We start from the raw sequence: 66,635 nt of genomic DNA, 5'->3' as shown, positions 1-66,635 counted from the left end.
GAAGAACGTTTTTGTCACTTAAGAACTTTAATTGGCCTGATTGCAAATCTTGTTGTTGCTTAATTGTTTTATTTATTTACCCTTGTTTATTTTGTTAAAAAAAAAAAATTCAAATCTTTTGCGTGATTTTGTGACCTTTGTCAACACCTTGGCTTATTTTCTTCGTCCATATGCGGAGCAGCAGCAGGATATGCAGGATGATTAGCCGTGTTTTGCTTGTTATTTTAAGACAATTTGTGTGTTTTGTTGCTTCTTTCATCAGACAATATGTGTATGAACCGGCCTAGCCTTCCGTTATACGTAGTTTACTTATCTAGGACCATATTTCTGTTTTTGTTTTGTTGCTATGTTTTTTTTGATTGATACCAAAAGGGGAGAACAGTGAAGTCAACTATTCAGGGGGAGTCAACCATTCAGGGGGAGTTCCCCTCCAGTCTGAGGAACCAACCATCTAAAGAACTGCAACAGGGAAGTTGACTACTTTATCTCGAGTATTAATTGTCATCATAAAAAAAATGGGAGATTGTTAGTGCTAAGATTTTAATGATGACAACTTATGTTAGTGTATATTATTGTGTAGGAAAATACTCAAGGCCCAACAGAGGATCAGGGTGTGAGAAAGGCCCAAGCAACTAAATGCACTTCACTAGGCCTAAACCTAGTCGGCCCATGGACATGTCAAGTTAGCTTGGCATCTGTAATAAATAAGGAAGATTTCGTTAAAAGGAAACTACTACTGGCAAATCAAGTACCACGCGAGCTATTGCACAAGGAAAGGAGATCAGTTGAAGACAAATCGTTAAGCGCGTAAGTGAAAGGATATGTCCAGTACCCAGTTCGTTAAAGGACTCAAGGAAAAGATCAATCATCATCAAAGCTCTTGCTTTATTCTTGGAAAATAAGGATCCTCAATATTCCTATTTCCAAGGATCAAATCTCTTGGGTAGCTTTCTCTGCTTAGAAGAGCCACAACGACTTAATACTTACAGTATAAATATTGGCTCACATCAGACGAAGAAATTGTACTTCGTCTCAACCTTCACATAGTCTTTGCTCTACTTTTCATAAGCATTACAATTCAATTAGAGTTGCTGTGTAAACAAAAAAGAGAGGAGAGAGTTTTTTTTTTTTTTTTTTCCGAGCTGCGAGACTTTGTAACGTGAAAATACGAGAGTTTGAGCGTAGGACCTAGGAGCTCTATTCAAACCAATCCTTGTACCAAAGATTCACATTAAAGAGTCACAGAGAGATCACCCTTGCAACCCAAGGGATCGGACTAGGATTCACGGTAGATCTGAACCCGGTATAAATATCGTGTGTCAATTACATACACCAATTTACTTTACAGTTAGCTTTATTATAGTCGACTAGGTATTCTACATAGTCGACTCAATAAAAACAAAAAAATTAAAATTCACCCCCCTCTTGCACTTTCATGTCGTGTTTCGCTCAGGCCATGGTTTGGGGCGTGACATGGGTAACCACCGTCGGCGCAGGTTTACTTACCGTGCGCCGATAGCATAGAGAGAGAAAGTTTTACTTGGAAGCCCTTTGTGTAGAATATAAATTCACTAACGATAATATGTTTTATCCCCTTCTTTTTGGCTTTTTTCTATTTTTCTCCTACATTTATCAATGCGTCATACAGGAAGCGAGTTATTGTTGAGCAATAATAGAATGGAGGTAATGTTTGCTGCCTGAATTTTCTTTGGGTTGGAATCTGAATTATTTGTTATTTAACTAAGCAAAAGAATCACACAACACCCAAATACAATTCGTTTTGAGAGACTAATATAAAGAAGAGTTATCAAAGTGTCAAAATGGTAGGAATCATTATTTGCAGAAAGAAATGTGCTTTTGAATTTCACATCAAATTAGAAGGAAAAACCATAGACCCTTGTGGTTTGATTCTTCCTTGACCCGGCAAATAGCGGGGAGTTTAGTGTTTTTACCGTACAACCTTTTTTTAGAAGGAAAAAAAAAAAAAAAGAGATTTGTTTTTTGATTTGAGACGAAAAGCTTACAGTGTGATGATTTTCAGAGATAGATTTCCCGACGAGAGTAAAAAATTTGGCGCTAACGTTATCTTTTCCTTCTTTTTTTTTTTAAAAAATTATTTCTTCTTCTTTGGGTTTCTTCTTTCTATTATAAAAATAGGAGAAATAAAGGAAAAGAAGATTTTAACTATATTTTTGTCATATTTTTGTTTTTATCTCTCATTTTGTCAAACATCCAACAATTTCAATTGTCTCCTCCTCTTAGCTAAAGCATTTACATAATAATTACCAAATTAAATTAATTTGAAAAAGGTTTACACAGTTTCTGTCATACTACATTAATTAAAAGATGTATACTAATCGTTTTATTTTTAAGTCTCCAACTTGTAATCCCTGAAATGTGAGCTCTGACATTGTTTTAGTGGTTATCACCTTATTTCTTTTCTCACATTCTTAATTAGCTCTTATCTATGTACAATGATATTTATTGTATTTATTCAATGTTTTTGCGAAATTGATAATATGACGAGGTCGAAAGACTAATTAAAAGTTTCACTAAACTTTTTACTTACCGCGGAAGCGCGGTGAATATCACTAGTATACTGTACACAAGCTAGTTTCATAATCATTATTCGTAATGGTGAAGAAGATTCAAAATAGCTATTGCAGTTGTGGGTTCGAGTCACCAAGGAAGCAAAAGGGAGCTCCTGGGGTTAAAAAAAAAAAAAAAAAAAAAAAGTACTATTTGAAGGATAAGGTACAAACTGAAAAAATGAAAACTACATTAGGGGTGGAAATTACGAAGAAGTATTTAAATCACAATGAAGTCAACTGTTGTCTGGTGACAGCGAAATTGTTTAGATTATTTGTATTAGTTAACTCCTTCAATCACAATGAGCTGTTGTCTGGTGACAAATTGATTAGGTTTTTTTTTTTATTAATTCAATCTGTTGAAGACTGAGTAATATTTGGATGAAGACTTTTTCAGCTTCCGTGGAAAATTGCAATAGAAAGAACAATTCAACTGGAAAAACTTGTCAGAAAGTTTTTTCTCTTTCTTTGGCAGGTTAGAGAGGAATTTGGACTTTGTAGCAATAATTCTATTCAACTCAGCATATACTTTTCTTTGTAGCTTCATATATCGGCATGTATTTTGAGCTGTCCATTGCGTACATATTACGGTTGGTTTTTCGGGTAGGGACGGTGGAGGGGGCTGGTCTTTGAAGGAATTTCCTAGTACATTCTATAACATGGAGTTCAAAGTAAACTCAATAACAATAATTCTAATCAACTAGAGTAGGGATCAAGGAGCTTCACAGAAATTTACTATTACTTCTAATAATATTCAATGAAACGTACCAAAATATCAGTTGACTAGATCCAACAATAATAATCTATTCAACTGGAGTAGAGCCCATGTTCATAGAAGCTTTCATATTTCAAGTGGTACTTGTTTATTTCTTCTTTCCTGTATATAACTTTGTTGGAAGTATCACCATTGATCTCTTGCCACAACCATATAGTTTATTTTTCTTTTCAGACAATTAACCGAATCCATGGCATCATCATCTTCTTCTGCGAGTAATTCACAGTACTATCTTCGATGGAAGTATGATGTCTTTCTAAGTTTTAGAGGCGAAGATACTTGGAAAACATTTACAGGTCACTTGTTTGAAGGCTTGAGAAACTGGGGAATTTTCACCTTTCAAGATGATAAAAGGCTAGAGCATCGGGATTCGATCCCAGAAGAGCTCTTGAAAGCTATCAAAGAGTCTCAAGTTGCCCTCATCGTTTTCTCAACGAATTATGCTACATCGAGGTAGTGCTTGGATGAAATAGTGAAGATCATGGAATGCAAGGACGAAAATGGACAGACAGTCATTCCGGTGTTCTATGATGTGGATCCAGCAACAATGCGATACCAAAGAGAGAGCTTTGCAGAAGCATTTGCCAAACACGAATTGAAGTATTAAGGATGATTTTGAAGGAACGAAGAAAGTAAAAAGATGGAGGACTGCCTTACCTGTTGCGTGTAAAATCTTATAGGATATGACATCCACCTAGGTTGAGTACAAAAAAATATATGCAACAAAAATATCAGCACCCTCTCTTTCGTTCGGCATCACTACTTAGGACAAATAGTTCTCCACATTAACTCTACAATTATGTGTTTACAAACAACTTTTATGTCAAGTATTCATTTCCTTTTTATGAATTTAAACTATTTGAAAGTTTGTAGTAACCAGCTCCCTTATGGTGCTAATAGATTTAAGGATTTCAGTCATTTTTAAAGGAAAAGTGTTTATCAACACTTTTTCAATCAAACGCATCAACAAGTTATTTTCAGTTTTAGCATTTCTATTCAAACATGCGATGCTTATTTATAAAACCACCTCCCCCACATAAAAAAGTGTTTTTCATTTTTCAACACTTGGTGCTTAAAGCCACTTACATCCAGTTAAGCCAAACGACCTCTTAGTCTTTTTATCATATTTATGCTCACTAACAATATGAAACACTTGTAAATACTTGACTTTCTTATGTTTATCCTCAATTAATCTTCTTATTTATGCAGGAACGAATCATTGAATATTCAGCTAATTGTTGACCAAATTTCGTCCAAATTAGGCAAGACTTCTTTATCTTATTTTTAAGATGTTTTGGAAATACATACTCATTTAGAGAAAGTCAAATCCCTACTAAGTATTGGAATCAATGATGTTCGGATTATGGGGATCTGGGGCATGGGGGGATTGGTAACACGACAATTGCAAGAGCCATTTATGATACACTCTCGTATCAATTTGAAATTGCTTGTTTCCTTGCGGATGTTAAAGAAAACAAATGCGGAATGCATTCTTTGCAAAATATCATTCTCTCGGAACTCTTAAGGAAAAAAGCTAATTACGTGAATAATAAGGAGGATGGGAAGCACATGATGGCTCTTCGACTTCGTTTTAAGAAGGTTCTAATTGTGCTTGATGACATAGATCACATAGACCATTTGGATTACCTAGCAGGCAAGCTTAATTGGTATGGCGATGGAAGTAGAATTATTGCAACAACTAGAGACAATTATTTGATAAGGAAGAATGATGTAGTATATGAAGTGACTACACTAGATTACCATTAAGCTGTTCAATCAACATGCTTTCAAGGAAGAAGTTCCAGATGAGTGTTTTGAGAAGCTAACTTTGGATGTAGTAAATCATGCTAAAGGCCTCCCCTTAGCCCTGAAATTCTGGGGTTCTTTTGTAACGACCCGTTAGGTCGTTTTGGTTGTTTTCTCATTTTTGCCTATTTTGCCTTTGTGAATCCGCCCCTTTACTTATTTCGGATTGTCATGTAGTGGGTGTGGTTGGGACAACTCCCGAGATAGCCGAAATATCTTAAGTTGGATAGTTGCTAAGTTGAAGAATCTTTAAGTGTTAGGTTGACTTTAGGCATCATTGGGGGTATTTGTGTCATTTTGAGAATTTCGTTGGTTCCATTAGCTTCAGAACGTCGAATATAGGCTGTTTGAGTGTTTGGTTCAGTTCCCGGGGGTCTTGAGAGCATTTTGGTCATTTAGTTGGAAAGTTGGTTTTTGCCCGTTTGGGGTTGACTTGGTCAACGATACCTCTTTTGGGATTTTTGAGTGCACGAGTGAGTTCGTAGCACATTTTTACATGTGTCTGCATATTTGGTTTGTATCGAGGAAGTTCCGGGAGAGTCTCGCGATTTCGGGTTGTGAGAGTCAAAACTAGATTTTTTCTAGTTCTGGTGTGCACGCTGACTCAAGGTTGGTTCCGCCCCTGCAGATGCGCTCCAGCGAGAGGAGTCCTACAGGAGCGAGAATCTGGTGAGCTGCCCTAGTTTCGCTGCTACGAAGATTTTCCCACAGCAGCGAGGTCGCAGCGCGCGGCATCCTCCGCTGCTGCTGACCTGGGATATTTCTGGTGGTTGCGCCTCGGCGAGGAGTTGTCCGCCGGTGCGTTTCCGCTGGTGCGCGAATCGCTGAACAGAATGTGCATTTAGTGTCTTCCATCCTTAGGCAATTCATTCTATACCCTTAAGTCTTGAGAGTGAATTTGGAGAAGATTGAAGAGATTTCAAGGAGAAAACCATTGGGTAAGTCTTCTAATTTGGTATTTTGATTATTTCCATGATTTAGGTTCATAACCCATGCTTAGAATGTTTGGAATTTTGGATTGAAGATGGAATGGAAGGGTTTTGGAACCCAACCTAAGAATTAGCGGTTTTGATAATTGAGCATGAATTATTGATTATTTGTGGTTGATTTTTGGTACATAAGTTATATTAAGTATGAGGATCATGATTTTAGGTCCAATTTACTGTTTTTCCCTTTTGGGTTCGGGATCCTAATTTTAGGGCTTAATTTGGAGATTTGGAATTATGTAGCAATATGGGTATTGATAGACTCATACTCTAACATATAATCCCTATTTGACTAGACTTTGATCGTTCGAAGATTGTTTGGCTTGGCAAGAGAGCGTTGTGATTCGATATTCGCCATTCCAAGCAAGTTGAGACCTTGCACTCTTTCTTGAACTTGTGGTTGGCTAAAATAAATCTAATAAGAGGGTTATGGGGTGATTAAGGGGGTTCCGATACTCGTGAGGTGACGAGCACTAGCATCGGATACCGGTCATCATGTTATGGGTATTTGCGCAATTCAATTTTATAGTTGGTCTGAATGCCATGCTTTAGGCACTAGCTGATAGAATAGTACGATCCTTTAGATCTGTGATTGGGTTCCGATGTCCGTACTTTATGCCTCTTGTTATTATTGCCTGTCTTATCTGTTTGCGTGCATATCACTCATATATCCTCGTTGAAATAAAAAGAAAGTAAAAGGTGAAGCCCGTATGATATTGAGAATATAATAATGGATTTCATGCTTATATACTTGTTCTTGACTTGTGGTATGCCATATTCATACTTTATACGTATTTCATGGATACTATTTGAGGATATGACTGTGAGTCTGAGGGGATCTAGTTCCGGACGAGTGATGATGCTTTAGCGTGTTCCGTTGACAAATGAGTCCGATTGGCTAAGAGGCAGATTGTTGAGATATGATATAATGAGACCGTGATCCGAGGATTTACCGAAGCGGTGATATATGGGCCTCATGAGCCCCCCATGGGTCACAATTCGTTGACATTCGAACGTGTGTATATCGGGAAGTGGAAACAGGCCTTGCATTGCATTTGCATCTCATTCATCCATACTTTATATTGTTGGTGTGATTATTGGTTGATGACTTGTCTTATCTTGAAATCTATCTGTTATATGGTTTAGCTGTTACTGTGATATTTGGTATTATGGACTAATGGCAGACTAGTGTGGTTGTGATATCATGAACCAACCCTCGTCTCCTTTCTGGAAAGGGTCGATCAACGATGTCGCTGAGTACCCGTTGTTTATTGTACTCACGCTACACTTCTTTGCACCTTTTTGCGTGCAGATTCGGTCCTCAGTACTAGTGGAGCTCGTGACTATCAGGCTGCCTGCTAGAGCCTTTGCTAAGAGACCGAGGTGAGCACCATTGTTCTTGATGGCTCCGGACTCTTCTCTATCATTGACATTCTGTCTTTCTTCATTCTAGACAGTTCTATTTATGTATTTTCAGAGTCTTTGTACTTCTTAGTAGTCCTTGTGTTTGGTGACTTCAGTTTTTGGGAAGATTTGTAATAACTTTTAAGTATTTTTATTTAAGATTGTTCAGACTTGAAATTGACTTGTATGATTTAATTGCCCTTTTAGTATTTCCTTATATTTTGGGTTGTTAATGGTTTGTGTTGGCTTACAAGTACGGTGGTACTAGTCTTTATCACGACTTGGTAAATTGGGTCGTGACAAATTGGTATCAGCTACTAGGTTAATTGATCTCACCAATACAAGGACACTGTCTATTGGAGTCTCGCGGATGCGTGCGAAGAGCTCCGTACTTATCTTCGGGAGGCTATAGGGCATTTAGGAAAAATCTGTCTTTTATTCCTTATCGTGCGTAATTACTTCTAATGTGTTCTATGACTTCTTTGTTTCGGTCTCTCACAGATGGTGAGAACACGGTCAGCAGCAGTAGGTGGTCAGGGTCCAGCACCAGCTCCCGTACCTGCTTCTCGAGCCGTTAGGGGAGGTAGGGCATGAGGTAGAGGTCAAGGCCGGGCTGGGGCCCGCGTCGCTAGAGCGCCCGCAGCCGTTCATGATCCTGTTCGTGATCGTCTCCAGGAGGTGGCCGGGTCGGAGGTGAGATGCCGTGGAGGTACGGGTCGAACTCCCCGCCGGTTCACCGCCTCTGTGAGTTTCCCCGGATGCCATGGCCGTCTTCGAGTTACTTTGATTGGATGTCTCGGGCGAGGGCATGTCAGGCTCTTTACGAGGGATCCGGGACTCGTGTAGGAGCGAGACTCCCCGGCGAGGTAGCCGCGAGGTTTCGGGACTCCGGGGAGCGCGGCCGGTCGCCGGCCCCCGTGGCTCCTCGAGTTTGTTCGAACTCCAGTTGCAGGTGTTGTTCCCACAGTTTGATCAACGGGGAAAGAATTTGAAGATGCGGAGGAAAAACCAGAAGTTTCTTGTCAAAAGGTGAGATGGCTCAGTTTAACACTTCTGCAATAAAAGATTTTCTAGTCGAAAGGTAATGATCATGCTCTAACTTTAGCCATACACTTTTGTAGGGCATTTTCATATTTGTACCAAGTTAAACATGCAACTCCGTGTGACCTATAGGTCACAGGCTCAAGCCGTGGAAGCAGTCACTAATGCTTGGGGTGCTTGCATTAGGGTACGTTGTCTACATCACACCCCTTGGGGTGTGGCCCTTCTCTGGACCTTGCATGAATGCGGGATGCTTTGTGCACCGGACTGCCTTTTTTTTTTTTCTCCCAAAGTTAAACGTGGAGGTTCAATTTAGGATAGAGGGAGTAAAACAACGTTTTATAAAATAAACACTGTAGGAAAGAAAAGCATTAAATATGTGTATGTTTTTTTCATTAAATGTTCCTGCTTAGAGAAATTTCAGTTTCATTTAGAATTTTAATCACAGAAGTACCAGACTTAGTCATAGTTTCATTACTGACTACTGATTAATCCAATCTTTGAGGCAGAAAGTGAGGGTGAGAGATGGAAAGAAGTCTGTCTGGAATATGTCTCGAGATTTTAAAGTTGATAATCGCTAAAGTATGTAACATTGCATTAGTTAGAGCAGCGCTTGCATGACAGAATATTTTAGTTTGTCACAACTCACAATATTGAGTAGGTCACACAAGCTAGGTAATTTGTTTAACTTTGTTTATTCCAAGCACACGTCTGACGTCCAGACTCTACAAGTTTTGCCTCAGCAAAACTTGCTTTTTTTAGTAAGCTGGATACCCTTTTAGCAGTAGTATTCTAGTATAGATTCTAAAAAGGTGTTGGTCTCTTATAAGAAAATATTTTAACCAAAACAATTTAGGAAAAAATCTTTGTATTTTATGGAAATTATTTATGTGGGTGCACAGTATGAAAAAGAAGTTATTGTTGCACAAGGAATCATATTTAGGTGCCTCCATATTACCCATTTGCATCTACATATACACATTGAATAACCTGTATTCGTACCCAAAATTCAAACAATGAAGCCAAAGCTGCATACAGAGGATTAAGTCTTGTAAATTTTATCCCGTGACTTCACTTGATTCTCCTGATGTATCTCGGGTCAAGTCTCCATTCATAAAACGTTACTACGGGAAGGCTCACAAGTTTTTCTGAACGATGCATCAGAGAGCATTTTCAGAATGGAATCATACTGTTACTTATAGCATGTATTCTGCGGCAAACATTAGAGTTATGGAACTATTTGAGGATGTAGAAAGATCCATAGAAACAAATATAATGTAATTTTCCCTCCTCAATCCTATAGCAAAGTGTTGTTATTCCCACAAAGGTAGCCGCTGATCCATGAGTTCAGAATTTAGTGATAGTTCCTTTTGATGCTCTCTCTGTTTGTTATATTTGGGGACATCTCTTTTTTAAATACAAATACCTCTCTTGTTATGGCAGGGAGGTCGGGAGAAAGATGAAGCAATTGAAGATGCAGCACAACGTGAGACAATGGGTGAAGTGGAGGTTCGTTCTCCCTCGTGATCGCTTTCAGTTTCTTTTATATTTCAATTTTTAGGGAAAAGGTGAAATAAGAACAGCCTCTTTGTGTTATCTAGTTGTCTATTACATCAGATAAATGACATAATACTAGCTGTGGTAGAGTTAAGGGCTTAGCAGCTCTACCCCATTTGCAAAAACATTTGCAAATCTGTAAAATTTGCAAAAACATTGAGTGCTTGATAGTTAAGCGAAAAAGTTACTTAGCAGCTCTTTGCTCTGAAGACTGTTTGCACTAAGTAATGATCATCTGATGTTGTGATTGCTCCTTTGGATTAGGAATATGCGATTTTTTAAACGAAAAAGGGCCAAAATTACCCCTGAACTTTGGGAAATAGTTCATCCATACCCTTCGTTATACTTTAAAAGCTAATTATACTTCTCAAGTTATATTGTGGGGTCAATTATGCCTTATGTCTAACATTTACGTACAAGCATCATCTCAGGCCTTTCAAAATTATTTTCCCTCAATTAATTTTTTACCCACTAAAATAACCCAACCCGAATTTTTTTTTTTCCAACCAAAGTGATACGGACCCAACCCATTACCCCTTGGTCGGAAAAAAAATTCGGGTTGGGTTGTTATTTTTAGTGGGTAAAAAATTATTTGAGGTAAAAAATAATTTTGAAGCCATATTTAGGATTTAACGTTAAAATTGTTTAGACATAAGCAGATAATCGACCCTCATAATATAACAAGAAGCAGATAATTGATCACTAAAGATAACGAAGTGTATGGATTTAACTATTTCTCAAAAAAAGTCATGTAATTTTTCCTTTTTTTTTTTTAAATCTTACAGTCTACTGTCTTGTTGACATTGAACTGATAAAGTAGTATTCTATATTTGGATTACTTATAAGTGGTTCTAACAAGTTCTACTCTGGTTTTGAATTACTTTTTCAATGGTAACTGGGAAGATGGTACTTTGAGAACAAAACCGATGAACACTACCTAAGAAGGGCAGAGGTCTCGTCTGTTTGTAACAGAACAACTAGATGCTTGGCCCAAGAAAGAGATTCAAGAAATAACTTGGTATGCAATAATTTATCCCTTTCAAAATTCATCTTAAAATATAACCACATCTTCCGTTTTCTGACAAGTAGCTGGTTTGAAAACCAATTGCAGATAAATGTGCACCGAGAAAGAAAACTTTGTCAAAACATGTCCATGAAAGAGGCAGTAGAACTATAAGTCGCCTCACATCACAAAGCGAACGGACCAAACAGGAACTATTTCCAGAAATCCGATGTAGCTCAAAAACTTTCTCCTAGTTAAATGCCGACTTGTTGAAATCGTTTGACTTAAGCTAGTTGAAAGTATCTTTGACAGCCTCTCGTCATCCACTAGATGTTTTAGCAACATCTACCCCAAAATTTTCCACCGTACAAACTGAAATCACCAAAAATAAAAATAAAAATGCATTAACAAAGTCATGTCACATGTGACTTGCAAGGAAGGGCGGGGCGGGGGGGGGGGGGGTGTGGATCTGTTAGTTTTTAGCGAAGCCTAACAAAAGGACGATTTTTGCTAACTTTAAGGCACTTCAAGGATGGTTTTTGTTCATAGTGGTAGTTTAAGGATGTAGCTTAAGTTTTGGGTATAGCTAAAGTTATGTATACAGAAGCAGGATTAGACTCCTCTCCATTTTCCTTCTATTCATTTTCCCCAAATTCTACCTTAGATTAGAAACACATGGCATGAATTAGAATTAATGACTAAGATTTAATTGACTAAAACAAGGTCCTAACTATAGTTTATATAATTAATAACTTATCTATAAATATATTAAAATATTTTATCTCTCATCCTATTTTAATAATCCATCTTTTTTTCAATCATGACAACTCTTTAATGGTGATATTTTTCAGAATATAGACAATTCTTTCAGAAATATATAATTACCTATTGAATAATGGGGTCTATATTATGTGAATTAGTAAGCATCATAATTGAAAAAATGGAAAATATCACCAATTGAATAATGGGTCTAATGAAAAAAAAATTAAATGGCAAAAAATAATCGGGTAAATCAAAAAAGATATTTTACTGGGTAGGAAAAGTAAAATAGCTAGAGAGAGAAAAATATTCTAATATATTAATGGATAAGTTATTAATTATGTAATCACGGTTAGGGCTTTGTTTTAGTCAAGTAAATCTTGACCATTAATTCTAATCCATGCCATGTGTCTCTAATCCAAGATATAACTTGGGGAAAATGGAGAGGAGCTCAATCCTACAGAGGCAGGATCCAGGACTTGGGACTTCGGGATTAAGTCATTTTAAGTTACTAAGTTCTAGATTAATAATTTATACATATTCAATAATTTTTTAAATTTAAATACATAATTTGAACCAAAATTACTAGATTCGGCCAAACTTATAAACTATAGTCTGGCTCTGCCTCTGGAAATGAAAGGAATAGAAGTTATGGATATTATTAAGAAGGCATAATACATAAACATGTACTCAAACAAGCTGGCAACTAAGCACTCCAACTTTGAGAATGCACATCTAGACACCTTAACCCGTCTCCGCTGTGTCGGTTGAATACTCTAACTTACAAAAGGATCTTCTAGATACCTCCAAAATTTATATGCCACGTTAGCATCAAGAGTCCATGATACACAGTGGGGACAAGTTGAGATGTCTAGATATGCAATCCCAAAAGTTGGAGCGCTTACTTGGGTAAGGCAAATGAAGCCTTTGCCATAGGCCCCCAAATATTTAGGGCCCCAAAATTAATAAAAATACTAGGTATTATATTACTATATATAACACATAATTTATGTATTATTATTAATATGAATAATTAAAGAAATTAAACTTTTATTTAGTTTGATTGAAGTTGTACAGATGAGTGAGTAAATAACGGTAAAATAATTCATTAAATTAAATAGTATATTAATATTCCTTGTTGATTCTAATTTTTCTTTCTATATTTACACTCATTTTTCTGTCACGTTTTTAATGATTTTGCTTTCGATTTTTCTGAATTAGGTACTTAATTTTGTCATGTTTGATCCATTCATCAGAAATCAAGTACATTTGTCATATTTTTAACAAAGAAATAACTAAAATCAAGTGACGCAAAGTTAGAAACTCGATGGATAATAGACCTGTTTTTCTATCTTGCTACACTTAATTACCATGCTTTTGCCTACGGTAAAGTTCAGAATTGTGATGTGCGTGCTCTTACCATTAGATAAAAAGTTTGGGATTCTTTTGTGTCTCAATATAATTCTATGAATTTTACGAAATAAGTTTAGGGCCCTTTTGATATATTTCTGCTTTAGGCCACCAACATCATTGAGCCGCCCCTGAAGTTTTGGGTATAGCTAAAGGTATGTATACAGAGGCAGGATCCAGATTTGGGACTTCGGGATTTAGTCATTTTAAGTTACTAAGTTCTAGATTAATAATTTATGCATATTCAATAATTTTCTAAATTTAAATACAGAATTTGGACCAAATTACTAGATTCGGCCAGACATATAAACTATAGTCTAGCTCCACCTCTGGAAATGAAAGGAATAGAAGTTATGGCTATTATTAAGAAGGCGTAATACATAAACATGCACTCAAATTTGGCCTTAGCTGGTAACTAAACACTCCAACTTTGAGAATGCACATCTAGACACCTTAACTCGTCTCCGCTGTGTCGGTTAAATACTCTAACTTGCAAAATGATCTTCTAGACACCTCCAAAATTTATGTGCCACGTTAGCATTGAGTGTCCATGATACACAGTGGGGACAAGTTGAGATGTCTATATGTGCAATCCCAAAAGTTGGAGCGCTTACTTGCCAGCTAAGGCCAAGTTGAGTGTCAGTTTATATATAGAATAACAATTACGAAAATGAAGGCATGAGTTACGAGCTATTTAAGATAATAAAGATTGAAAAATTAGTGCTAAAATTAAAACAAATGAGGAAAAAATAGATAAGATTCATATTCTCTCTGAAATGACACGTCACCTTTGTTATGACCATAATTATGAATTACTCCTCTGTCGTCAGTCCAAAAAAGAATGTCATCTTTTTTCTATATTTAGAAACAATTTAACTTTATGAGATGATTTACAACCACACAAATATCTAAGGTTTATTTTGGACCACAAATTTTAAAAGTCTTCCTTTATTTTTTAAACTCCGTGCCTAGTCAAATGGTGCAACATAATTAGGACGGATAGAATATATGATATATAAATCCGAATTCACAATTTTACCCAAAATGAAGAAAAAGTTGAGACAAGGGAAGAGGAGCATAGGTAGGAAGACGAACAGTGACCCAACGGCAAAGGCCAAAAACCTACAGTTTTTCTACTATATAGAAGAGTGAGTTTTACTCACTCTTCGTCACGTCCGTCAGGCCCTCCCCATAAATAAAAAATTTTGGCCCCCCACCCCCATAAACACCCCCATAAATTAAAAAAAAAAAAATTCCCCCCCCCCCTCCCCCAAATATTAAATAGGCCCACAAAAATAAAAAAATAAAAAAAAAAAAAAAAAAATTTTGGTCCCCCCTAAAAAGTGAAACCCATCACATCCAAACTCACTTTAAAAAAAAATTAGACCCCATATTAACAAAATCAAGCAATAAAAAAAAAAATGAATCCCGTATTAAAAAAAATAAACAATGTTAAAAAAAATTGTGGGCCTCATATTAAACACCATGCGTATCAAGAATGAAACACTAATATAATAAAGTTTTAAATATACGAAAGACAAACTACAATGTTATATTAATCGTGCTTTGAACATAGTATCCCATATTGACAAAATCAAGCAATATATATATATATATATAAAAAAAGAGTTAATCTCATATTAATTAAATTGATAAATGGATGGCCGCGCGAAGCGCGGATAAATTAACTAGTTCTATATAATTGCTAGACCAAACAGTTACTAGGGAAAAATTGTAGGCTGTAGCAGCTTACGGATGAATTATACATAAATAAGGTGAATGGAATTTAATGAAATCCTATTAAGCTCTACATCGATTAATTGCTTTACTTTTTCCGTTGCAAAACTTTTTGGTTTCCTCCTGCTAACAAATTAAAACTAATGATGAATTATCTTACCTGATATGTTTAAATTCTGCTCATTAATTAATCATACTTTAAATGGACATTTATAAGAATATGCCTAACCCTCACCATTTAAAAAAACAATAGAGAATAATTGCAAGTATGTAAAGTTTTCCTTCTGCCTTCTTCCATGGCGGCCTCTCCTTCGTAAGTCGTTTTCTTATCTCCACATTATATTCCCATTCACGTGTATCTCTAATCTATCTTCCCGTTAGTTATTTAATTATTCACAATCTATCTCCCTTTTTTTTTTCTTTTCATTTTCCCCATTTTTAACTTGAATTTTTCAGGCGAAGTAATGCAGAAGAACATGTGAATCAAAGTTGATGTAAGCAGGTACAAACTTTTCCATGTTCACAGCTCTTTACTTTTGTTACATATGAATCTTCTTGAAAAACTTAAATCACGATCGGAAGTTTATGTATGAAAAAACGAATTACTATAACTTCTTTTCACATTTAGAATTACTTCTCTTTATACTAGTGTTACATTCTGTGAGAGTTTGGAAGTACCAAAATTTGGCATGCACCAAAGATCCGTTGGGGTCAAATAAATTGTTATTTTCAAATCACTTCGACAATGATCTTTTTCTTTTTTTCTTCCCTTTTTAGGTTCTAAATATGATGCATTTCTCAAAACAATTAATAAGCTCAGTTTCACTTGCACTGTACAGTGGACCAGTGGTGGAGCCAAAAATTCTACTAAGGGGTTTCAAAAATATAAAAATGTACAGACACGAAGAAGCCAAGGAGGTTCAACATCTACTATATATACATAAAAATAATTTTAACCTTGTATATACAGTGTAATTTTTCACCGAAGGAGGTTGGGATGAACCCCTTGGCCTAACCTAGCTCCACCCCTGCAGCGGACATGTAAAAGAATGCATCCATCACGTTTCTCAGGATTTAGACCCTACAAATGGGTTCTATAATGGCACAAGAATGATATGTAAAGACTTTCACAACGTCTTATAAATGCTGAAATAATGATCGGCTATTGTGCAACCAAGACTATGTTTATTCTAAAAATGCAATTATCATCCCTTGAAAATGAAGACTATCCTTTCAAATACATTCGGAAGTAATTTATAAGACATCTTTGCTTTGCAATGATAACAGATAAAGCAGTGCGCCAAACAATTCCTAACATTGGCTTGTAGATATTTGTTTTCTGACGGGATGGCTGAACATTATACTTTCAATTAATGTTGTAGTTGAACGTATTTCTTCAATTAATGAGAAGTTGAAAAGAATCCAATTAAGTAATTGAGGAACATGAAAAAGTTTTTACCACTAAACATTGAAGCCTACACTATATAAACATACTTTTGATTAGTCATTCAGCATATGCTTCCGTCGGTATGTGAGTACAATCCCTTACAAATTCCAGCTACATTCTCATTAAGTCTAGATTAAGTTAAGATTTTTAATGTTTGATTTGCTCGATCCATTTGAGTGATAATATTCGGGTTTTTTATAGGTGCAAGAAATGGCCGGAACGGTAAATTCTGTTATACATATATTGTGGTGCGGAATGATGATCAACTCTCTTTGCTCTTAAACGCTGCGATTGAAACTATTTTATAACCATCTATCAGAAGTGGTTAAAAAAATTAGACATGATAGTTAGGCTGTGATGGTTCATTCCTACAGGAATAAATTCTGCTTATTTTAATTTTATAGTACTACTGAAATTACAGTTATTTGCTAGCAAAATATATTGAATTATCTGTGTTGAGTCTTTTCCTAATCTTGAGGTTATTAATTATTGCTTTTAAAGAAAAATCCTTGAGGAACAGGATCCTGATGAATGATAAAAATATCTATGCTTCCTAAGTACATTTTTTGAGTAATTAACCATGGTTGAAAAGAGGAGAGTACTTAACCATGCTCTCAGAAAGGATCCGACAGAAGTTAAATGAGAATAAGGAAATTGTGATAATATCATTTTGGAAAGCATAAACAGAAATTGAATTTGGATATATAGAATTCGAGTTTTGTTACTCGCTATAACAACTTACCTACCAAAATGTTGTCTTAAAAATTGAAAATAAAACATGTTTGAGAAAAAGCCGCTTTCCTACTGAATTAAGAGGCTGTCAGAAAAAGCTTCAGCTTCATTAGGTTTGTACCTGATGTAACTCTCGACGCAATTTTCAATTCCAATTCATTTTGTTACTTTTTTTTTTTTTTTTTTTTTTTTTGTATATGACCATGAGTGTTGCAATGGTGACAGTGGTGTCACAAGCACGAGCATTGAGATATGTTTATTTTATTTGTCATATTTCATATTGGCTTATTTTGAGCTCAACTGTCACGTTGCTAACAAAGTATCACATTCATATATAAATACTGTACTTTATTAATTTGTCTTTTGTTACTCAATAACATGCTTCAACAATCTTATATGATTATGCAAGAGTTTGTACTAAATCACTTGAAATACACGTGCAACGCACGTGTCCAAAAACTAGTATATATATAGACAGATAGATCGACTCATAATACCGCTAACGTTAATTTTTGTCTCAAATATACTCCTGAATAATTAAAAAAGGTTTAACTCCCCCTTACACTAACGGCAGAAGCCACATAGGAACATATTGAAGAGTATATTTGGACCTTTTAAATTCCTAAAGTGCATGCTTCAAATTATTGTATTTGCTATTAAACATGTATTGTTTATCTTTCCAACAAAGAAGCGCATATTGAAGCAGTTAGCAGATCTTTAAGTGAATTTATAAAACCCCTCAGATATTAAAGAATTTAGCGGCAATTTTGGTTCATTTAGCTGCAACTTGGACTACCCTTCATATATTATAGAAAGCGGCGGTCTAAGTGCAGTTTGCGACGGTTAGACTACCCTTACGAATATTTAGTCATTCATAGCTCCAAATGAAATTCACATTTAAAAACTTTTAAGTCTTGAAACTTGCATAGGGTGAAAATTAAGGGATTCAAATGAGTGTAGATCATCATTTGTTTGGTTAAGTAATTTTGAAAGCTGAGTCACTTTTTAGACAAAAAGGAGAAAATAAAAGCTTGGTCTCTTAAGTCCCTCCAAGTTGTGCCATAAATAAGCATGACCAAGTAGAGAACGAACACACTGCAACCCCACAACATAACATTGAAATAAACCGCCACAATGTCAATTCATGCATAAGCCACATTTGATAACTCATTCATGAATCATGGGCAGGCAGTCAAGGTAAAAATCTTTAAACATGTAATGACAATGTTATTACAAAACAAAGAAATCAAAACATCTATCTAGCGATGGTCATGTTCCGAACAGACGCTAGGACCAGTCAAAATACAGTATACAGTATTATATTACTACATCAACGTTGAATTCGCTCATTTCAATTTTAACTTCTAAGCCAAAGATCCTGATCTGCTTAAATTTATGTAGACTACTTCTGCTTTAGGTGATGCACGCAAAAATATTGATACCTCAGCGAATATCTTTAATCTTGTGTCAAGAGGTTCATCATCTAGATCACGTGTATCGATTAGCATTTTCACCGTAACAACCCGATTGGTCGTTATAGTGCTAATGACCCTTTTACCCCTGTTGACCCTTTCCCAAGGTCATTGGGAGGGTTTTGGAGTGACTTTTGGAGGTTTGAGCCTTAAAGTGGAATTCATTTGACCCGAAGTGCTACACCTCGCATTTTGTACATTTGAATATTTTAAGACAATGGCGGGAAGCTAAGGACAAGGTTAAATTTTTTTTTTTTTAGAATGTAGAAGTTGCGTATTCGTCCTTTTCATTGAAGTGGAGCATTAAGGGTAAATTCGGGATCAGGAGAAATTGGAGGCAAAAAGTTGGAAAAATATTTCATGAAATAGCCAAGAATGGCCATGAGGTCATGTGGGCCCCACTCATATGGTTGGCCAATATTTTCATGCCATGGAATGGCACATGTGTACACCATGTATTTGTAAGGGACTTATGTAAATATATGTGGATATTAGAGGACCATGCAAGACTTATTCATCTTTTAGGACTTAATGAAATTTCTAGAAAATTGAAGAAAAGTGGAGAAAACAAAAGAAGGGAAAAAACGTCCAAGGGGCTGCACATGATCAGCCATGTGCCATGAATAAATATATATATGTGTGTGATGACAAACAAGGCACAATTCATCATCTCTACCACTTGGAAATTTCAAGAAAGATGGAGAAAAGAAGGAGGAAAGCCATCGGCCATGGGCTGGCTGAACACAGCCCATGGGAGTTGATCATGAAAAATAATTCTCTTCATGCCTTCCTACTAATTGGAAGGTCCTCGTCGACGTGGAGTAGTTGTTGGAAGAAGAAAATCATTCGTCTTGCAAAGAGCAACTCTAGCCGAGTGGAGAAAGGGAGAGGAAAAAAAGGTATGGTTCAATCTTATTTTATATGTGTTGTGCATGGTTTGTATATGTTGTGGAGTGTGGAAGTGAATAAAAATTCATGAAGTTGTGGTGTGGAAGTAGTGACCGTGTGTATGTGATGTATAAAGGAATGAAGTTCATGAAATTTTGGTATTGTATGGTGTGGCCGTGTATATGTAGCATGTTATAGAAGTGAAAAACTAATTTATTTAGCATGTTTGGAGTATGTATTATAGATGGTTTGTGTATGCTTGGTATGTAGAAATGAATGGACTTCATGGAAATTATGCATGTTGAAGACTAGGCCGTGTGGGGGCTGGTTGTGGTAGAATATAATGAACTCGTTTTATATAGTATTTTGGTTATTGATTGTTGTAGATTATGTGATGAAAATGAAGGTTTGATGACTCAAATGAAAGTCGTAATTGTTGTGGGCTGATTTAGAACCTAATGTGATTTTAATATAGTCGCTTGAGTTGATGAAAATGATGTTGTTAGCATATGGAAGTGTTGATATAGTTTATGAGTTTGAAAGAAATAAATGTATTGTTGGTGTTCTTATGGCATTTGGAAGATTTTGGTTGGAATGTCTTGAACATGTTGTGAATTGAGTATTGATATTGTTATTATGATTGTTGATTATTGGCATTATTGTGGATGGTTTGGCGGGTTGAATTCCGGGTTGTTGTTGATTGAGATTGGCCAAGTTGAACTTGGTGGGATGGAGTATTTACGGAAATCTTTCGAAATTCGGTAGGCAAGTGTTACCTTAAGATTCAACTTCTAAATACTCTAATTGACGTTTGGTAAATGTGACCAAATTGTAGATTCTGGCGAACTTGGAACTGGGATTTGGAGTAATGTAAGAGGCGGAAAAGGTATGTAAGGCTTCACTCTTCTTCCTTTGGCATGTCTTAGATGTAATAGGCTTGAATACGTGTCTCGGGGACTACTCTAATTCTAGAAACCCGAGCTTGAATTTGACTACTATTCATTCAGTAGAATTGAATTAAATGCTTATGAATCGTTGGGAGAATTGTCTAAATACCTAGAACTTGCATGAATAGGATCCGCTTACCCTAAGACTCTCATAAGTCATGTCATGAAGCGTATTATACGTAAACTGTGTACGCCGCCTCATTTGACTCGAGGTGAGCCCACTATTTCCTAATTTCCTCCTATGGCTTCATTTGGCTTATTTCCGTATTGCAGTTAAAGGAAACTTTTGGACATCATTCTGACTACTAAATAATAGTTGTTTTAACTAATCCCTCGATTCCAAGACAAGATTTTCTTCACAAAAGTTCCTAAATGTTTTCCAAAGTATTCATTCTTCTCCGAATCCAAGTTGTACGATTTTGAAAGTTCTTATGACTAGAACAATGACTATGATTCTATGATGACAATGATGATGTCAGATATGAGAAAATGCCTATGACACGACATGACATGACATGATATGACACGACATGATATGAGATGAAATGATATGATATGACATGATATGCTATGATATGACACGATATGCTATGACATGATATATGTATAAGTATATGTATATGTATATGTATATGGGGAAGGGGGGGGGGGGGGGGCGTATAGACGCATAGCCACTTTCGATCGGTTGGTATAATATGATACCATCCCGGACGCGGGATGCCCGGACGCGGGATATGTGGATAAATGGATCGGGCTGAACGTTCCTCGGCATTATATATGTATATGGATCGGGCTGCACGTTCCGCAGCATTATATTATATATGTATATGGATCGGGCTGCACGTTCCGCAGCATTATATTATATATGTATATGGACCGGGCTGCACGTTCCGCAGCGATATGATATGAGGATCGGGCTGCACGTTCCGCAGCACTAAGCATGCATGGTATTCGCCAAAATGGACACTCATACGTACAGGTTGCTCTCCTATATCATGATATGTTCTATATTTCTTTTATGTCATTAACTACGTTATGTATCTCTCGTATATTATTATACATGCCTTACATACTCAGTACATTGCTCGTATCGACGCCCTTTCTCGTGGGCATTTGCGTTTCATGCGCGCGGTACACTCGGACAAGTAAGAGCTATTGCGAGAAGACGTTCGGCGGAGTTGGTAGGCTCCATTTGTACGGAGGCCGCCGAGTCGATCATATGTCTTTATCGTGCGATTTGTTCGAAGTTAGAGACTTTGCGTAGCAGTCGTGAGTTGAGTGTCAGTTTTGAGAATGAGTCCATTAGCTAATATATTTTTATTACGCATTATGTTACTATGCTTACATCGAGTTTAAATTGAGAAACGACAAAAAGATTTTGGAAGTATTACTATGTATTTTGCCTTTATTTGATTTAAGCATCCAAGGAGAATATGTGAGCAATAAGAGTCAGCGGGTTCGCTCGGCTCCGAGCATGGGGTCGGGTGCCCATCACACCCTAGTAAGTTCGGGGTGTGACACGAAGTTGACTTTTGGGTAAACGGATTTTTTTCGAAATTCCGTCAATTCTGAGAGGTCCGGATGGTCATTTATGACTTGGTAGTGTGTTCAGTTCGGTTCCCAATGCAATTAGGAGCGTTTTGGAACTTGGGTTGGAAACTTGGCTTTAGGCCATTGGGGTTGACTTGGTCAAATAGACCCCCGTTGGGAAATCCGAGGCCACAAGTGAGTTCGTAGCACGTTTTTATGTGTGTTTGCATCTTTGTTTTGTATCTGCGGGGCCTCGGGTGATAGTCGAATTTCGGGTTGAGATTGGTCAAAACCAGAATTTTCTGATATCTGGTGTATCCGCTGTAGTGGCACCAGAAACCGCTGTGGCGGTCCCGCTATAGCGATGGACTGATGGCCATAGCGGACTGGGTGATTTGGTGACTAGCCGCCATAGCGGTCATGCCAACTGCTATGGCTAGCTTGCAGTAAAGGTATCCTTGCCCCTATAGCGGCCTATGGATTATTGTGATGGCTGCCATAGCGAGCCTTGTGTATGCCATAGCGTGTGTGCTACAACGTTTCCCATGACCGCTGCAGCCGTTGAAGGGCAGCATTATTTTCTTTTTCTCAAGTTAAAACCCTTAAACCCTACCACTTCTTTTCATCACTTTCTAAGCACTCTTTGGGAGAATTGATCAACATGTGGACTGAATCTTCTTGGAGGTAAGTTCTATGACCCTAGACTTCATCATTTACCTTCCTAGATCCCTAATCTATGCTTAGAATCACTAGAATCAAGATAGAGAAGAGAGTCTTGTGATAAATTTCTTAAGATGGGTTTAGACTTCTAAAATGGAAATTGATGGTGAAATTGACTAGTATAACCATAGAATTTGATGAATTTCTTGTTATTAAGCTTATTTCTTCCATTATTAGTGGCTAAATTGAGGATTGAAGAATTAGGGTTCATACCCAAATTTGGGGGTTTTGCTTTAAATCTGAATTAGGCGTAATCTTAAGTTGTTTTAGCAATTGATTAGTGGGGTTGATCACCTAGATCTTGAATTGTATGTTCCATCTTTCAATTTCCCGTTTTACCCTTGTGGGCCCGTTTCCCCAAATTCCTTGGGTTAGAATTTGACCTAACTAGAATTATAGCAATACGGGTGTCATTATTCGTGGTTTTTAATATAGAATTTGATTATGAATAGAATTTGAGTACTTGGAGGCTCTACGAAAGGGAAAGGCCAAGGTGTGACGGGTCGTGGCTCCTATTCGGCTTTCCAGGTAGGTTACGACTTACCTTTTTGGTTAGACTTCGGTTAGCGGATCATATGTAGAGTTAGTGATTGTTGGAGAAATCATGTGAACCTTCGGGTATGAAGTTGAGATGGAATACTTAGGTTGGTATTATTGTTGATTATGGTTGGTCGCCTTATTATGTTCTATTGAGTTGTTGCTTATTTGTGAGTTGTTGCTTACCTGTGAGTTGTTGGCTTGTCCCACGTGATTGATTCTAGAGTTGATGCTTAGTGATTACTTGTGTGTCAGAAAGCATATTTATCAGGATTGCGGTTGTTGGAAAGGAAAGAAAGGTTATGATATTGATATTATGAGTGAGATTTGTGTCCATTTGTGGCACCATTGATTCTTGTTGGCATTGTTATCATGCATTCACTCATTTATACATATTTTGGGATCGGGTTGCGCGCCGCAACACTTACTTGGATCGGGTTGCACGTACCGCAACACTGACTGGGATCGGGTTGCACGTTCCGCAACATTGACTATTGGATCGGGCTATGCGCCACAGCAGGTACATGGACTTAGCGGTCCCCTATGGGTCATGACTGTCGAGGCGACGAGATATTCGGCCCGAAGCGTGTGTGTATCATTGCATTCATCTCATATTTATCTACGACATTGTATTGGACTTGTTGGTTGATCTTGGTGTTATATGTACTTGATAGTGGTTCTTGAGATTGTGTTTCGGACTTATAGTGGAATTTGAGGTGATTTACTAGACTTGGTGATTTGGTACTAGATAATATTTTGCCGTGTTGAGTTTTATCTGATTGTGAGCATGCCTATTTTTTCAATCTCTTTCTTATATATATGATTTTCTAACTGTTGTCGGCCTATGATGCCTACTCAGTACGTGCTGTTGTACTGATTCTACCTTGCTGCATTCTTTCTGAGTGCAGAGTTTGTGATCGAATCGACTTCTGCGCTTCGTGACTGAGTCCCGAGGCCGTCTGATGAGCATTCCAAGGTGAGCACTTGGATGGATTAGCTGCCCGAATGCCTCTTCTTAGCTACTTGTCTTATTTTGATATTCTGAGATAGTATTCCATTTTCAGACTTGTATTCATATTCGACTTGTAGTATTTGTAGTAGTGGCTCTTGTATGGCCTTAGACTAGATTCCTTGGGATTGTTGTATTATTTTCTGCACTTATTCACTTATCATTATTATTATCTACGTTAGAGACTTATATTTGGTTGTCTTGATTACTTTATTGTGGTGAATGAATGATTTGGGAAAGGGTTCGCCTACCGGGGTTGGAAATGGTAGGTGCCAGCACGTTGCCCGATTTGGGACGTGACATTCACCAACACCGGTGAGTTGGCTAACAAAAGCTTGATAAGCTGCATCTCAGGTATGGTTCCTCCAAAGCGTTCTAGCTTAACTTCCCTAAGTTGATTAAATGTCACATCTGAGAAACGTTCGAGTTCAAGGCATTCTAGAATACAATCATTCTCTTCATCTTCATAGTAAACCTAAGAAATAAAACAAGAAGTCAACTCTCAGATCATTGTGAATCAAGAATAATGAAAAGGTCCACTAAATAAGAAAGAAAGAAGAGAGTCAAAGCCCTAAGAACCTTAATTTCTTGATACTCTAAATATGGGAAGCTTCTTATCAAGCAAAGAGCATATGGGAGCTCATATGATGATTTAAACAGCATAATACCAAGCAGGTAAAGTATCTTGACACTGGTAATATCAAATGGAAGCCTTGTTGGTGCTTGATATCTTTTCCAGGAACAAACTAGGAAAAATTTATCAAAATTCAAGATTAAGTCATCACAAATAAAATTTCATCCGCTAAAGTGCATAACAATGAAGTCATGAAGCAACATCTACCTCGATATTAGAAAAGGCAAGATAAGGTGCTCGAGAGAAGAACAAGACTCGAAAACCTCTGCTAAGTCAAGATCATGTACATACAATTCACAACATGCCAGAGATGCTTTTACTAGACGAGGGACATTCTTTAGGCAGACAGAACTTATATAGCCTGTGAAATCAAACGATCTCAGCATGGGTGCATTAATTTCAACTATGATAAACATTTCTGGGATTCTCAGAACCAATTGCTCAAGCAACGGGCAATGAGATATTAAACTTTCCAGCGATTCAGAGGAAATTGTGACTCTACATATTTCCAAGCTAATTAACTTATCAAATCCTCGAAAGGCCGACGGAGGATGTATTAAGCAGTTATGAAGAGTTAGATGCCTTAGTTGCGAACATGTGAAAACAGAAGAAGGCAAGTTGTACAGTTTACCCCCCGAGAGCCGAGGAACAAGTTGTTGAATGTGATTCCTAGATAGGAAATATATGAAGTTGTCAATCTTAGGACAGGATTTTAGAAAACCAATGTCGAGGCTATACTTAGTAATGGGTCCTTCATGAAGGGTTAAAAGCTGGTAGATAATCTTGGTAAATTTAATTGTAGGGTTTAATAAGTCCTTTTTTGTTTCCCAAAGGGATTCATCAAGCGACAACTCTATAAGTCTACACCAGTTATACCTCCATTTTTTCGATAAAATGCTTGTCCTCACAGCATCTTTACAAGGCAGACACATCAGAATGACATCTTTTACATTATCAGGAAGGTTGCTAAGGACGTCAGGCAGTAAACAATGCTTTCTTCCCTTATGAGGCATCATATATCACCAAGAACCTATAGAAAATAAGGAACAATAGGAGGTAAGGAATCTCCAAACTATATGGACGGAACTACTATTCACATTGTCAAATCAACACAAGAAGAAAAGGAGCACTTATAACAATAATCACAAAGAACCTGCAGTAAATTAATAACAACATGAAGCATGGAGTCCCCAAACTATTTGTACAAAATGCCTATTCGCGTTGTGAAATCAACATAAGAAATAAAGGTGTATTGTAATTGAAATCATCAACTATCTTCTCTTACTATCTATGTAATACTAATAATTAACTTGACTTGAGATACCAAGTGGCGTACACAAAATACTTAGTAAGTGATATCGATATTTAAAGAAGTGAATAAACGAAACAAATCATTTTAACAAATGATTCAAGAAAACACAATCCAAATCATACTCAAGAAACTATCGAGGATCAAAATAACGCAATTGGCCGTAAAAATTAGATAAACCCCAAATTGTTTCATAGAATAAGTTGTCTACATCACTCCACTTGGGACGCGGTCCTTCCCTGAACCCTGCTAATGCGGGATGTTTTGTTTCATAGAACTCACCTCACAAAGAAAAATAATGGATGTTTTCAAGTAGTTCGAATTTGCTTATACTAAGATTATGAACTCATATAATCTGTTCATTTTAAGTAATAAAATAAACATAAGAAGCCGTGTTTTTGATAGATTTATAACATTAACTCAGTAGCTTTATTAGTATTAAAATTTGCAATTCCTAAAGAACCTATATAACTGCAGCATAACATTAACCCCAAAAGGGAAAGTAATGATATATTTTTTGTTTTTTTAAAATGGTATAGTAAGTTTCAAATACCTTTAATGAGTGCTTCATCTGTAGGGCACTATTTGGACTCTTCAAGTATTCAATCTCAATCTTGGGTAAGCAATTTATCCTTCAACTCTTTAGAGGGAGAGAGGAATTGGGAAAGTTGTTTTATTGTTTTATTGAAAAGCAGGGGAAAGAGTAAAGGGAAAAACATCACACTTCACCACAAGTCTTGGTTCCGAGCAGTGAGTATGGAAAAATCATATTAAGAAAGTTTTTTCTTTGAATTATCTTATCTTACGTGGCACGATATCAAATTAGTCGAATCCCAATACAAATACTTAATACTAGGCGAGAAATTAAACTAAGGGGGAAACCAAGGTAGGGTGATAATTTTTTGGTAAAAGTATTTCGAATTATACATGGTGCGAATATGAACTAGGCTAGTTAGTAAACATGAAATTTCAAACAATTAACCAGAAAAAAGAGCGAAAAAGTATGGCATTGTAGGATTTGAATAATCTTTGAATTATTTACCTGATTTGTTTTAAAAACAATAGTATAGGATTATCCCCAGAAGGGTAACTTTGATAATTTTATCTAGATATTAGATATTATAATTTTCAGATTGTTATCTTACATTGAATGTCGGTATCGTGTTAAATAATACTAGCAAGATTCATGTATAAGGTTATATTAGGTATTAACTATATAGAAATAGAAATGATCACCGATCCGCCCTTAAAATATATTTTAAAAAAAATACTCAAAATGTTTAGCAACTTGAATTTGATGGAAGAGGGAAAGAGAAAATGTTAAATCTGTTTGTTGAAAAGAAACGTACAACAGAATAAGATCATGAGTAGTAAACTTACATAGACCACAGATGCAAATTGACGCGAACATGCAACTTAAAGTTGTGACAATATCCTTAGCAACTATTTGGGTGTGTGTATATGCAAGAAATTCAGAAAGTCAATACTCTATTTGCTTTGGCGGCAGCGCAAAAACCCTAATTCAATGTCGAACACTGAACATATGGTGCGAAAAGGGCGAAATAAAACTTTTATGTCACTAATGGGCTGCCGAAAAAACTATTTAAATGGATATGGTTTTCCCACTAACGTCAACAATTGAATAGATTAGAAAAGGACATTTAGTTACTCAGAGGATCGACAACAACAACAACAACCCAGTGAAATCCCATAACGTGGGGTCTGGGGAGGGTAGAGTGTACGCAGACCTTACTCCTACCAAGGTAGGACGGCTGTTTCCGAAAGACCCTCGGCTCAATAAAAAGCATAAAAAGAGAGGTCGATAACAAGAGATTCAAAGCGATATGGAAATGCAAATAATGAAAGCGACACAGATAAAATAGGATAATCAAAGTACAAGAAATAACATATAATAGCAGAAATCAGAGCACAAGAACTTATACTGCGATAATGCGACTACTAATAAGGAAGGATAACGAGACTATCCACTAGCCTTCTACCCTAATCTGGGTCCTCCAAACCCTCCTATCTAAGGTCATGTCCTCGGTAAGTCAGAATCGCGTCATGTCGTGTCTAATCGCCTCTCCCTAATACTTCTTCGGCCTACCCCTACCTCTTCTGAAACCATCCATGGCCAACCTCTCACACCTCCGCACTGGGGCTTCTGTGTCTCTCCTCTTCACATGCCCAAACCATCTCAGTCTCGCATGGATCGACAACAATCAATAACAAATTCAAAACCCTAACAGCGCATGCAAGAAATTTCTCTAAGGGGGGAACAAATAAAATATCAAGGCTTCATGATCGACCACCAGTTTTGAACTCAATCTAGGTGAAAACGAAAGGAACAACTCTTTACCTTAAATGGAATGATCTGGTTTTTTCTAATAATCAACTCCTTTGGCTATGGATTCACTGCACCAGGTGAGAGCTTTGTGGTGCGAGGAAGTGCTCCCATGGTAGAAAATCAGACCTTGATTTCCGATCTTTGCTCCGGCGAAGATGAAGAGTTCTTGAAGTTTCCTATTTTGTTTTTGAGTTTGGTGTTGAACTATCCTTGTTGGGACCTTGTGCGATATTTCCTTTTTGTCTTCAGTAGATTCGATTTTTTAAGAGCTTGCATTTAGTTTTGTGAAACACTATGCTTTCAATACACCTAAATGTTCTTTTTTTGGCGAATTTATACCACTAGACAGTATGTCTAGTGGCCTTTTATTATTATTATTATTATTATTATTATTATTATTATTATTATTATTATTATTATTATTATTAATAATAATAATAATAATAATAATAATAGTAAAAAAAAATGAAAAAAAAAATCCTCAACAAAGATAAGGACAAGCAAGGGGAGATGGGCCTTACCTTGCCAATCCTAATGAGCTAACAAAACTCTACTAATAAACAAGCATGAAGAAATAAGAGCTAGAGAGAACTAGATATTCTATGATCATTATAAAATTTATATTACACTCTATGATGATGTTACAAATGAGAATGCTTAAGTAATCCAATAATACAAAAGCCAAGAAGAAAGTTGAGTTATCAACCTCAAACTTTTTGTTATAATGTATAAACTAAAAACCATAGAATGCCTATCTAAGGTAACCTGAAGTACTCTCGTCTTGTCTTCTTCTTCAACCCTGTCCAACAACACTTGATGGTTCATTGTTTCTTCAACTCTGTCCAACAACACTTGATATTCATCATTTCTTATTGGATTTATTGGATCTTGTTGTAGTTCTTAACACTGTCATATGATTTTGCTTTGCTAATCGCATCGGTAAGTGTCTTGGAACACACTCCTCAATCACCTTGCCATCCCAACTATTCTTTTTGTTATTGAGTAGTTGCCTAGAAAAAATATCTGCATCCCTAGCTGTATTTGCAAAACAATAATCCAACATAGCCTCTTTCTGATCTTCCTCAAAGATGTCCTCATCTTGTGGGTCAGCTGTCACAACCCAATTTCCAAAGCCGTGAAGGCACCTACCCCCACCCCCTAGGTGAGCCATCCACAATCCATTAGACCTATTTATTCAAGTAAAACATGCGGAATAATTAAGCAAGTCATTTCAATAAGTACTACAAATCCTCAAAACCTGGTGTCACTAATACAAGAACTATTAGAATAGAGATACAAGTTTGGGATAACCCAAATACATCGTCTAGGATAAAGAAAGATAAGAAGAACCTCGGTGCCACGAAATGTACCAAGTAGCTCACCCCGAATCCTTCAAATTGCCTCCTCAATGATCAGTGAAGCCTCGAGCCCCGCTAGTGCTAGGAACCAAATCCACACACAAAAAAGGTGCAGCAAGTGTAGAGTGAGTACGGGAAATCAATGTGTACTCAGCAACATCGTCGACCGATCCTAAACTAAAATTGTGGTGAGAGTTGTTCTTCCGAATGCTCACTCACACACATAACCGTCGTTAGTCCAACATAAAAACAATTATGAGTTACAAGCCTAAGTATGAGAATCCTCCAAGTTCACAAGTTATTCAAATAGTCAACTCAGCATGATAAGTACATTTCAATCAACAATTGAAGCAAGTCACCAACAAGAAGTTCATAAGATGTTATGATATGCAAATGCAATGCAATACAAGGCCTTTCTATCACGGGTATACACACGCTCCGTAATATGAAACACGTGACTCATGGGGGACTCGCGAGGTCCATATACCACCCGGAATCATTTTCCATTGGGTTCTTAGCCACCTGGGCTTCCAATCTCAATACTTAACCAATTAGGCTCAAATCATGTATACTTAGAGAATTCGGCTTTCAATAATTGCATCACTCCGTCCGAAACCATTTCTCACCGGACATCGCGCATGTATCCATCAGACATCACATATGTATCCTCAAGTGTAATATGCATGAGATACCATATTAAAGCATGAATATAACATGCACCAAAACAAGCAACAAAGCTATAAAGTAAAAGGCTCAACCTTAGCTCTTTTCCACTTTTAAAGAGTATTAAGGAATGATAAGAACACACAATCACAAATAAGGTAGGTATAAAGCATAGAAGCATCAAATAAGAGATCTCATATCTCAATCACAATTCACGTAAAGCAATCTAAGATATTAGCTAATGCCCAAAGCATGACACTGCATCGACTATACGACTCGATCTTACACAAATTCCCATAACATGGCACCGGTGCCCAATACAAGTGTTCGTCACCTCACAAGTATGGGACCCCCTTTAATCCCCATTATTCCCTCTTTATTAAAACTCAGTTGTTACGTGTGGTTCTTGTGAACTGTCTTTTCATTAGTTAAAGATTTGTATGTCTGTGTTGGGAAAAAAGATTAGTTTTAGACAACTCCTAATTTGACTTAAAAGACCAATTTTTCATTACTGGAATGAATGGAGCTTCATATAATTGAGACTAAAACAGTTCGGCTTTGAGACACAGTTAAATGTTGATTGATTGATATCCTTAGTGTCAAACTTACATATTATCTATTCTTTTTCGATCAAGGAGGTACCCAATCCAACATTAGATTGTTAAGATTTCTCATACTAAATCGAAAAGTGAAAGCCATGAATATGGTAAATATTCTGATAAAGTAGTATTCAATTTGTATGATGTGCTTTACAATTAATTGTGTACCCTTCAATATCTGCCTCTCTAAAAACTACTTTTGAGCTACATTGTACAAAAAGAATGTTGACCTTGACTCGGTAAACAAGGATTTGCTGATTTCCACTTTCTTGGTGCAAAGAAGTTGAACTGCAACATGAAGGAATTGATAAGAGCACGGCTTTGTGAAGTTCTTCCACAGCTACGCCTTTCTTGGCAGCCCAAACTCTACTTCAGACATGCTTAAAAGTTGCCTAATGACCTCATATTCAAGGTACGCCAAGGGAATGACAAAGCGTGCTTGATTAATTGTAAAGACTACAAAATGGCCTTTTCCGGCGATAGAGGATGAATATGCACATTAACTGTCTGCATCGCTATGCATCACTACCATTTCTTGGAAATGAAATCCGCTTCCTCTGCATGGCTGCAAACTTTTGCCATCTCTTAGCCATTTTGATGAGTTTCTTGGTACTGAGCATTGTCATTTTTTTATTTTTTTTTGGAAGATTGGAAAGAAGAAAGTAAACAAGAAATTTAGAGACCTTTGAAGGCTGAACTGATAATGCTTGTCCTTAATGATGAAAAGGCTCATGGAAGAGGGATTATTTATACAAGATGGCGCTGAAGTTTTTGTTACTAACAAAAGACAAAGCCATGTGCCGATGCCTGTTGGCCATGTTGGTATGGGGCCTAAAATTTAAGGATGAAGCTAGTTTGAAAATAAAAGATGATTAAGTTTTTTTTTTTTTTTTTTTTCCCTTTCTTCACTTTGATCAACAACCGATTAGGCCTATTAGCTATAATATCAGCTCGTACTTGGTACTTCTCATCAATGAAAATAAATTGAAACCATTAAATGAACAATTGCTTGTAAGAAGCAAAACTATGTTCTGCTCTCTTCTTTGTCATGTAGATAGGTGACCTTTAGATTGTCATCTTGGCTAGTTGTGCTAGAAAAACTCCTGCATTAAAGTCATCATGTAGCTATTCTGAGTTGGGTCTCTGTCACGGTATTTTCAAACCAGGTGGTCCAGGGCAAAGTCATCATCTTCATCCATTCTTGTGGATTTTATTCTAAGAGTGTCCTATTTGTTGAAAAATGAACCTTGTGTTGGGAAAAGAAAAAGTATTTTTTTGATGCATGAATTGTCTTAGTTCATGTATAGGAAATTAATTATGATACATGTATTATTTTACTTTATTCATGAACTAGGAAAGATGAAGATTGTTCATGAGCTAGAATGTCTGGAATTAAATTAGGTGCATGTATTAGTCTAGGTGCATGCTAGAAAATTCCTATAAATACCTAGGTACTACAGTCACATGATATGAGAAAAAAAATGTAGCCTATTATATAAGTTAAGTTGGTGAAAGAATATTTTCCCTACTTTTGTTGAAAGAGAATGATTGAATTTGTAAGTCAAGTTGAATGGAACAAAAAAGAGACGTTGCCTCACTTGTCTTCAAGAGAGAATTTGAGTGATCGAGAGTGCTCTCCTAAGAGGGGCCTATCTTGTTCTCTAAAAGCTTTGTCTGAATACTTTAGAGAATAACCATGCATGTGAAACTTCATGTGCCATTGTCTCTCCCAAGTCGTCACCAATTTCACTAAATATTTGGATATGGTACTTGTCATAAACTCGTATATATATACACATACTAGTCTCAAGGCTTGCAACAAACTTTTACTTGGTGTGTATTTCTCAAAATCCTTCATTCTTTCTAATTTTGATTAATTTCTCTTTTGGTAATATTTGCTTAAACAGTTTCTGAACAGAGTAATTAAGCACCTGCATGCAACAGCTGCACTGTGGGTGCAAACTAGCACATCCAACAAAGTTGTTACAGGGACATAGGAATATTACTTTATGCAAGTCTTTGTAAATTCGAGTTAACGCTGCTCACAAATTTTACTCTCAAAGGACACAATAACAGGAAACCAAATGTTCGGTCGATACTGTTGAAGCAAATGAGGGGAAACAAACCAAAGATATATCAGTCTTTATCAATTAATTCAATAAGCCTTTTTCTTCTTCTTTTTTGTTCTCTTTGTGGAGGGGAGTGCAGAGGAATAAAGACTAAAAGTGTGAAGAAGTAAAGTTGATTTTTTGGAGGTACAAAAAATCCTAGATATTTAGTAAGGGATCTAGAATAGCTTCAGCTTTGTGATTTTGATAATTATCTTAAAGAAAAATCTAGATATTCTAGAGTAGTGTTAGAAGATAAGGCTAACTAGATATTTTGTAGATATATCTAGATAATTCTATCTAGAATCATCCCTAGACAAGTATAAATAGGGGTGGCCTTAGTCATTTGTAACCAAGCCAAGCCAACCCAATTGAAAATCATTCAAGCTAATTCAAGAGAGTCTTCTTCTATTTCAAAGTTCTTCTTTCTATAGCTTCCTCTTCTTTAGTTGAATCTTCCGATCTTAGTAACGATCTTGGGCTAGCAGAAGTTTTCTCAGATTTACTTTTCTTCTGCTATATTTCTCTACAAAAAGAACATTCCTTACAAACTAGTGTAGTTTATCTAGAAGAAAGTAAAGGGTGTTGATCATTGAAATTAAGGATATTGTTTCCTTGAGAAAAAATAAATGTTGGAATGGTTCTTGACGTTTGTTTCATGGTAGATAAATGATACCAGTATGGAAGTTTGCTATTTGATCTTTGTAAAATACAGAGACAATGGAGAATTTCCTCGTAGTATTATTTAAGAATAAGAGCTATTTGAAGGTGTACAAGTAAATCTAAGGAAACAAAATCAGACGAATCCCTAAATATCTCTAACTGTGGATACATCACCTTTTAGATGAGGTTGGTTGAAGCCTTTGTCTCCAGCAAAACTTTGGTGTGATAATCAGACTGCTCTGCATATTGCCTCAAATCCAGTTTATCATGAACGGACAAAAGATATTGAGGTTGATTGTCACTTTGTCCATGAGAAGATTCCAAAGAACATGATTTCTCCTGGCTATGTGAAGACAGGAGAGCAATTTGGGTGATATATTTACGAAGGCTTTAAATAGAACTCGGATGGACTATCTTTGTAACAAGTTGGGTATGATAAATATCTAGAGTTAGAGATATTTATGGATTTGTCTGATTTTGTTTCCTTAGATAGATTTACTTGTATACCTACAAATAGCTCTTATTCTTGGAATAATACTACAAGGACATTCTCCATTGTCTCTTGTGAGAGTTTAAATCCCCATGTTGTAATCTCCTTCTCCTACCTCCTATGTAATAAAATAAATAAATTATCCATTTGATTATGAAAGCCACAATCTGGGTGGCATAATAGCCGTCATGTTTTATTCTAAAATCGAAAGATTGGACCCCTACTTTATTGTTGTTGTTCATTGCCTGTTTTGTGAAGACTTTCGAGGCCGGTCCCGAAAGTGGCCATATAAAATTTCACTCCATATCATATTCTCTGTTCATTCATTGTCACTAAATATTGTCATTCTTAGTGGAATTAAATTCAATTTAATAGGACTACGAGAAAGCAAATTAAAGAATCAGATTCTCCTAAATGATCAGAGACTTAAAGCAGTTCAGGGACAGGAATATGGAGTTCTGATGAGTAATGAGATGTATTAATACGCTGTACACTTGTGGAGTATTCTGTATACATTACAAAACTTGTTACAATAAGTTCAACAAACAAGCATGTTCAATCCTGAGAGCTATGCGAATGGTTATTGTTCCTTACTGCATCTTAGCAGCTCGACAGTCCCTTTTCATTTGACACTATGCTTCTTCAGTAAAACTTGGTAGTGGCATAGAAATTATTTGAGCTCTACATTGGAGCTACAATATTCGATTCCCGAAAATAGTTCCCCTTTGGTCCATTTGCTTTGTGATGTGACGCGACTTACTAATAGCTCTACCACCTCTTTCATCCAGCCGTTTTGGCAAAGTTTTCTTTCTTTGCACACATTCATCTGCAATTGGGTTTTTGACAAGCTACATGTCAGCAACCTTAAGATGTGACTATTTCAAAATGAAATTTAAAAAAGAAATAATTATTGCATACCTAAGTTCTTTTGCAAATCTCATTCTCAGGCCAAGAGTCTGGTTGTTCTGTTGCAAATAGAGGAAACATGTGCCCTTCATAGACAGTGTCATCGGTTCCGTTCTCAAAGTACCATGTTCTAAGTTTGCTCTGCAAAAGCAATCCAAAACCAGAATAAAACTTGTTAGAACCACTTATTAGTAATCAAAATAAAAGGCTAACTTTATCAAGATCAGTGTCAATAAGTCAGCAGACAGCAAGACAATCACAGATTACTAATCCGGAACGATCACAACATCCAATCATGAATTAGCACATGAAGTGAGCAAAGGGCTTCCAAGTAACTTTTGGCTAGAAATTGAAATGTCATGAGCCACAGCTAGTATAGTATCATTATGTGATGTAATAGACAAGTTAACACAGACACTGTTGGTTATTTTGTCACCTTTTTCCTTCAAGAAAGTACTCCCACTGTTCCATTTTTTTATGACTTTTAGTTTGTTCCAAAAAGAAGATATTTTTCTATATTTAGAAACTATGTAGCTTTATTTTCATTTTTCCTTTTAATGACGTCCTCTTAGAGCCATAGAAATTTCAATGCCATGTTTAAAACCATATGTTCTAAAGGATACTTTTGCTACGTGCCAAAAGTCTTTTTCTTTCTCAAACTCCATTTTCAGTCAGATATTGTCATATAGTATGAAGTGGGGGGGGGGGGGGGGGGAGGGAATAGTATAAAGAACTGAAAGAGATTACGAGGGAGAACAAACATCGACATCCCCTCGTACTCCAGCTTCCTCCACTGTCTCACGTGTTGCTGCACCTTCAATTGCTTCATCTTTTTCCTAACCTCCCTGTCATAACAAAAGAAATATTTGTATTTTAAGGGGAAAAAATTACCTCTAATATAACAGTCAGAGAGAGCATCAAAATGATATATTAAGAAGTTTCAAACCTATGGATCAGTCACTATCTTTGGGAAATAGCAACCCTTTGCCTTTTTTCTGTGGACTTATGAGAAGAACTTCAAAGGCATCTTTATCTACCAATGATAACTCAGTGAATCATTATATCTATGATACATCTTTCCACATGAAAATCACACAACAAAGTAAAAATCTGAAACTTGGTACACTAAAAAGCAGAATACTGGCTTGCAGTAAATGAATTAAGACAGAGCACCAAGATATGATGCAAGTTGCATGATTCCAGGATCTGACTTGAGTATTGAGAATTTAAACTTGTTCACATCCTATAACTCACCATTGTTAATCATGGCTCAATACAATACAAGATGGAGAATCAATTGACAAAACGCATTGTTGTTTGTACATCACCCATTTGGCCATTTATGAGCTCCTGTAAATAGAGGGAAGAAGAAAGAAAACAAAAAGGAAAAAGAAATGAATGAGAAGAAAATTTATTAGATGTGGAAGAAGAGTTTGTAGCTAATAGAAATAGAGAGTTGCATAAAAAGAGAGAGAACACAATTTAACTACCAACTAGAAAAAGAAAACAAGTCGTGTAGTATATTACCTATATTTAAGCTAAATTCCTGGGTTTGCATGAAAGAGCTGCAAAGTTTTTGAAGAGACTGGCGACTCTCCCAGAATATTATAATGCCCCAGTGCGGAGGTGCGAGAGGCTGGCTAGCGACGGTTTCAGAAGAGGTAGAGGTAGGCCGAAGAAGTATTGGGGAGAGGTGATTAGACAGGACATGGCGCATTTCCTGCTTACCGAGGACATGACCTTAGATAGGAGGGTATGGAGGACTCATATTAGGGTAGAAAGCTAGTAGGTAGTCGCGTTTATCCTTTCTTACGAGTAGTTTTATTGCTCTATAGTTTCTTGTCTCTTAATTTATGCGAGTATCTGTTAGTTTATAATGGCTTATTTACTTTCATTGTTTTCATTTTCATAATTGCTTTGATTTGTTTGCCCGTATCTGACCTTTCATATGCCTTTTCTTGAGCCGAAGGTCTTCTGGAAACAGCCTCCCTACCTAAGGTAGGGGTAAGATCTGCGTACACTCTACCCTCCCTAGACCCCACGTTGTGGGATTCACTAGGTATGTTGTTGTTGACCTTTGTTTCATAGAAGAGGAGCAACTGGTTTCATTGGTCATGGAATCATGGTGTTCACTATTGTCATATCTGCTGCTCGTTATCCCAATGCAATGTTCTGTTAGTTCATCATTATTGTTCCCACGGCCTCAAGCTCAAGTTCATCTTTATACAACAGACGAAATCCATACTCCCTCATTTTTCCAGAAAAAGATAACCTAATAAGCCCATAGTCATTCGGTGTTTTTCCATTTGCCTTAGATGTATCCCATAAGCCAGCAAGAGGTACCAAGAAACAATGGAAAGTATATCCCGGAGAATATGTTGGTGGTAGGGTAAGGCAAGTTTCTGGGTCATCGGCGACACTCCATCATCACATAAGGGAGATAATTGAGCTGTGGTTTCAATTAATCTTCCAGAGTAACGTACAGCAAATCCTAAGAAGTTATCACGTACATACCAGTTTTCAGGCAAATTGACTGATACACTTCTATCAATTCCCCGATGGTGGAACCAACTTGGGATATTCTTCCCCCCAGTGGTAAACACTCTTAGTGACAAGGAATCTGAAGCAGAGATATCATGCTGCAAGGAAGAGATATTCTGAAACAGGGTTTGTACAAACAAATTGTAGATCGAATCATTGTATGCATCATCCTCATCATACAGTGATGTGAGGATCACATGCTGTAAGTTCTTCTTGGTTGCTAAATTATGAATACTTTTCAGAGCCATATAATAATCTACACGCAATTCATCTAATTCTGATGGAAGTTCTGGCAGCTGCGTAAGACTTCTGCACTCTATTAAATCCAAGGATCGAAGAGCACCAAGTTAGGATATGCTTCGAGGCAACTGGTCAAAATTATTTCCCCTGAGATTCAACTCTTTCAAAGAGGATAAGCTTCCAATGTCTTCCGGAATCCCTCCATCTATTAGATTGCAATAACTGAGATTCAGAAATCCCAATGAGCGTAATCCTTCATCAACCGGAGGGAAAACAAAATACACACCATCTTCAAGGACTAATTCTGATTTTTGTTTTGAAAAACTCAAGAATTTAAGCTTGTTCAACCAGACAATAGAAGATGGAGGCTGTGAGACGAGTATCTCCGGCATCAAGCCGCTTCAAGTTTTCTAAATCCCCAATAGCTTCTGGAAAGCTTTCAAGTTTTGAACAATTCGATACATCTAGAGTAACCAAACTTTTCAACTTACAAATGCTGCTCGGAAGTTTACAAGGTTTTCTAAACCCCTCAAATCTAGATGCCTTATCACATTGTCTAGCAAGTGAATCCCAAAGTCCACTTTCATTCTTCCGAGGATATCTGGAAAAATTTCTAAACTAGAGCACCCCTTCAGATTCAGGTATTTAAGGGAATCGATGCACAGAGCTGGAAACCTCTTTAGGCATTTACCGTTGGTCAATTCTAATGTACAGAGCTGTTTTAAAGATCCCAGGGAATGATGAATCTCTTTAAGATTCATACAATTTGACAGATATAAAGTTTTCAAATTTGGCATCCCCGTTAAGTCTGGCAGCTTCTTAAGCCTCTTCCCATCTGAAAAGACTAATAATCGAAGACTACCAAGCTGTGCTATGCTTCGAGGCAAATGCTCAAAGTTATTTCCACAGAGATACAACTCTTTCAAAGATGATAAGCATCCAATGTCTTCCAGAAGTCCTCCATCTATTAGATTGCAGTAATTGAGATTCAGAATTCTCAATGAGCGTAATCCGTCGTTCACCGAAGGGAACACAAAGTACACTCCATCTTCAACGCCTACTTCTGGTTTTTGTTTTGCAAAACTCAAGAACTTAAGCTTGTTCAACCGGACAATGGAAGATGGAGGTTGTGAGATAAGAGTATCTCCGGCATCAATCCGCTCCAAGCTTTCTAAATCCCCTATAGCTTCTGGAAAACTTTTGAGCTTAGAGCAACCCGATACATATAGACTATCCAAACTTTTCAACTTACAAATGCTGCTCGGAAGTGTTGCAACATTTTCTAAACCCCTCAAATCTAGATCCCTTATCATATCGCCTAGCATGTGAATCTCAAATTCCACTTTCATGCTTCCGAGGATATCTGGAAAATTTTCTAAACTAGAGCACCCTTTCAGATTCATATTTTCAAAGGAATCGATGCACAGAGTTGGAAACCTCTTAAGCCGTTTATCATATGTCAATTTTAATGTACAGAGCTTTTGAAAAAATCCCATGGAATGATGAACCTCTTCAAGATTCATACAATTTGGCAGATCCAAAGTCTCCAAATTTGGCATCCCCATGAAATCCGGCAACTCTTTAAGCCTCTTGCAATATGATAAGTACAAGGATTGAATAGCACCAAGTTGGGCTATGCTTCGAGGAAAATGCTCAAAATTATTTCCCCTGATATTCAACTCTTTCAAAGAGGATAAGGATCCAATGTCTTCCGGAAGTCCTCCATCTATTAGATTGCAGTAACTGAGATTCAAAGTTTCCAATGAGCATAATCCTCTAGCCACTGGAGGGAACACAAATTCATCTTCAAGGCCTACTTCTGATTTTTGTTTTGCAAAACTCAAGGATTTAATCTTGTTCAAGCGGACGATTGAAGACGGGGGTTGTGAGATTAGATTATAGCTGGCATTCAGAATCTCCAAATTTTTTAAATCCCCTATCTCTTCTGGCAAGCTTTCAAATCGTGAGCAATTCAATACATTTAGACTAACCAAACTTTTCAACTTAGAAATGCTGCTCGGAAGATTTACAAGGTTTTCCATATCGTTCAAATCTAGCTTGGTAATGTGAGTTAGATACTGAACAGATGATGGCAGTTCCCTTATCCCAGATTCATCCATGATAATCCTTAACTCCAGCTTGATAATCTTTAACTCCAGCTTACTTCTTCCCCGGATCTCTGGAAATTTCTCTAAACTATAGCAACGACGTAGATTCAGCTATTTAAGAGATTTCACGTTGACACATGGAAACCTCTTAAGGCGTTCACAATTATCCAGATTTAAGCAAATGACTTTTCTGCAATACCCCAGGGAATGGTGAACCTCTTCAAGATTACTACAATTGCCCAGATACAAATACTCCAAATTTGGCATCCCTGTGAAATCTAGTGTTCGCATTAGGCTTGTAGAGTCCTTGAGATCTAGCACTCGTAGAGACGGCAAATGCTGCTATTCAGAACATAGAAAGAATGAGATAGAACAGCAAGAAATTCCAGGTAAATGAATTATCATAAAATTAGGGTGCTCCCCGGGATTTAGATTTGGGTAGTGGGCTATCTATGAATCTAGAAATTATTTCCTTTCTTTTCTTCTTCTCATTTTGTATTTGTGGGCATCAAATGACCTTCGTGTTATTGAATTTTAATTGTTGCTAGCGTTCCTAAAAGTAACTATTAAAAAATCTACTCCCTTACCCTTAGACGAAAATGGCATTTATGAGAATCAACACAATAATTTGTGTGAAATTAGAAATTAGCTTCCAAGTAGGATATTTTTCAATATCTCTTCTTGCTTCTTTGAATATCTCTTCTTGCTTCTTCTTAATATACAATGCACATTTTAACCAAAATTAGCATTTTTCTCTTTTATTCTTTAGATGTAATGGCTATTTGTTTCAATTGTATATTTTTTCTTTTTCGGGACAAAATCTATAGCAAAGAAAAACTTGGCTAGAACTCCATTGTTTGGCAAACAGAAAAGTTTGGCCAAAATAATGGAGTTCCAACTGCATATTTCTTTTTTCTTCTTCTTCTTTAGATGCAGTGACTATTTCGTTCAAACAGTGTAGTTTTTTTGGGCCAAAATATGTATACAATAGTATTTGGTTGCGACTCCATTATTTTCAGCCAAACAAATCTTTTTTGCCAAAATAATTGAGTTCCAAATTGTGTATTTCTTTTATTTCTTCTTTAGATGCAATGACTATTTATTCTAATAGTGTATTTTTCTTTTTCCCGGCCAAATCTCTAAAAATGTTGGCTGGAATTTCATTATGTTTATCCAAATAAAAAAATGATCTAGCCAAGGTAGTAGTGTTCCAACTGTGTTTTCTTTTTATTTCCTCTTTAGATCCAATGACTATTTATTTCAACATTGTATTTTTCTTTTTCGGGCCAAGCCTGTAAAAAGAACTGGTTGAAACTCCATTACTTTTAGTAAGATGAAATAGTTTAACCAACTAATGGAGTTCCAGCATGTACTTTAAAATTTTGGTTCAAAACTTAAAAGGTTAAAGCACATATTTTATTTCAAAAAAATGCCACGTGGTGGCATTATCTCGACCTGAGGCTCGTTCAGAGTATAAATGATAACAAAGAGAATAATTAAGACAACTTAAGTCTAGGTCTCCAATAAATAAAACATACCAAATTTAGGGGAGTTTTTAATGTTCTGCAAAAATACAAAATAATATTAAATTTATTTAGAAATAATTGAAGAAAATCGTAGCCAAAGAGAAAAATATTCATCTCTTTAAAGAAGTGTAATATTGTAACATCTCATGCCTTCGGGCTAAGGATTGACTCGTAATATGGGGGTATAACGGAACCAAGTTGGGAGGCATAGGAAGTGTTTTGAAACCTATTAAAGGCATAAGAAGAGTTGGAAGCTACACTACGGACCACGTTTTCAAGTGAGTTTTCACAAGACCTCACTTCAAGCGAGCCTAACCCCTTTATTAGTTGGGAATTTGGGAAAACTTCCTTGATGAAAGTTGTAGCCCTTTAAAATACCTTTCCAACCATATAAAGATCAGATCGATCAGAGTTTTCTACAAGGAGTTATGACCATTTTACCATCGGGTGTATGTGCAGAAAGTTTTGAGCTATGGTTGGGCGACGCCCAGCCATAGCATGACAAAGTTGTCAATTCCAGAAAGTTCTGTGCGTTGGTGCGGCGATGCCCAGGGTCCCCAAAAATGCAGAACTCAGCTTTAAAACGCTAATTTCTGCAATTTAAGTCTATATTTACTTCTACAAAACCCTAAGTCTCTATTACTCCATGTATTTCTAAGTAATTCTGACACTCCTACATGGGTATTAACAAAATTCTACGCTACAATCTTAGGGTTTCCAAGAAAACCATTCTCAAAGGTTCAAGTGAAGGTTTTTGGGTTTCTTCTTCAAAGTTCAGATTTTTCTTCGAGTTTTGGAGCGATTAAGATAGGTAAGGCTAACTCTCTACGTGCGGGAACAACGTTATTCTTCCACACGCCACGTTCTTCATGATTACTACGAATTGCATCAAAAATAGAGATTATGCCTTAGTTTCATGAAAAGCTTCGGGACTTCTATTCTTTGATGATATAGTTTTGTAGTTGTTTATGATTGTCATTCTGAATATCGTGAACACAATACGTAATTAGTGTATGCTCATGTTTGACATTCTATGAGTCTCAGTCATAGACTACAGAATGCTTATGCATAGTAATACTCTAAATCCCATGAATAGTTCATGAATCCATGTCTCTCTGTTTAGTTCAGTACTCCATATCAGAATCTCAATATGATTTCATATCTCAGTATAGAAATTCTCAGTATCCCGTATCAGTACTATAGTATGACTCTCAAAATCCATGTTAAGAACTGCAGAATGATGAACACAGCTATTTATATATATGGACTTGAGGTCACAATTATATATAAGGACCCGAGGTCACTGTTAATTATACAGATATATATATATGTGTGTGTGTGTGTGTGTGTGTGTGTGTGTGTCAGTGTGGACCCCAAGTCACAGTTAATGAATTCATATACAACAGGCAATTTCCCCAATTATTCAGTAAGGGGCAATTGTGATTACGATCAAGGTGTTCAGTTCAGTTATTCTTATGCTCAGTTCAGTTTCAATATCAGTATATCTCATGTTTATTGATTTGGGTTGTCCTTTCCCTGATCACCCACACCTATTTATTCTTTCAGATGGTTTTACATACAAGTACAATTCAAATGTACTTACGTCCCTTTTTGCACGGGGCCTGCATTTCACGATGCAAGTACTGATTTACAGGACGACAAATCTGTTCGTTAGGACCTCACTCGTAGTAGCTGCTTGGTGAGCCCCAATTTCCTTCGGGCATTGCTTTTATTTTTCATTTATTCAGTTATGTTGGACCGTCAGGTATGCCGGGGCCTTGTCCCGATAAATAGTTAGTATTTCAGTATTCTTCAGAGGCTTCATAGACTAGAGTAGCAGTCAGTCAGTATTTCCAGATATTGTGTTCGCCGTGTTGGTACACATTTATATTCTCAGACTCATCACAGTATTTTATAATTATGATATTCAGTCAGACTTTTCAGTAGCTCAGTATGCTTATAAGTTAGATTCCGCTCCAGCAGTTTAGTTCAATCATGAATGATTCGCCTGGTCCAACAGTTAGGCACCAGGTGTCGTGTTACACCCAGGCCCAAGTCCGAAGCGTGACAAATATAGCATGGGACAAACAAAGTGTTAAATTTGAAAGCAATGTCTGAAAGCTTATATATCATTCTAGATCCAGAAAATAGTTGTACATAATGTACCCTTTATGTTTTAACAAGTATTCCTTCTGTCTCCCTACAAACAAGCTTAGGATGAGACTCACATCTTACTAGGAAAACGTTTGAATGAGTTAGCTTCTTAGTCAAAATTATGAAAAGAAGAATTGGGAGAAAAACGACATAAAGATTAAAATAAACTAGAATTTAACTATTGTACCTTTGTTCCCTTCCATAAATGATGCAGTTCACTCCAAGATAGTTCAAGATGAACAAGCCAAGGATAGTAATTCCAGGAAACCCAACGCAAGTTGTTGGGCAGGTACTCAATAGAGCCATCATGGCAAGTAATGGGACCTCGGAACCATTCCAAACGTATATATAATATCCTACACATTTTCATATTTTTCATGACCTCTTTGCTAAAGTATAATTGTCGATGATAACTAAACCAGATTGCTTCCATTGCCTTGGTACCCTAGTAAAAAGATCATTAGTTTACAATGTATATTTATCTCGAGATGTCGTAATAAACCAGACTACTTTATCATTCCTCGTAGTGCTCCGTTTCGTCATGTTTTGTACTATATATTTATCATTACACTTGAAGTTCTTGAAGAGCCACTAATAAAAATTTAAGGTATAATATTAGTTGGATCTTTTTTAAGAAATATGTTGCTTAAGAGAAATACTTTGTGCAATTAATTATACAATTCTACTTTCAAAAAATACATTTTTTGAGAATTTCTTTAGAGTCAAGTGTAAAAGTTTTTCATGCAATAACAGAATGAATTAATTGAAGTAATTTTTTGAATAAAAATAATCAATCGTAAAATGAATCCCTTATTGAGTTATTAACTTATTATGTATAAAATGTCATACGAATTTCATGTTAATCCAAAAAATGATATTGGATTAAACAGATTAAGTAATACTCCCTTCTCTATTAAATCCTTTTTATGAGAAACTTTTGATTAGGGAGGAGGTTGGGTTTCCGTGTAATGTAGTATGGACTCCACAGGTGCCGAGGAAGGTCTGTTTTTTCTCCTGGCTAGCTACTAGAGGGGTGATCTTGATGGCGGAAAATCTTAGAAAGCGGAAGACAGTCTGCATCAGTTGGTTTTACATGTGCAAGAAGGCAGGCGAGGATGTCGATCATCTTCTTCTACATTGTGATTTTACTATGAGCTTATGGTGGGATATGTTTAGGTGGTTCAAAACTTCTTGGGTGATGCCAAAGACGGTGAAAGATTTGATGTTTCGTTGGAGGAGCGGGAGAAGGAGAAGAAGACGTAGATCGTGGAACATGGTCCCTCTTGCGTTAATGTGGGTTGTTTGGAGAGAGAGAAATAGGTGACTTTTGAAGGGATAGAATCAAGTTTCAGTAAGCTTAGGTGTAGTCTCCAATCACTAATTTTCTTTTGGTGCACTCATAAAATTCCTAGTTGTATAGAAGAATGGGTGGAGTTTGTAGAGAATTATATCTTTTTGTAGATTCTTTACTTTTGGTGTACCCCTTGTATATAGTTAGTTATTTGGCCCTGTTTATGAATGAAATGCTTTTACCTGATAAAAAAAAAAAAAGATTAAGTAATACTCCATCCGTCCCAATTTATGTGTATCAAGGAAAGTGTATCACATAAATTGGGACAGATGATTGGAATTGAACCTATATGACTTTGGAATGTGAAAACTATAAATTGAATATTATTGCCTTGTTTAGCCTACTTACTGTATTGTTGACCATCACTTCTTCTAAATCTTCAGCGCCCCATAGTCTGCTACGTCCACCGCATCCTTTTGCATTTTCACTATATATTTACCCATATCTTGTATTAATTCATGCATTTGAATCGTCCCATATTTAGAGATGAACAAGAGAGATTTGTCAATTAGGACTCTCAATCCGATAATTGCTCCAGAATAACAGCTCTCAAGAATTTGCATGATGTAATCTTTGTCTTTCCCTCGTAAGAAGCATGCTATATCTAGAAATATATCTCGTTGTATGGTCTCCAGTCTATCATAGCTAATTTTGAGCTTTTCAACGATTTCTGAGTTTGAGCTAATTTTCATTTGCTCTCTAGCACTTCTCCACTCAGTAATGTCCCTCTTATGTAAGAAAGAACCCCACACTTTCAGGGCTAAAGGAAGGCCTTTAGCATGACTTACAACCTCCAATGAGAGCTTCTCAAAACATTCATCTGGAAGTTCTTCTTTGAAAGCATATTGATTGAACAACTGAATAGCATTATCGTCAAGTAGTGTAGTCACTTCATATACTACATCATTCTTTCCTATCAAATGCTTGTCTCTAGTTGTTACAATAACCCTACTGCCCTTGCCATACCAACCAAGATCCCCTGCTAGGTAATCCAAATGGTCTCTGTGATCTATGTCATCAAGCACAACCAAAACCTTCTTAAAACGAAGTCTATGAGCCATCAGGTGCTGTCCGTCCTCCTTATTATTCACGTAATCAGATTTTTCCCTTAACAATTCAGAGAGAAGGATATTTTGCAGAGAGTGCATTCCACATTTGTTTTCTTTAATATCCGCAAGGAAACAAGCCCCATCAAATTGATTTGAGTTTGTATCAAAAATAGCCCTGGCTATTGTCGTTTTACCGACTCCACCCATACCCCAGATCCCCACAATCCGAACATCATTGATTTCCATCTCTAGTAGGGATTTTACTTTCTCTAAATGAGTATCTATTCCCACAACATTTTGCAAATAAGATACTGAAGTCTTGCATAATTTGGATGAAATTTGGTCAACAGTATGCTGAATACAGTCTGATTTAATCCTACAACAACTAAGAATATTGCTAATATATACAGGTAAAAAAGTCAAGAATAAGAAGTGGTATTTCACATTGTAGAGTCCACAGTTATGATAAAAGGGACTATGCACATAAATCAAACTCTTGAAGAACCAAGCAGAATATTATCTACCTAAAAGTATCATTGATTAATAAATTGATAGGAAGAGAAAAGACATCATTTAACCCCTGAACTTGGTACGAAAACTCACTTTAGCAACTAAACTTAAGTTGTATTTATATACCCCCCTTAACAACTTTCATCTTAATTAAATACAACCCCAAATGCTGACGTGGCAAAAATAAAAAAAATAAAAAAATTAAGAGAGTAAACAACACAAAAAGTGGACCCGCTAATATATATATATATATATATATATATATATTATACAATTAAACAATAAAATAAAAATAATATACAATTAAAACATAAAATAAAAATAAAAAATAAAGATGGGCCCCAGCCGTTCTCCTTCTACCCCCCACCCCCCCCCCCCCGGCCTCTCCTTCTTCTTCCCCATCCTCTCATTGCATCTTCGCTCGCTCTTTTCTTTTTTAATTTTAAATTTCCTCTTTCTTTACTCTTTTAGCTAATCAACAAATTAAACAACAACAACTAATTAGCTAATAGGCAAATTAAACAACAATAACAACATCACTAGGGTCTCATCCTTCTTCTTCTTCTTTCCCATCCTCTAATCGCCATAGCTGCTGTCATCTTCTGTTCTTCTTTTTCTGATTTTTTTCCTTTCTTTTTCTAGCAATCCCTAGGGTTCAAATGATTTGGTTTTTAAATGGGTCAAAGATTTTTGCGGCTGAGTATACCATCAACAGACCCGCCAACAGCAATTGAGAGAATTCTGACTTTTTCGTGCCAAAATTGTTGTTTCCGGCTAATGAAGCTGATAAAACGGTCTCTTTTCCAGTGATAAAGATTTTCGAGTCATGTTGATATTTTGCTAATTTTGGACTGAAATTCGGATTGGTATCAATAAAAAAATTGAAGATGGTATTTTTTGTTGATGATAATGGAGGTTTGAATGACAAGGATAAGGAGGAAGATGAAGATGACAAAGATGGAATTTTTTAGTTGGGTTGATTTAAGGAGGCGGTGGTTATGGTGGTGTGTGGTGAGGATGAGGAGAAGGAAGAAGAAAGAGAAAATATAATAAAAGAAAAATAAAAAATAATAATAATGATTTTTTTTTTGCTGTGGTGGCGGCGGCGGCGGTGGCAGCAGCAGCGGCATAGTGGTTGTTGCCGCCGGCGGTGGCAGCAGCAGCGGCATAGTGGTTGTTACAAGTAGGGTGAGGATTAGGAGAAAGAAGAAGAAAGAGAAAGAGAAAAAATAATAAAAGAAAAATAAAAAATGAAGTGTTGGTAAATTTTGACATGGCAATGACGTGGCAACGACGTGGCAATGATGTGGCAATGACATGGCGCGAGTGTAATACACCTCACATTGTGAGAGTGGTATTATTTTTTTAGGGTGGAAAATAATTGAAATGAAAGTTGTTAAGGGGGTATATAAATACAACTTAAGTTTAATTGCTAAAGTGAGTTTTCGTGCCAAGTTCAGGGGTTAAATGGTGTCTTTTCTCTGATAGGAACTATCCCTTCTTACAGATATAAATATAAATATATAATCAACCATAATTCTTTTTTCAGAAAATATGAAAAGTTTATTTAAGATTCTGTTTGACTCATTTTTGAGGTCTAGACTCTTTGTTCTATAGTAGAATAGTACGTGTAGCTAGTCTTCATAAATTATTCCTTCTGTTTCAATCTATGTGTTTTTAACTCACCTGTCACGGATATCACAACCTTTTAGATCTGCAGCATCACTTAGAGCAGTCCTCCATCTTTTCATCTTCTGCATTCCCTCAACATCATCTTTACCTTTGCGATTCATGTTTGGCAAAGTCTTCTGCAAAGCTCTCTGTTTGCTTCCGAACATGTGATGGATCCACATCATAGAAGACCGGTATGACTGTCTGTACATTTTTGTCCTCCTTGCATTCCATTATCTTCACTAGTTCATTCAAGTACCACCTCGATGTAGCATAATTCTTTGAGAAAACGACGAGGGCAACTTGAGTCTCTTCGATAGCTTTCAAGAGTTCTTCTGGGACCGAATCGCCATGCTCTATCCTTTTCTCGTCTTGAAAGGTGAATATTCCCTTGTTTTTCAAACCTTCGTACAAGTGACCATTAATGTCTTGCGAGCATCTTCGCCTTTAAAACTTAGAAAGACATCATACTTCCATCGAGGACGGTACTGTGAATTACTCGCAATAGAAGAAGAAGATGCCATGGATTCAATTTTTACATCTGAAAAAGAAAACACAAACTGTGTGGATAGATTGGACCTGTGGTAATATGATGAAGAAATAGAATCAAAATGAAAGATGAATGTTTCTGTGAATTAAGCAGTTTCATAATGCTCCATTCCACTCTGATTAGAACTATTATTGTTACAGGGTTTTCTTCGATTTTTGAAGAGGAACCTTGGAGTAACTGGTAAAGTTGTTGCCATGTGACCAGGAGGTCACGGGTTCGAGCCGTGAAAATAGCCTCTTGCGAAATGCAAGGTAAGGGCGTGTCTGATAGACCACTTGTGGTCCCCCGCCTTCCCGACCCCCCCCGCGCATAGCGGGAGTTTAGTGCACTGGGCTGCCCTTTAACAAAAGACCACCCACCCTCCCTGCACCAAAATTCCACTATGATATGTACACAATGGACAGCTAAAAGTACAAGGCCATGAAGCTACAAATTCCAAAGAAAAAAAAAAAAAAGAGGAACTTTCTGAAAAGTATTATTGCTCCAACGTGCCTATCTCCTTCTGGAAAGAGAAAGAAAAAGTGAATCACATACATGGCCCTCTCCTTAATCATTTCTGACCAATTTATCCACGTTGCTTTTTCTATTTTAATCTTCTATGAAAGTCGAAAAAGTCTTCATCCAGCAAAATGTTTCTCAGTCTTCAACGCACTGATGATTGATTAATAAAAAAAAAATCTAAATAATACAGATAAAAATTGAAACCTTACTCAACAAATTGTGAGCCTGTTTGTTTGGAAGGGTAAAATATGTTGAACGAGTAAAAGTAAGATAATATCGAGCAATTTCTATATCACCAAAAGGACGGCTTGACTTTACTGTAATTGAAGATAACAACCACTTAAAAGCACAAATGGTCCAATTTTCTTTGTGCGGGATGGAAAAGTGAAAAACAAAAGAATGTTACTTTTCCAAAAGCATTGTAAGTGCTTATTAAAGCAGCAACAAGATTTCTTTATGTAAATTACCGTTTAATTTTATAGACGATGTTCTTGTGTATAGTTCGATTTTGACGATTTAAGTGCTTTGTCATGACAAGAACTTCGGTCACGGAAAAATTGCATACCAAATAAGCTAGTCCAAGCAAAGCCGACAGAACACAAACATTGGATATCCGAATCACCTATTTACTTTATAAATACTTTATGATACAGTAACATAAATAACCTGATAGACGAATTGTAACAGCAATTAAGCCTAAATTGAAATGATCATTCTGATACCCATTGCAGAGCAAAGGATTTTATCCTTTCGACCAAAACGATAAATGAGTAAGGTTCAAATTCAATTGAGAAGAAGAGAACATAACAAACAATAACAATTCAACTCCTAATACGTTATGAGTACTTGATATGTTGGGTTATCAAACTTCAGCTTGAAAATTTATTTATTTTGCTTCCTTTAGTCTAAGGTAAAATAAAAAGATGACTGTTAATATGAAAGAAAATCGATGAAGTACTTAAAATAATAATAACACAATTATTCTAGAACACATAGTACATATGCATTAATTAAAGCGTTATTCGACAGTTTAAAAAAGAACCTATTGACGATTATTATTTGACCAATCTCCAATTTTTTCTAACCAACAATGGCTTCTACGTATAATTTGTAAAAGCTAATGAAATACAAGCTCATGTATGTTTAATGTACCAAATAATGGTCATCTCAAGTATGATAGCTAACTTATTATATGACTATTTGAAAGTTATGCTAAAAGCGCATGAACATCACGACTGGCGGAACTCGGAAGTAAGACTATGGGACAAGGGGTGGAAAGCAACAATCTTCATGTTTTTGAAGCATCTCCTTCTTTTGATCGAGCTGCTAATGGAACTGTATCATACATCTAGAGACGAACCTTAAAATTAAATAAAATCCTTCCATTAAGGAACAAAAAAAAAAAAATGAATATCACAACTGGAAATGATGTATTCGCACATCAAACACAATAATAAAACGAAGCTACTGCTATCAAATTATACAATGAGAAATAAAAAGACAAACATGGAAATTGAGGAGGGAAACAGAAAATGAACAACATTACAAGAATTAAATTATTGAGTAAGGTTTAAAAAACTACGAAGGGAAAAACATAAGAAAAGAAATAGAATTAGCAAGGAGAGTAGGGTAATCAACTATAGAATTAGCAAAACTCTCCTTTGAAAAAAACAGAAAAAAGAAAATTAATTTACCTAATTTGTCACTTGTAGATTGGTATTTTCTTCGCATCGCAAATGGTGGGTAGAGATATGCTAAATTAAAAGAACAATGGGTTCTATGGGAAAGAGGATTTCTTCAATTGACGATGGTTTTAGAGAAAGAATAACTGCTTAATCATTTGTGCACTTTTCGATATTTGAGCATAATTTAACAAATAAAGGATCAGAAAAGACTAACACAAGTACTATGTCGTATGTAGAATTACTTCAACTTCCCAAAAGCTATATCAGTCCAAAAGTTAGAAGCTGAAAGAAATCCAACGGATTAAGTAGGCAATAAATTGCACCGTTAGGATATGTATTGGAAGATGAAAGTTCAAAGCATTGAATAATAGCCTATCTGGCCACTTCTAATTTTTTCAAAAGTAAAAAAATACTCTTAGCGAAAAGTTGTTTGTGTTTGGCCAATTAATTTAAAAAATATTTTTAAGTAGCAATTAATATTTGGCCAAACTTTTAAAAAGTGCTTCTAAATGTATTTTTCTTAAAAGTGCTTGTCAAAAAAATGCTTCTGGACAGAAGCTACTTTTCTTAGCTTCTGAAAAACTATTTTTGCTATTCTCTAGAAGCACTTATTGAAAAAATAAGCACTTTTAGGAAAAAATAAGCTTGGCCAAACAGGCTATAAGTGCAGTTTTTGGTGTAAAAAAAAAAAAAAAAAAAAAGTAAAGGCAAACCGGTCATTCAATATTTGATGGAAAATTTAGTAATTCAACTTTGACATTCGGAACTTCCCCACTTTTGACGGGCAATTTAGTAATTCAATTTTAACATTCAAAGCTTTCCACTTTTAGAATAGTATGAAGATTATAATGCCTAAAGAAACGATTGTAATGTGAATAACATTTCTTAGAACTTTAATAAAGGAGGAAGTAGGAAATTTCATCAAAGACCACACACCCTCCCTGCACCAAACTCCACTGTAATACATACACAATGGATAGCTAATAGTACAAGCTCGTTAAGCTACAAATTAGAGATAAAGAGGAACTTTCTGAGAAAAAAAAAAAAAAGATGAATCACATGGCCCTCTCCTTAATCATTACTGACTAATTTATCCATGAAAAAAGTGAGCCTGTTGTTTACCCTTGAGAGCAACAATTGAATTTGTACGCGGTTTAAAGGATATGTAACCGGGCTCGTTAAGAATACAAAACGAATAATCGAAAAGTATAGAATATCGAAAAGTAAAATGTAAAAGGATATAGCCTGTGTAATGAAGGTGAGCAACGGGTCCGAGCGGGAGAAGGTCTAGTCTCCTTGTTTGGACCAAAAATAAACTAGAATAGACTAAACTTAGCTAATATCGGGCCTTTACTAAGAGAGAATTTTTAATATGTCAATTGCTAACTTAAGATGGAGATGAGATGAAGATGCCCTCTGATGGGGCAGTTACATGTGCATTTTTAGTGCTAGAGTCCTAAACTAACTACACGACTCAAGCTCTAATGTGGGTAAATAGTTCTGGAAATCCCGGTCACGTCGGTTGAAGGCGTGATTTTCAGAGAAGTCGGCAAAAGGATAAACTGAGACTTATCTTCTCGGACTCTCTTCGTGCAGGTCGCGGTTGTTCCCTCCATCTTCACGGACTGATCGATAATCATCATGTATGAGCCTTCGATGAACCGAGGTGAACTCTCCAAGTTCTCACCGTACACAAATAGTCCCTCCATTTCCTGGATTAAAGAAATGGATCCGGGAAATGGATTGAAAAGACATCGCTCTTCCCCAAGACCGTGCTTTATTTCGATCACATAACCGACTAGCCTGAGTCCGAGCCTAATTAATGCTGTGTCATCGACTGCCTTGGAAACGTGCACTTGTCAGAATCCTTTGGCCTTCCGTATTCTAACGTTACTAGAGACCTTTTCAAATTCAGCTTCCTCATTATACAAAGCCATGCACTGTATCAGTTCTTCACATATTCTGAAAGTCTTGGCTTTTGACGTTTATTTGCTTTCCATACCCTCGTTTATGATGTCTTCTTCTCCATTGTTGTTGACCGATACTGCCCTGCTTCAAAATTCTCCTCCATCTCCTATTGAACCTTCTCTTCCACCATCTCCTACTGAACCTTCTGACATGAAAGACCTCGAGCTTCAAGCGACTGAAATCGTTCCGGTTGGGTTCAAATATGAGGATGGTTCCAAAGTTGGCCATCACTACGACCATGTGAGGCATTTCGAATCTTTTGTTGTTGACGCCACAATTCCCAAGGTTAGGAGAGAGTGCCATTTAGATGACGGTGTTGAGATTTTCCCAGTTGGGCAGGGTGTGCGGATTAATCACCACGTCCCAGGTTATTCTCTCGTATACACTTATCTATTTGCGACCGGGTTTACACTTCCAGTTCCCGTGTGATTGAAGATTTGTGTTGACATTATCGGATTTGCGCTGGGCAAATTGCACCTCAGATATGGCAACTCGTTTATTGCATCCAGTTTTTGGCCGGTATGGTCGGAGTCTCATTTATCGTAGACCATTTAATCCATATTTACATTCCCCGGGTCATCCATGGGGGCGTTGTTCATCTGATCTCTCAGGGCCCTTGGGGTCTGATCGACCCGGAGGATGACTTTGATTGGGGATGGTTGCATCGATTCGTTATGATGAGAACGACCCAATTACAACGTGCCAACCCCGATCCTTTACTGGAGAAGTGGAATTCCGAACCAACTACTGTTGAACCCGAACTCATACCTGGGATCTTTGAATAAGTAACCACTGTATTGGGTGCTGCTGAACACATAGGTCGTTCTCGGAAAGACTTGGGCCCGATCAGATGGAGGGGCAAGAATCATGGTAAACCCTATCCTTTTGCTGCCATCATTTACAGTTTTTCAACCTAACTTGTTTCTTCGTGTAGCAGGGCTTCCGGTGAAGAAGGCACCAACGGCAAGGGCTGCCAAAGTAAACCCCGAAGATGTGGCCGAAGGAAGCTTTACTGGTTCAGCTAAGGCGCCGAAGAGAAGGGTCATCCCGGAGGCATCAACCGTTGGTCCGGGAATTAGTGCCAGGGTCAAATCTCGCCGAATTTCCCGTAGAGCATCTTCTGGGGAAGGTCCTGCCTCGATCGTAGAGATCAAGGACTATCCCGAAGAAGAGGCCGTTGCGAGTCCCCGTGACGGTGCTCCTCCGGCCCGAACAAATGAGAGTTTTCTCGAGGAGATTGCCCGACTTCGGGCAGAGAACGAGCGACTTAAAACAGCTTTATCTGGTGATGGTGACGAGCCCAAGGACGAAGTCTAGAGTATGAAAGCTTAGGATTTCTTATTTTTTATACGGTCGTTTTGACCGATGTCAATTTTCTCGTTGATTTGCTTTATACGGTCGTTTGACCGATGTCAATTTTCTTGTACAATTAAATAAAAGTTGTTTTCAAGTTGGCTCGTAGCTTAATTTGTCTTCTTCGAACTTAATTTGGTTCGTAGCTCGACTGTCTTTTCCGAACTTAATCGGGCTTGGAGACAAACTGTTGAAACTTAACTCTTAAGAAATAGATATCACATTGGGAATACGCGGGAAAACCAAACGTCCCATCACGTCACTTCTGACTGACACGGGGACGCGTCGATTCCCGATTGGTCGCTACGGAGCACGCTTCAGTCCCCGATTGGCCAGTACGGGGCACGGGTCGTTCTGCGACCGGTCGTATAAGAGGCAACGAATGGGAAACGCTCCCTCCTCCTCTATAAATACTCGCTCGCTTCTTCTTTCACCCATTTACCTCTTCTGAGATTTCCTCCCCTTACTCGAAAATCTTCAAGTATTCCAACTTTCAAACATTCAAACCTTCAAATCTTTGCTTCAGTTCTTCAAAAACTTTTTTCAAATCTTCAACAATTCCTTGTTTGATCTTCACATTTCTTGCATCCTTCTATTCGTATTCCAACACCCAAATTTGTTCCTTCTTAAGCTGATATGGTTTCCAGTTCTAGACCTTCTTCTCGTGAAAATACTCCGGTTGATTCCCCTCGTGTCGTCGATACTGTTGCCGAGACAGGTCTCGAGGTTCCTTACGAACCGCGAGGTAGGGATGTAATGTCGTCGTCATATAACTTTAACTCAGAGTTTGCTCCTGAGAAGCCCCCGAAGGAAGACAACGCCGATCGGGGTTATGACGTGAGGTGTTACCCTACGGCAATAACCGAGGCGGTCCTGTCAAAGGTTTGAGCTGAGTGTGGCTGGAGCGTCAGTCCAACACCTTCACCGGCTGGTGAATAAAGATATGGCCCCTCTGAGATCATTATCCCAAGCCCTAACGATGATATTACGACTTACGCGGAGGGGTATTCAAGCGTGTATACTTTCCGCTTTACGTTCAATTTGAAGCCGACCATTGATGAAGTCATTCTGGATATGTGCCGGACATATCAACTGTGCCTCGGACAGATTGGACCGAATGTCTGGCGCGTGGTCACATACATACGGTTTTTAGCCAATGAAGTCAATGCTGAATTCACTCTTGATCATTTGATCCGGCTTTATTCGCCCCGTTTATTTTGCGGGGGAATAGTGAAGCTATTAAAGCGTGGAAAGTTCCCAATTCTTTCCAGTGTAGACGATAAAGACCGTGGATGGCTGGTACGGTACGTCCGTGTCAAGACCGAGGAAATCATTCTTTCGAGCCATCGTCACTTCCCCGAAAAGTGGAACAAACGACGTAAGTAACTTCGATGCTTAAGAATTTCCTTCGGTTTATTCCAAGCATTTATTTACGTTATTCTTTTGATTTATAGCCAAAAAATGGGTGCCCCATGCCATTGATAACTACGAAGAGTGGCTCGAGGACCTCATGGCCCAGTGCTCCCATGTGCTACGATCTCAGAGCCATTTGTCTGCGGGCAAATGGGAGGTGAAAAATCACAGTGAGTTTTCTTGGGTTTTGCGACCCCGGTTATACCCCCCTTTTTTTGGCTCATGATTTTCTCTTATATTCGTAGGCCTGAAGCGAAACAAGACCCAACTGAGGGATCCTCCTCCCGCGTCCCCCAGGGAGGGCTCGATGTTTGATCCGGCCGACACCGAACAACTTGTTATCGAGGTGGCCACAAGTCGAAAATAGAGCAAATCTTCACAACCTTCATCTTCCACGGGTCCAAAAATAAGGAAACCTGCCACGGCCCGTAGTGAGTCTTTACGATCGTTGAAGGATGTGCCCGAGAAGGACGAAGATGACTTCGTTATTGCCTTCCGAGTGCAACAAACTGCACCACCCGTCGTTAACCCTACCGTGACCGGCATGGACTTGCAGCGTGTCTACCCACCGGGGGTATCGGAAGCTAACTCCCAGCAGCCTTCTGAGAGCCCAGTCGAATTTCTGGCGATGTCATTGCGATCGAGAACGATCAATCCGGTAGGGAACATGCCATCGATGCGGCCAATTTGCCCGGGGCTTCTTCTTCCCCCTCTTTACATGGGGAAGACCTCGATACTATGTTGGAAGAGGTTGCCCCGGCAAATGTAGTTGGGGCTGACCTCTCGGGTTTTAATCTTCCGATCCCCCAAGTTAGGAGACGACATTTGCATATTACTGAATCGGGTTCTTATCCCCACCTTGTAGGAACGTTTCCCACTCCAAGCGTTGACCCGAGGAGGATGAAGTCTACCGTTGTTTCTGTACCGGAGGATACGCACTTTTTATCTCGTTAGGTTAGTGTGGCCAGCTATCTCCGACCTTTGGTGTCCCATAAAGATCGTGTAAAGATAGATGATGTATCGTGGCAGTATCTCCTGAATGAGAGTATGCATGCTTCCAACCGGGTATGTCTTTGTTGAATTCCCCTTTTATTTCATACTTTCTAAATTGCCATATTAACCTATTCTCAAATGCAGGCCGTGGTTTTGCTGCACAAGGGATTTCTACGAGGTTCGAAGGAGAGTGGTGAGCTGCGAAGTCAGCTTGGCGATGCCTGGGGTAAATTGGATGCCGCAGTCGTGAAACCAATAAGTATGAGATCCTTCTGCGTGAGGCCGAAAAGCAGCTATCGGTGTCTCATGACACTTCTGTCCTCAAAGCCCAGGTCGACGCCGTCAAGGCCGATCTTAATGTTGCCAGGGCCAAACTTGAGATGGCAATAGGTGAGCTTACCTTTGGTAGGGAAGAGAACCTCCGAGCTGGGAATGAATTATCGGCCATGGCCAAGAAGTACACCATCCTACAGGTGGATAAAGAAAGGCAAGTCATAGAGGCCGAGATCTCTTCCGAGGACTTTAAAGAACGGATGGCTGCTATCTCCGAACTTAGACAGGAGCTTAATGCTCTTAAGGTCGAATTCGAGAGGTTGATGACCAAGCGTTCTGCACAGGGAGAGGCTCTGAAAATTGCCCAGAGGGCGGCGGCTGATCAAGCCAAGGTCGTGGAAAATCTGACCACCCAACTAAACCAGTCTTTTGTAACTCACCGTCGGATCCAAGATCAAGCTGTTGCCGATGTCCAGGAGGCCACTGACCCATCTATTCTAAAATCTGAGCACATGAAATGGCTGACTCAGGTTCACACTCTTCGTGAGATCCAGGAGCAAGGCCTCGAGGGCATTGGGGCTAAGATCGCTCAGGTCGAGGAGATAGAAGCCAAGACAAACAAGGCTGTTAATGGTGAAAGCTCCGGGGATGACCCCTCGAACTCTGAAGATCTGGCCTCCTCGGAAGAGGAGTAATCCCCTTTTAGTTTTTGTTTTTTTTTTGTTTTTGGCTCCTCGTGTAAAATTATGAATGATTCGGCATATTTTGGGCCGATGTAAAATTATGAATGATTCGGCATATTTTGGGCCGATGTTAAGTTATAAATGATTCGGCATATGATAGTTTTTGGATTGTAACCTCTCTTCTTTTGATGCTTGGGCCGAATACAATGTGCATATTTTTGGACTGGCATATTGAAGTAAGCTCATTCTTAGAGCAATGTGAACGCCTTATCAATTTGGGGCCGTTTTCTGGCGGCGGACTAACATATCAAAGTAAGCTCATTCTTAGAGCAATGTGAACTTCATCTTATCAATTCGGGGCTATTTTTCAGTCCTTTACGCTATTGTGGGCCCTATTTTTCATTCGTGAATTCGGACGTCTCCGAATTAGCACATTGAGCATTTTAGGTTGATATTTTTCAACCTCAGAAGAACTTAGATAGTGATCAGGCTTAGTCCGGACTGTTAATGCCTTTATGTTTGCATCGAGTTTAAATTCTTTTAGAATTTGTTTGGGTTCGTGGTTTATTTTATATTATTGTAGAGGTGAGTCCCTTGCGAAAAAGGAGTAAACGGAAATATGAACAGATTGAAATTTCACAATGTTTGAACCGAAGTGTTTTTCTGATTTCATAATCACAAATGATTACAGAACCTAAGGGCATGACTCATTTAGTCGTTTAACTTTTGCAAAATATCCTATTCGGGCAGGACTCATTCGATCGTTTGGCCCTTACAAATAATCTATCCGGGCATGACTCATTCGGTCGTTTGGCTCTTACAAAAATAACACAGAAAACATTCGATGACCTCGGTTCCACATCACATGGGGCCATATGCTCTATCCCCAGTGTTTATGTTCGAAGTATGAGAAGAAAAACACTGTCATTGTTTCCGGGGAGTCCCCAATCCCGGCTCATAGCCAGTCTTCGACATTTTTAAGTAACACGCTGTACGTTGTTGCCTCATTAAAAACCTTGCTAGAAAACCCAAGTTGGGACAAAATCGAGCTAAGGGAAAAAGAGTGCAACACGTGTTTTCCGACCTAAATCTGGCTATCCCCGCTTCGTTTGTCCTATTTAAATAACAGGTTCAAGAAATTATCAGGGTTAAGTACGTATCTTAGCAATAGTATCTCTTTAGGTGTGCCAAATTCCAATTGTTTGGCACCTGTTGTCCGTCCATTGTCTCGAGTTGATAAGGCCTTTTGCTTGTTATCCCAGTTACCTTGTACGACCCTTCCCAATTTGGCCCGAGTTTTCCTTCGTTAGGGTTCTTCGTATGAAGCGTTACTTTTCGAAGGACCAAGTCCCCGATTTGGAAGTACTGAAGGTTCGCCCTTTGGTTGTAGTATCTGCCCATTCGTTGTTTTTGGGTTGCTAATCGCACCAAAGCGGCTTCGCGCAATTCATCCGTTAAATCTAGCTTTATAGCCATAGCTTCGTCATTTGATTCTGTCGTAGTATATTGGAACCTGAAGCTGGGCTCGCCTACTTCCACCGGGACTAGAGAAAATGGTGTTTCCCCAGTACTCGACTTCGGCGTTATTCTGTATGCCCATAATATCTCGGGGAGAACCTCTCTCCATCTTCCTGTAGACTTATCGAGACGCTTCCTCAAGTTTCGAATGATGGTTTTGTTCGTGGATTCCGCCTATCCGTTTGCATTCGGGTGATATGGAGTTGACATTATTTTCTTTATTTTCAGTACTTCGAGGAAATCGTTTACCTTGGCCCCTATGAATTGACGACCGTTGTCATATTTCATCTCGGTCGAGATGCCGAATCGCCAAATGATGTGGTCCCATATGAAATTGATGACCTCTTTTTTTCGGACCTTTTGAAATGCCTGTGCTTCAACCCACTTAGAAAAATAGTCAGTCATAAATAATATAAAGCAAGCCTTACCTGGTGCCAATGGTAAAGGTCCGACTATATCCATCCCCCATTTCATGAACGGCCATGGGGAAAGTACCAAATGAAGCAATTTGCCTAGTTGGTGTATCATCGAGGCGCATTTCCGACACTGGTCACATTTGCAGACGAAGTTCTTCATGTCCGTTTCCATATGATCCCAGTAGTAACCTACTCGGACCAGCTTTCGAACCAACGATTCTACTCCGGAATGATTGCCGTACGTTCCCTCATGTACCTCTCGCATTGCATAGTCGGCTTTCCCGGGCCCTAAATGTCATGACCTAACCCGATGAGTCGTGACGCGAATGTCTGACCTTTACTGACCAAACACCCCTGTACTCATAACTGAACATTAGGGGCCCATAAGAAACTCATACTGATCTCATACTGCCTGCTGAAGGGGCGACATCATGAACTCTGTACATTTACATACATACAAGCTGAAAGAACAGTGCAAGCCAACTAGGCTAGTACATATACTGTACACAAAAGAATAGGAGCCAACAAGACTATATCATCTGACATACACGTACATCTGTCTACAGACCTCTAGTGAATAGAAAACTGTAGAAAGGATGGGACAGGGCCCCGTCATACCCATTTGCATATACATATCCAAAATAATGGCATACCAAAATAGACTGCAACTCCGGATCAAATGGAGCGCACCCACTACTGCTAAGTGAAGGGCCTACGGAGCCGGACCACCTGTCTATCTACCTGAACCTGCGGGCATGAACGCAGCCCTCCGAGTAATAGGGGAGTCAGTACGGATAATGTACTGAGTATATAAGGCATAAGAGCAACATAAGTATAAACATGAGAATCATGAACGAAATCTGAAACTCAAAGCTAAATTGGCTGTCTGCATAGATTTGTATGAACAAGTATCTGTATAACTAGCAATGCCTCTGTGGGCGCATAATCTGCATACTCTCAATGACAATCATGCTCATATATATATAAATATAGGTCATAGTGCTGAGGACGTTCAGCCCGATTCATATCATATAATAGTGCCGAGGAACGTACGGCCCGATCGATACATCATATAATAATGCCGAGGAATGTACGGCCCGATCCATATATCATCATCAAGGTGCCCCAGCTGATCAGGTGGCAATGCTTATATAACGCCTATCCATTTTCTCATACCCCATGTACATATAATATACGCGTATATAACACCTTTTGGTCACGAGTCAATATGCATATGAATTTATGAATGCAATGTACGTATAAACTGCGTACATAAAACTCTCGGAGTGACGCATGGTCGTACTATCTCCGATGAACATCTTTTGAGCTAACATCATCAATATAGGAAATCTCAAGACCGATGATTAGAAGGAACAATCATACGGGGTGCTATGCCCTATTTTTAACGGATTAAAACTAGTTCACAACTTATGACTATGTTTCCTCTGGTTTTGAAATTTTTTAGAGTCGCCACCTAATTTTAGAAAATATTAGGAAACCATTTGTAAAAAAATGTAAACTCCATTTTTTAGTCTTTGAAACCTGTAAGATTTTGGGTAAGGGTTTTATTTACCCCGAGGGGAAGGTGTTAAGCATCCTTCTGAGCCCATCCGAAGACAGTCTTTAAACTTAGTTTAATTAACACTAGAGGGGGATTATTTAATCTATTTCTTATTTTATTATTACCTATTCTTTAAATAGTGTCGAAAAGAAACTACTCTCTTAGAAATGAATCGTACAAAAAGGGGGTTTTAAAGTATTATAACTATGTGAGTCAAAATGCTAATGTATGCATGAGGAAAATATGCACGGCATTTATTTTATATAAGAACAGTATGTATAATATAGAATAATGAGGGGTATATTTTTTTTTTATAAGAAAATAATGTATATATGTGATATGTAAAAGAATTAGATAGTATATGCTATATATATGTATATGGAGATGGTACATGTGTATGTTTGTTGTAAAGGCAGTAGTTAGTATACATGAGATGTAAACATATACGTATATATTCATGATAAATTTTTTGTATACAATAGTATAAAATGAGAGGATTAGGAATGCATATTTTTTAGAAAAATAATGTATATGTGCAATATTTATATCCTATGAAAAATGATATACATTAGTTCAAAAATAGCTATTTTGCAATATGAGAACAATATATATGTATACACATGATGGAAAGTTGATTAAAGGAAAATAAAATAGTATATATATGTATGCGTGTATATAAAATGGAATATTTACCTTATAGCTCTCGTAAAATAGCTTGAGCCACTATATTCGGGCCCTAATATAATTTCCTCATTTAAATTTAATGAATCTGACCTGTTCCATATGTTAGCACTAAATAGAAAATGATTGTCCATAAAATATGCATCTTATCCTTTTGAAACCCCTATTTAAATCTCGCTTTTTGTTAAAATGGATTTAAAAAGAAACGTTAGTTTGATGAGCAATTAACTCAAAAAAGGTATTTTTCTTTTAAGTTAATATCCTTTAGTTCGAAAATCATTTTTGAACCTGAAAGTGCATAAAGAAAAGCTGAAAATCATTTGGGGATTATCATTCTAACACGCTTAAGACAAGATTAATTATCCAAAGGGGAGAGGGAAAAGTAGTGACTAAATTTACCATCATCCTCGATTGGTTTATACAAACCCAAACACAAACCAAGTACTACATATGTACAAATAGCAAGTTCACAAAATGTTAGTCGAATGATATAAACGACATACATAAACTGATACAAAGGTGTGAAATTTTGAAAAGAGGAAGAAGGACTGAGACTTGAGACGCGAACGAGGTAGGATTGCTAACTCGAATGAAACCGCTGTGAATGTTTACTCCTAACTCCAGGCTGAACTTGGAGTTGCCATAACTCCAGTATTCTCCCAAGTGTGTTCATGCAAAAGAAAGAAGAGAAAAGGATTAGGAGAAGTTCTTGATAAGAAGAAGTTGATATAACTTTAATTAATAGAAAACTAGATACATAATCACATAGGCAAGGTCCCCCAATCAGGTTCTCAGGAAAAAAAAAAAAAAAAAAAAAAACAACAACAACAGCAACACATTTTAAGAGAAGGTCAATGTAGCCCCAATTGTTACTCAACATTCAAATGCTTCTGTTAAAATTTCCAACTAGGTGTGCAGTAAAACCTTTGGATAAATTAAGGTTTATTTAAGTTCCAAAACATTACACTCATGCTTCCAAACAAAAGCACAGGTAGCATACTACTTCTTCAAATTTCAATAGGAAATCAAGTTAAGCTCATAGTTAACACAAGAAACTTGGGCACAACAGCCAGTTGCTCCTGGGCTTTATTTCAATTCCTGGTGTTCTTGAATTCTAAAGGTTAAGCCATCAAAGTAGAAAAAGAGAAACAAATTGAGGTTTCTTTAAGTATTCTAGGAACGAAGTTCGACACTGCAGTCAACTTATATCCTTTTTAGAAGAAACAGGGTGCACAGGTAATCAGACTACAAGTATACTCTTAACAGTTTTAGGAAATTCGGCCATAATAATCCATAATCAAATCCAAATTACTAATAGAGTCTAGTCTCAAAATAGTTATGGAAATTGATTTCCTTCGGGTGTTATACAACGGCACCCAACCAAGAAGAGATGTCAACAGGAATAAAGGTGTTGTTCATGTATTTATGAAAGAGATATACCGCTTCTTTATCAAGGCTAGAATTTCTGGGAAGAGACACAATTTTCAAGTAATATTCCATTAAACAAAAGGGTAAGAGTTTCCAGGAACAAAAAAAATTACACGTGAAGAGACAAACTTAAGAGTTCTCCAATTCCTAAAATTAAATCTCCTTAGAGGTGTAAACTAGAGATATCACAGAAGGACTATGTTAACTTAATATTGCATTCATGATATAAATAAACAATGTAATTCACTGTCATGATTTCTAGTTCTTTTCAAGTAAACGCATTAATAGACAGTTCCCAAACAGACAAAACAAAGCAATTACTTAACTTATGTGTGGACATGCATGTTTGCTCCCAACAACTGGAAAGTACAACCATACCACTTATAGACTCAAATAAGTTCCAATTATTCTACTCGGCAGATTCAAATGAAGATTCAAGACAACGAATCAACCTTATCAGCAACTAATATAAATAAGTTTAATCCATAATGAAATCACGATACTCTTTCAGGCAAGTATAAGAAATTCTTCAGAAAAGATTAAGATGAAACAGGTTTGAAGAAATTGAAATCAGTGAAAATAACTTAACTAGTACCTATTAGTCCTTTTTTTTTTCTTTTTCCAAACGACAATACATTAACTTAGACAAAATGCAGTCCCAATAAACATGATTTCTAATGCAACGGTTTTAACTCAAAGAGATTCCCTCGAAGAATCATCTACTGCCTATATTGTATCTAATGACACCTCTATATGGTTGGTTATTCAAGAAATGAGACACCCACTTATATGCAGAAGACCTTAATTCGAATTCTAGATGTGTCACTGAGATTCCAGACTCTCAAAACAGTAACCAAAACAACCATTTGAACTGAATCACATGTCCTTTCCTTTTTAACAGATTACCATTAAACAAGTACCACAGTGTGCTCCCATCAGAGAGGAAAGCAAATATGACAACAAGCAGAATCTATTTACACTTCTTCAAGCTTGAATTCTATGATCCACAAATAGTGTGACGTGGTACAAGACCAAGAAAACCAAAGCAAACTGATTCAACATCTATAAAGATGGCTAAGTTCACTCAAACCTTTCAAAATCTTGTGGCTATAATTCCAAAGAGTAAGATTCAAAGGTCATGATGAGCTCACCCCAAACCCGAAACTTTTATAACTTGTTATCAACACAGAGAAAAGAAAACCTGATGGTAGATAGAGGACTTAATGACAAGTGTAACAGCCCATTATCCTGTCATTTGGTCCAAGATTAAACCCCTAACCTATGATCTATGCGGAACATTTTTTTTTTTTTTATGACTTACCAATAAAGTCTGCAATGATTTAAAAAAAAAAAGATATTAGAGCAACGTATCACACAAGGAACTGAAGAGCGGCTTGAGCATGTTTGTGGGCCAACATAGTTGCCTATTTTCACTATTTAAATGCTGGTTTTTTACTAAAAGTAAAATAGATTCACATGAATAATTCAAAGAAGAATTTAGATGAGAAACGAAGCTATTGAAACAACTACATGTTCGGCAGGTTTAATCTTCAAGGAATCAGTAAGCCCTTTTTTTTCTTAGTCGGAACAGTAACTTCTTTTTCTTTCTTTTTTTTTTTTTTAAATCAAAATCAGTAACCTTTTTTTTTTAAAAAAAATCAAAACCAGTAATTTTTCTTTAATCAAAATAGTAACTTTTTCCTCTCAAGTCATAAATTCCATAGAATATTTACACATCGATTTCAAGAAAGGTTCATGGCAAAACTGCCCCGGGAAAAAAAATAGAATTTACACGAGTGACATGTTAATCGCACATCCGACGAGTTGAGTGAACGAGGCTATTTTCTCTTACGATTCCTCAGAACCAATAATATGAAAGAAAAAAAAGAATTCATTAATCACCCCAAACAGAAGTTAAGCTCAACAAAGTCACTTCAATTAGTTACATATTCCCATATACATCATATGAACGAGACTAGAAAAAAAAATGCATTCTTATTCTTATTCAAATCACCAGAAAAACCTTAGCTACACTGTATAAGCACACCACATTTCATAAGAGAAAACCATAGCGAAGCAGACTATTTTTTTAGGAATTTAAAACAGAACTTAAACCAGCGATACGGTTGTTCCTATGATCAACAAGTATAGTTCTTCTAAGTGTTATTACTCCATATATTCAGAGCACACAGAACAGTAAACAGATTCCTAAAGGCATAGACTATACAAATGACAAAAAAGCGATTTCGACTACATTTTACTTCTAAGAAACTAAAAAAAAAAAAAGATGAAGACGAGAGTGATTACCTTTGCCGGGACATCGAACTAAGGCTATTGTCGTCGTCGAGTTTTCGAATCTGCTCGAAAAGCTTGTTGTTTTAGCCGAGAAATTGAAAAGAGATTTTGACAGCCAAAAGAAACTTAAAGTTAAAAGAGGATTTTTCTGAGAACTTAGAAAGAACTATGGATTTTTTTAGTTATGAAGAATTATGAAAAAGAAAGGGATTTTACAATTCAACTTTAGAGTAAGTGAAAGTTTTCTCTCAGATTCTCAACCTAGTTCAAAGTGAATTTTCTGCCTTTTTTTTAACCTCTATAAAACAGCCCAGGAAGGCTGTATTTATAGCCAAATGTTGAGGGGATTTCAACAACTTCTTCAAGAAGCTTTTGCCTTTGAATTTTGAGTTCAAAAAGGGGGGGAAATTCTGAAGCTTCGGAAAAAAATGAAATGATGAATAAAAAAGTGACGAATTTTCACCTTTTCAGAGTGATTTGAAGGCTAGAGGTTCGAAGCTAGTGGTTTCTTCATGGTTTTAGGCTCCAACGGATTGGAATGAGCCTTTACCCACAGGATTGAAGAAGAGCTGAGCTTGAAACCGGTGGTTCATTGCGCTCCTCTTCTACAGAGGTTTAAATCTCCTCTTTGCTGGCTCTTTCAGTTTTGCCACATTGTCAATCAAAGGGAAAAGGGGACGTGGTGGCAGTGGAGGCGGCGCCTGCTTTTGTCCGGCGATCCGCTTGGCGTTGGGGCGGTGAG

General features: G+C 37.3%; 1 protein-coding gene and 3 pseudogenes across 1 annotated transcript; 1 reads left to right on the top strand and 3 right to left on the bottom strand.

The window, feature by feature from the left end:
• The first annotated feature begins 3,553 nt into the window (after positions 1-3,553).
• Positions 3,554-10,221, top strand: LOC132043998 (TMV resistance protein N-like; annotated as a pseudogene).
• An 8,388-nt stretch (positions 10,222-18,609) lies between these two features.
• LOC132043995 (F-box/FBD/LRR-repeat protein At1g13570-like) lies at positions 18,610-25,998 on the bottom strand. Its single transcript, XM_059434479.1, has 4 exons — positions 25,214-25,998; positions 24,928-25,108; positions 24,657-24,823; positions 18,610-18,760 (listed from the first exon to the last, which is right to left on the bottom strand). The coding sequence occupies exons 1-4, from the start codon at positions 25,996-25,998 to the stop codon at positions 18,610-18,612; spliced, it is 1,284 nt and encodes a 427-aa protein (XP_059290462.1).
• A 9,005-nt stretch (positions 25,999-35,003) lies between these two features.
• Positions 35,004-36,480, bottom strand: LOC132043997 (nudix hydrolase 21, chloroplastic-like; annotated as a pseudogene).
• Positions 36,481-36,765: 285 nt separating this feature from the next.
• On the bottom strand, positions 36,766-49,360 carry LOC132043996 (TMV resistance protein N-like; annotated as a pseudogene).
• Positions 49,361-66,635: the final 17,275 nt, after the last annotated feature.

The sequence above is a fragment of the Lycium ferocissimum genome, unplaced genomic scaffold (genome assembly GCF_029784015.1).
Source record: "Lycium ferocissimum isolate CSIRO_LF1 unplaced genomic scaffold, AGI_CSIRO_Lferr_CH_V1 ctg3216, whole genome shotgun sequence".
Taxonomy (NCBI): domain Eukaryota; kingdom Viridiplantae; phylum Streptophyta; class Magnoliopsida; order Solanales; family Solanaceae; genus Lycium; species Lycium ferocissimum.
Note: the sequence above shows the minus strand (reverse complement) of the source record. Positions and strands in the feature narration are given on the sequence as shown.

What these genes read in the sequence shown, in the direction of transcription:
- LOC132043995 (XM_059434479.1), bottom strand. Translation starts at nt 25,998, where the DNA reads ATGATGCCTCATAAGGGAAGAAAGCATTGTTTACTGCCTGACGTCCTT. An exon ending in TGTTCTTCTCTCGAGCACCT is followed by an intron (nt 25,109 to 25,213) that starts TATCTTGCCTTT and finishes CTTGAATTTTGA; the next exon opens with TAAATTTTTCCTAGTTTGTT. An exon ending in TAGAGTATCAAGAAATTAAG is followed by an intron (nt 24,824 to 24,927) that starts GTTCTTAGGGCT and finishes TTTATTTCTTAG; the next exon opens with GTTTACTATGAAGATGAAGA.